The sequence below is a fragment of the Aulonocara stuartgranti genome (assembly GCF_965226115.1).
Source record: "Aulonocara stuartgranti genome assembly, chromosome: 3".
NCBI classification, from domain to species: domain Eukaryota; kingdom Metazoa; phylum Chordata; class Actinopteri; order Cichliformes; family Cichlidae; genus Aulonocara; species Aulonocara stuartgranti.
The window spans coordinates 57,670,158-57,742,246 of NC_138941.1; the positions used below are offsets into that span (position 1 = coordinate 57,670,158).

At 39.9% G+C, this 72,089-nt stretch overlaps 4 protein-coding genes and 1 long non-coding RNA gene across 9 annotated transcripts in view; 3 read left to right on the plus strand and 2 right to left on the minus strand.

Moving 5' to 3' along the window:
* Window positions 1–377: 377 nt before the first annotated feature.
* On the plus strand, window positions 378–14,606 carry LOC309703140 (type-2 ice-structuring protein-like; the record flags this gene model as incomplete). Its single annotated transcript, XM_082527850.1, has 7 exons — window positions 378–447; window positions 527–591; window positions 2,371–2,406; window positions 3,309–3,418; window positions 3,517–3,645; window positions 4,820–4,928; window positions 14,269–14,606. Exons 2-7 carry the CDS (start codon window positions 534–536, stop codon window positions 14,604–14,606), a joined length of 780 nt encoding a protein of 259 aa, XP_082383976.1. The 5' UTR covers window positions 378–447; window positions 527–533.
* A 24,085-nt stretch (window positions 14,607–38,691) lies between these two features.
* Window positions 38,692–52,457, minus strand: LOC309701814 (uncharacterized protein). The gene is made up of 6 exons (XM_082526068.1): window positions 52,014–52,457; window positions 51,149–51,233; window positions 44,458–44,790; window positions 43,699–43,986; window positions 43,331–43,480; window positions 38,692–41,525 (listed from the first exon to the last, which is right to left on the minus strand). Exons 2-6 carry the CDS (start codon window positions 51,222–51,224, stop codon window positions 38,875–38,877), a joined length of 3,498 nt encoding a protein of 1,165 aa, XP_082382194.1. The 5' UTR covers window positions 51,225–51,233; window positions 52,014–52,457; the 3' UTR covers window positions 38,692–38,874.
* Window positions 52,458–53,646: 1,189 nt separating this feature from the next.
* Window positions 53,647–54,805, plus strand: LOC309701901. 2 transcript variants are annotated; one of them, XR_014275296.1, is made up of 3 exons: window positions 53,647–54,033; window positions 54,119–54,230; window positions 54,311–54,805. It is a non-coding gene; the product is annotated as an uncharacterized lncRNA (long non-coding RNA). The 2 variants fall into 2 exon arrangements; XR_014275295.1 differs by having other exon boundaries at window positions 53,647–54,230.
* A 3,271-nt stretch (window positions 54,806–58,076) lies between these two features.
* LOC309701887 (uncharacterized protein) lies at window positions 58,077–61,201 on the minus strand. 2 transcript variants are annotated; one of them, XM_082526213.1, is made up of 3 exons: window positions 60,236–61,201; window positions 58,260–58,645; window positions 58,077–58,091 (listed from the first exon to the last, which is right to left on the minus strand). In XM_082526213.1, exon 1 carries the CDS (start codon window positions 60,807–60,809, stop codon window positions 60,441–60,443), a length of 369 nt encoding a protein of 122 aa, XP_082382339.1. In that variant the 5' UTR covers window positions 60,810–61,201; the 3' UTR covers window positions 58,077–58,091; window positions 58,260–58,645; window positions 60,236–60,440. The 2 variants fall into 2 exon arrangements, with proteins under 2 accessions (XP_082382339.1, XP_082382338.1); XM_082526212.1 differs by having other exon boundaries at window positions 58,082–58,645.
* Window positions 61,202–69,907: 8,706 nt separating this feature from the next.
* LOC309701819 (uncharacterized protein) overlaps window positions 69,908–72,089 on the plus strand; it is a 15,885-nt gene continuing 13,703 nt past the window's right edge. For 2 of the 3 annotated variants that reach the window (XM_082526085.1, XM_082526088.1), the window contains exons 1-2: window positions 69,908–69,980; window positions 70,974–71,088. In XM_082526085.1, coding sequence (XP_082382211.1) covers window positions 70,983–71,088 — 106 coding nt within the window. In that variant the 5' untranslated portion in view covers window positions 69,908–69,980; window positions 70,974–70,982. The other variant, XM_082526086.1, reaches the window with a different exon arrangement.

The following is a 72,089-nucleotide window of genomic DNA, read 5'->3' on the forward strand; positions in this document are numbered from 1 at the left end:
CTCAATGGACAACATGATATTTCTTCCAGTTTATATTTAACTAACTGCAACAATATTTTCAGTCACAATTACGTTATCAAGGGGTGGCAATACATTCTTAACTTTTAGAACAGGAGGAAGACGTTATGCATTGTATCTTTTTAAATACTGATAAAGACACTAATTACAATGTATTTTAATATCCTTGATCCTTGTACTCTTTGAAACCTCTCTGTTGACTATCAGTAAATTTCTGAAACCAAGTCAGCATGAAATCAAATTAGGGATGAGGCAATTGGGCTTTTGTTTGTTTGTTTTTTTTGGTTAAGAAATAAGTCATTTCCTGATTTTGCAAGTATACAAATGTAAGAGTATATAAACACTAGTCTCAGAGCTTTTCATCACCTCTATGGTGGAAGACTGAAGCTACTGGCTCACAGTGAAAAGAAAGAAGACCTTCTACAAAAGGTATGGTATAAACTCTCAAATTATCTTTTCTCCTTTCTTTAAAGATTTGTCAGTACTTATGTCTTCTGTTTTTTCACAGAGACACCATGAAGCTCCTGGTTGTGGCTGCACTTCTTTGTGGATCGATGTTTCTGACCACTGCTTGTGAGTATTGCCGTATAATGAGAAGTATGTAAATATATGTCAGTATTGTTACACCCCGGCCTAGGCAACCGGGGTGCAACGCAGGAAAATAAAAATAAGGAAAATAAAAATAATCCCAAAACGAGATTTAAAGCAAAATACCACATTTATTTACATCACCAAACACCAGACGTCAAACTATTTACAACGGGGGGGAAGATCGCGACCATGACACACTGAAACACAAGGCTTAAATACATAGAAGGGCAATCAGGGAATGGACAACAGGAGGGAAACACAGCTGGGGCAAATTAGACCTGACGAGACAGGGAAACGTAAACTGAAAACACTAAGATAACACAGACTTTCAAAGTAAAACAGGAAACACATAACAGTCACGCCAAAAGCAACACACCGACAACACCAAAACGTAACAGTTCCCCCCACCCAAAAATCAAACATTTAACACCAAGTGAAAAGTTTGATCCAGACAGACGAAGCCGATGAAGGCTGGAGCGGTCCCACTGACCCTCCAGCAGACGACGAAGGCTGGAGCAGTCCCACGGACCCTCCAGCGAAGGCGGATGAAGGCTGGAGCGGTCCCACGGACCCTCCAGCGACGACAAAGGCTGGGGCGGTCCCACGGACCCTCCCCTCAGCGAAGGCAGACGAAGCTGATGAAGGCTGGAGCGGTCCCACTGACCCTCCAGCAGACGACGAAGGCTGGAGCGGTCCCATGGACCCTCCAGCGAAGGCGGATGAAGGCTGGAGCGGTCCCACGGACCCTCCAGCGACGACAAAGGCTGGGGCGGTCCCACGGACCCTCCCCCCAGCGAAGGCGGATGAAGGCAGACGAAGCTGATGGAGGCTGGAGCGGTCCCACGGACCCTCCAGCAGACGACGAAGGCTGGTGCGGTCCCCCGGACCCTCCAGCAGAGGCGGATGAAGGCTGGAGCGGTCCCTCGGACGCTCCAGCGAAGGCGGATGGCTGAAGCGAAGGCAGACGAAGCTGATGACGGCTGGAGCGGCCCCACCGACCCTCCAGCGGACGACGAAGGCTGGAGCGGTCCCACGGACCATCCAGCGAAGGCGGATGAAGGCTGGAGCGGTCCCTCGGACGCTCCAGCGAAGGCGGATGAGCAGCCCACCAGCTGCACACACGGACACGCAGCCCACCAGCTGCACACACGGACACGCAGCCCACCAGCTGCACACACGGACACGCAGCCCACCAGCTGCACACACGGACACGCAGCCCACCAGCTGCAGAAGGCTGGAGCGGTCCCTCGGATCCTCCAGCGAAGACAGAAGGCCGAAGCTGTCCCTCCTTCGGACCCTCCAGCGATCCCGGACGAGCCCCCATATGTTACACCCCGGCCTAGGCAACCGGGGTGCAACGCAGGAAAATAAAAATAAGGAAAATAAAAATAATCCCAAAACGAGATTTAAAGCAAAATACCACATTTATTTACATCACCAAACACCAGACGTCAAACTATTTACAACGGGGGGGAAGATCGCGACCATGACACACTGAAACACAAGGCTTAAATACATAGAAGGGCAATCAGGGAATGGACAACAGGAGGGAAACACAGCTGGGGCAAATTAGACCTGACGAGACAGGGAAACGTAAACTGAAAACACTAAGATAACACAGACTTTCAAAGTAAAACAGGAAACACATAACAGTCACGCCAAAAGCAACACACCGACAACACCAAAACGTAACAGTATGTACGTGTTTAAATAATCAGTCGCCATCTATTGTTTTGCTGTGTTCATTTCTGCCACGTGAAGACGTCAGCGGTGGTGCAGGAGGTTTAATTCCAACTGGTCAGTGGACATTTCCATATTTTCACCAGAGTTAATCACATTTATAAAGAAAAGAAAATCAATTGTGTCATGCATGATGCGACTCTCAGTTTAGAATGTAGAGAACACATTTTAAGGAATGAAAGAAAAACAAAAATGCATTTTAAAATTTATATTTATATATCACAGAGTGAGAGAGAGAGAGAGATTGTGAAATTTAACTTTGACGTAGAAATAGTGTCCAAAGAAAACGAAAATAAAAACAGTCACAAGCCAATTTAAAGACCTTTTAGATACATTAAAGTTGTTCATTGAATATAAATTGTATAACTAAAAAGACCATATTGGTTTCTCACAGCTGTCTAAGTCTGAACACAAGTTAAATACCAAAAGTGTCAGCCTCATATCAGCCTCATATCAGCCCTTCTGGCTATTAAAAAGTTGAAATCCAAAGCTGACCATACTTTGCCATCATGTCCCCTCAGCTTTAGAATGACTAGAGATAACACTTGCAGAATCAGCTGCTAAAACACATCTGCATTGACTTGTATTTAAGTGATCATGTTTTGTTCTGTTCAGTTCTCTTTGTAAATATACTAATAATCATAAAATCAATAACAATTTTTAATGAAACTTTGTGTTTTGAAATTTTACTGCCTATTACTTGAAATGATTAATTTGATGAAAATGATTAATAATCAATAAAAAAAAGATTACAGCTGCATTGATATAATTACAATATATAATTGTGAGGTAGTCAAAGTGCCCTGTATATTGTCGATCACTTAAATATGTAATATTTAATTGTCAAGCTGGTATTTGTATGGTTGTTTTTTTTTCAATATTGTACATGTCATAATAAAAAATCAAACAGTACAATATCAGCTGGAGATACATACATACAGCTATTTATCTGTTCCCAGCAAAGAGTTACCGGTTCAACATGTCCTCTGGTTGTCCTTATGGTTGGACTCATTTCAATCAACGCTGCTTTGTCTACATTCCACGATCCATGAGTTGGGCTCAAGCTGAGGTAAGTTTCTCTTATTTGTATTGTCTTCAAAACTTGATTAAAACACATCTAGCCTCGTTGTGACTTTAAAAACCTCTCTCTGTCACTCTTCACTGAAGAGAAACTGCTTGTCCATGGGTGCACACCTTGCATCTGTGCACAGCAGCAGCGAGTACCATCACATTCTGAAGCTGACTGGTGATCATGGCTACAAAGAAACTTGGATAGGAGGAACTGATGCATCTGAGGTACTTTTTTAAATCATTACGTTATGTTTCTGTTTCTCTTAACCCTTTAAGACCTACCATAGAACCAAGTACGCCAGAGCTTATCTTTATATTTTTACATGCTGTAGTCCCATTTTTGGGAGCATTTCAAGTTGCTATACATCAATACAACCATTATAGCCCAAATTTTAATAATATGTCTGCATTACGTCTATACTAACTTCATAAATTCAAAAAAAAAAAAAAATTGCAATAAAGTCCACAAAAAATAAAATACTTTTTGTTTTGTTTTTACACATATTTCATTTTATCTCTCAAAACTGTAAATACAAAATAGTTGCACAAAATAGTTTCCAACCACAGGAAATTTGTTTTGAGTGTCTTTATAGTTTTATTTTTGAGATTAGTTTTTTTATATACTGCAGGGAAATACTAATAATGATAAATAAATAGTATAATGCAAATTAGCAAAGAAAACAGCATGTGCATCAAACTAAACTATTTCCAGCGCTGAAATTTTAGTTCTAAGCATCCCAGAAACTATACAGAAAAGCACCAGCATGGGTTTATAAAGGTCGTTAAGGGAAAACCAAACTAAGTTTCCCACAAAATATGACGTCACTTCCGGTTTTAGCAGGTAATGGCGGACATGCGACAGTTCGCACCGATGTCTATTCTAACATAGGAAGTGTTACGAACAGCTGATCAGATCAGCAAAGCGTGTTTCTGGAATATTATGGGTTTTTTTTTTTTTTTTTTACTGCAAGTGCTTTTTATGCAATTTTTGCAAAGCCATATGGGAAAGGAAACTGTGACCTAGAACAAGCTGAATGCATAAGATTTAAGTACAACTTCTCCGGTTTGCTATGCAAAAAAATAAATAATAAAAATAATAATGTGCTAACTTATGTGGTTGCAGTTCTACCGGCATTTAAAAATAGATACGCAAAACGAAGCATTCCTGCTCCAATAGGTCTCAAAGGGTTAATGATGACAGATTACCATTATCTCAAAATGTAAAATCAATTGACATGAATCAATTAAAAGCAGCTTAAATTATATAATAAATAATATTTGAGATTCACCAGCTGCCTACATTGGTTATGTCAATTAAATAAAGCTGATTTCACAAGACTTTGGCTAGGCATGATCTTTTGGCCTGCCCGAAATGATGCTATCAATTTCTGTCTTCTAGGAAAATGTTTGGCTGTGGAGTGATGGGACCCCTTTCCACTATACACACTGGTGCCCCGGAGAGCCTAATAATAGTGGCAAGCAGGATTGTCTGCAGATGAATTATGGCGGTAATTCAAAGCACAATATTTAACATGATTGCCTAATTTCTGAATGATTTTTTTTAAAAATGAATTTACTAGTGCCGTCAGCGTTAATCTCGTTAAAATGACATTAACGCCATTACCGTGGCTCACGCCGTGCATGGGCTGCATGGCATCAACCTGTCAGTGTGGTTGGTTCATTAACGCTTTGCTGCCGTGTGCAGCCCCTTGCATGGGGCGAGCTGCGTTAACTTGCTAAGGGCGATTTGCTGCGTTAATGACGGTATGGCGTTAACGTCATTTTAACACGAATAACGCTGACAGCAATAGAATTTACTGATTTCTGGTTTTGAAATTTGCAGATTCCAAGTGTTGGGATGATATGCAGTGTCACGAAAATCGGCCATCTGTCTGTGCCAAGAAAATATCAAAACACCAGGGCTGAGACTGAAGCATCAATTTTCCAGTAAAACACAAACCGATGTATAATAGTGTTTGTGTTATGCTTGCTCCTACTTCTTTTCCTAGTTACATTTTTCCTTTCTTGGTACCAATCTAAACATCAAAATGACAAATCAGCTAAAGCTGCATTGTCTTTTAGGTCTTGTGTCTTTAACAAGAGCAGACTGATTGTGTTACCACAGCATTGATCCTACAAAACTGTTGTTTCTTTGTTTTTTCTTGTTTTGCAACATTAAAGCTTTCAGTGAAGCATCTGTCTGTGTTACATCTCTTGTGTCAAGGCATATATATATTCAGCAGTCATAATATACATATTGTTAAGGTTCACATAATTGAGGAAGGAGAGTACAAACAACCAGGTCCAGAAGATCTTGGTCAAACAATTGATTTTAATGAATACACGCGTGGGAAGACTAATTTGTACGCAGACAGGAATTAATCTTCGACTTAATCAAAGCATACACAGATTTTTATAGCATCAGGGTTTGAATTAATGACGCCCCTTCATACGTCACAGACAGAATACATACATACGTCAAATCAAAGCCACAATGACTCTTAACACAGTTTAAAAGAACGTTGTCTTCGTCTCGTCTGGAACACGAGCCCCACATCCTGCCAGACGCTGTTCCTCTTTCCAGAGACAAACATGACCAACTTCTCACCTATAAATGAGTCTAACTAATGTGTGTGTGTGTGTATGTGTTGACCTTACATGCCCTCTCATCTCACCCGTTGCACTTCTGACCTTTTACCAGACCAGAGGCTCATCCTTATGTGTAATAACCTAACTGAAACTACATGTACTATGTTGAATAAATGTTTTAATCAAGAACTTCTACTAAAAGTTTAGTAAAAGAATATAAAAGTATAACAGACAATTTGAATAACCTAGTAATTCAAATAGTCTCGTCTAACCTGCTCCTCAGAATAACTTAGACTCTGCTTTCACTTCTGCAAACTCTCTGCAACTTCCTGTCAACTCCTGCCTGCAACTTAGTCTTTCTGAAAGACACACACACTGTTTAAACCTCTGAATACAATATCAATGCTGCAGGTTATATTATTAATGCAAGGGTAATAATGATGATTATTTACCAATAGCAGTAAAATAATTTCCCTGCTCCACAATATATTAAAATTAGGGAATTAAATATTTATCTGCACTTGCTGGTGTTAATAATATGTCCTTCTAGTCCAAGACTTTGGACAGTTAGAAAACAATATGTCATCATGGGCATTACAATTTGATCCCCCCCCCCCCCCCCCCCCCCCCCCCCATTTGTTTTGTTTTTTACTACTGTGTGGCTTCTATTAATAATATTCCAAATAAAATGGGCACTTTTTAGATGTCTCTGTACAGTTGAAGTAAGGGGAGACAAATATGAGTCTCTTATTTCCCCTTACTCCTGTGGGTGGTCTTTATCCTTCAAGCTTGGGTTCTCTACCAGAGGCCTGGGAGCTTCAGAGTATCTTTGCTGTTCCTAGGACTGCGCTCTTCTGGACAGAGATCTCAGATGTTATTCATGGTATCTGCTGGAGCCACTCACCTAGTTTGGGATTTACCGCAACTAGTGCTCTGGTTACCACTGGGACTACTGTTACCTTAAACTTCCAACTTTTATTTCTTAAGATAAAGTGAACCAATTTTTTTGGAAACGATCATGACTGATGCTGCTGGTATTTCATAAACTCTCAGCTTGAACTTTGACAATGCTGCTGCCAGTAAATGAACTGGCCCTAGAGAAAACACCTCTTTCACGACCTAAAAAGAGACAACCAAAGGTAAAGACAGAAAACAACAATTGTTGACACACATGACCAAAACACAGGCAGTTCTGATGAAGAATACACTTACCAAAGGATTCTGTGTTAATGTCTGGAATTGTTGTCCATTTTTGTAAACTTCCCTTGCCATCCATCCCCAGAAGTTCTCAACTTGATTTAGATCAGGGGAACACGGAGGATGGTCCAAAACAGTGATGTTATCCTCCTGGAAGGAGTCCCTTGTCCTGCGAGCATTGTGTACTGTAGCCTTGTCTTTTTGAAAAACCCAGTTGTTACCACACAGACGAGGGCCCTCAGTCATGAAGGATGCCCTCTGTAACATCTGGACATAGTTAGCGGCTGACACCCTTGCACCTCCTGAAGCTCTATTGTTCCACTGAGGGAAAAAGCTCCCCAGACCATTATGGTGCCCCCTTCACAGTGGCATGTAGAAAACATCTCAGGTGGGATCTGCTTGTAGATCTGCATCTAAAGCATAAAGGTTACTGTTTTGAGGATGCCAATGTTCACATTTTGGACAGAGAAGACAAATGATTTGTTTTTCCCCAAGCAAAAAAACAAAAAATGAGAGAGAGAGAGAGAGAGAGAGAGACATGAAATTAATACTGATTGAGGATAATAATAATTGAGGATTATGGGTTTTTTTTTTAAGCTGGTGACCCTCTGAACGAGGAAGGCATGCCCAAGAATGCATTGCTAGTACAGGACACCACCTCTAAAGTTTTGGAAAAAACTTTAGTTGTCAAGGTAGAAATATAGTATATATAGCATTGTTTCAGATTTCTGCAAAAACATGGCTGCCAATCTATCAGCTACTGACTCACCTCGTCTTTGTAAGTGAATGCCAACAAGCAGTGCGTTAGTAGTAAATGAGAGACATAATTACAGTGTTGCTTTAAAGAATGAAAATTGATGATGGAGTCGAACTCAGTCGAGTTGACCTCTGCTTGCACAGAGCGTTCTCACTCCCGAGGCGTAACATGTCGACGTTTTGTCACGTCCCGCGGCGTTCCTGAGGAACGCGAAAGGAGACCTTCGGCGTTCTTATGGTACGCGGCGGGTTATTGCTGGAATCCAGTGCAATGACGCTCCCGCGGTAGTAGACGTTCCAGCCCTGTATTCCAGCCCTAAACCTAACCTTATCCCTAGCCCTGACCATAACCTTATTCCTGACCTTAACCAGGACTTTAATGATGTTAAATAGCGTGTTTCTAAGCGATTTGAAGAAAAAGAGCGAACATGTGTAGGTTCAGTCCAGACGGTTCTCATATTTCCTCTTTTTCCGAGGTCGTCATTTAGGAACGTGGTGGGTAGCCGAAAACGTAATATGGTGACGATTTGTCACCTAGCGTAAAATGTTACGCTTTGGGAGTGAGAACGGGTTGGCTTGCATGAAACAGTTATATAATACACTGCCATTTAAGCGATTATATATTGTCTAGCACACTGTATACAGGAACTTCTGTCATATTATGTACTTTGGTTTACTTGTACTAAAGAAAAGACTGGAGGATTGTTTCGTGTTTCACTCATTTCTAGCTGAAATTACTTTATTTTAAGAAAAATACCCAGAAAGATACCCCCTTGTACTGTATTCATATCAGCCGAGTTAATCTATATGAACAGTGCAGGACACCCTAACTGCTCTCTTTTAAAACCCTCTCACAATGTCTGGTTTAGACACCGGTACCACCTACGTTTAATTATTCTACAAACACAGGTCTACTATGTTTGCATTTGGAAATAAATATTTGTATTTTCTATGTGTCTTTGTGTGTGAACTTTTTGAATTCTTATGTAACATAATTCTCCACCTTGGTATTATATACCAAGGTGGAGAATTGGTATGTAATACCAAGGTGGAGTAATAATAATTAAGCAACATGTCCCTCAGGTCCGGAGATGCACAGGCCTACAATACAGCCAGGGCTAAGCTAAAGAAGGGGTATCAATAAAGCCAAACACCATTTTAAAAACAAGGAACACTTCTCCAACTCCAACCCCCGATGATTGTGGCAAGGATTAATGACCATTAGATCGATGTTCCCTCTAATTTCTCATGTGTCTGAGTGAACACACAAACTCCCTGAGCGGTACCTTGGACCACTGTGAGCAAAATTAGACGTGTGCACTGTGGTCACGCCAGCATCAAATCCATCCAAGTTACATAGTTTATTAAAATAATCAAATTACAGCATTTACATTTATGTTAGATTACTTTTAATTAACTGCTTTAATCCACTTACAATGAAATTTTAAAAACATCTTGTTCATGACCTGTGTAGTATGTTAACACTATTGGAAGTAAAAATAACTTGAACTCCAATTTTGAAAAACAACTTTCTTTTTTATATATATATATAAAGCTCTGACTTGTATTATGAGTATCAGCTGTTCTGCATCAAATTTGATGCCACACAAATTATTTGTGCAACTCCAAAAAATAATTTCTGTCCACTATGAGATAAAGAACAACAGCCTGATACCTGCAGGCCTGACAACAGGAGATGTATCACTCCTGTAACACCTGTAACATTTAGCAGTCGCCTCATTGTTCTGACACACACAACTAAACTATTGACTACACTACACACTAACTACACAGATATGCATGAAATGTCGCAAATCTGGCCTGCTTTAAATCCACCTCCATCGTCCTGATACCCCAAAACTCCAACCCATCTTGCCTCAATAACTACCGCCCAGTAGCCCTCACCCCCATCATTACAAAGTGCTTTGAGTGGCTGGTCCTAGCACACTTCAAATCCTGTCTTCCCCCCACCCTGGACCCCCACCAGTTTGCATACTGTCAGAACAGGAGCACAGAGGATGCAGTCTCCATCGCACTGCACTCTGTCCTCTCACACCTGAACAATAACAACACCTACGCCAGAATGCTGTTTATAGACTTCAGTTCAGCATTCAATACAACCCTCTCCTCACAACTCATCAGGAAACTGACAGACCTGGGCATCAGTTCCCTCGTGTGTAAATGGTTAGTGTACTTCCTGATGAACCTGCCCCAACATGTCCGGCTGGACAACTACTGCTCATCCACCATCACCATGAACACCGGTGTACCACAAGGCTGTGTGATGAGCCCTTTCCTCTACTCCCTCTTCACTCACGACTGCAGACCTGCTGATGGTTCCAACACCATCATTAAGTTTGCAGACACCACGGTAATTGGCCTCATCAGTGACAACGATGAGGCCGCCTACAGGGAGGAGGTGGATCGTCTGGCTGAGTGGTGCGACACAAACAACCTGCTGCTCAACACCGAGAAGACCAACGAGCTCATTGTGGACTACAGGAGGAATGCTGACCCACATCCACCCATCCACATTAAGGGGACGGCTGTGGAGCGTGTGAGCAGCTTCAAGTTTCTGGGAGTCCACATCTTCGAGGATCTCACCTGGACGACCAACTGCTCCAAGCTGGTCAAGAAGGCTCACCAGCGCCTCTTCTTCCTGAGGACTCTGAGGAAGAACCACCTGTCCTCAGACATCCTGGTGAACTTCTATCGCTGCACCATCGAGAGCATCCTGACCAACTGTATAACAGTCTGGTACGGGAACTGCTCTGCCTCGGACCCGAAGGCGTTGCAGAGGGTCGTGAAAACTGCCCAGTGCATCGCCGGAGCACCACTTCCTGCCATAAATGACATCTACAGGAAGCGGTGTCTGAAAAGGGCTGGGAAAATCATCAAAGACCCCAGTCACCCATCACATGGACTCTTCACCCTCCTGCCCTCTGGGAGGCGCTACAGGAGCCTCCGGACTAAGACCACCAGGTACCGGAACAGCTTCTTCCCCACAGCTGTCAGACTCCTGAACTCTGCCTCCTGACATCTGACCCACATTAAACTCATGGACTGGACATACAAACACCCACAACCACCTACTCACACACACACAATGGACAACTGTACCCTCAGACACACAATAATAACATGGACTGACCCACATTAAACTTTTTCATGGATTGAACATACACACACCCACAACCACCTACAACTGAACACACAGACAGTGGAAAAAACAAGCAAATGGACAACTGCACTTTCATACACACAATAATAACATAGACTGAACCATACTAGCACTTTATATAACCCCACTGATCTAAACTGCACTACTGTAAATGCTGTATAGACAATCATTCTGTACAACCAATAATTATAATTCTACAACTGTTAATGACTTGCATAGTTCAGATTTCTGTATAGTTTTGTTAATTATATCCTGTTCATAACCTGTACATAGCTTACACACTCACTACAGCCTGTACATACTTATTGTTATATCATATTCATAACCTACCTTCATACCATGTACATTGCAACATACCCATAATAGACCCATATTGTGTACCCTCATTCCTATAATAGACCCATTTCTGGAATATATCTATATATCTATGTTATTGCTGATATATATTTTTGTAATATATCTATATCATGGCTAAAGCTCTTTTTGGATGGATGCAAACTGCATTCCGTTGCCTGTACTTGTGACATGTGCAGTGACAATAAAGTAGAATTCTATTCTATTCTATTCTATTCTATTCTATTCTATTCTATTCTATTCTATTCTAATGCTTAATAGATTGATATTATTCTAAAGTGTTGTCCAAATGTATTACTTACTCTGCGGTGGACTATGAATGTAATAGAACTGAAGATGTATCACACAACAGACAAATTTATTACAATGCTAATAGTTTTAATTTGCATGCGGAAATGAACTACAGCTCAATATACAATATAAAGCTTTGCAGAAAGCTTTCTTTTTTTTATCAGGCAGAATTTTAAAGAGAAAACCCAGTTCCAATTTATTGCATGTGATGCTTGATTGCTTGCATCATAGCAAAAATGCAGACATACAGAGAAAGAAAAGGTAATGAAGACATTGTGCTTCTTACTAATGAGTTAGAGAATTATTGCAGGATCATATGATAAGGTTTCCAGTTTCACAGTCCATGGTATCCAAGCATTCTCTCTTTTCTTCTGCAAAAAAACAAACAAAACAAACCCAAAACACAACAAAACTGCAATAGTTAGTCTCAGTCTGTGCCACTCAAAGCTCATGTGTAATCAGAATCTCCATAATAATGAAACACATTTACAACAGAGGTGAAAGTGTTTGGCGAGAAAGTCTGAGTATAGTTTTTCAGTACTAACTGATAAAATGTGTTTTTCTACATCTATATCACCTGAAATATTCATTCAAATATTCTGCAGTGCATCAAAAACAAAAGAAAACCATTAATAAACATATGAACATCACTTGATGCTGCTGAAGTGAAGCAGAGCAAAGTTACAGCGGTTTTATTAGAGACACAGCGTTTTGCAATTTTGCATAATTTAAAAAAATTTACATTTGTTCAGTAGCCTATTGAACGGCAGAAATGAGGTTTTCTTTTCGGAAGTAAGTCAAAGGAAAAAAAAAACAATGGCCGACAGCGCTGTAAGAATGGTAGAGTTGTGCGTAACAAGCAAGCAAATAATGCAGAAAAAAGATTTTTAGACGGGAAACTGTTCTTGAAGTATACTGAGAGAGAGAGAGCTGTGCATGTAGTGTGATTTTATCACATGATGAGTGGTTTACTCAATATTGTTTGGAGAGTGATAAAACCTGCAGCTTCAGAATCAGGGCAAAAAAGGCGTAAAGACAAAGCGCGGACCCGCCGAAACTTCAGAATCAGCGAGCTGTCGGCTTTCAGCTCGTGTCCGTGTCCGTGCTGTCGGGAGAGAAAGAAATTTTGTGAGGTTTAACCTGAGACTCTGGCATTTCGGGCAAAATAAATATATATTAAAAAATCGATTCAGGATTTTAATGAATTGATATCACGTTATCCAAGCAAGAATCGATTTTAATCGATAAATCGATTATGAAAACCCACCCCTACTTCTCATTATCTCAGACATTGAGGAAGGTGAAGGAGGCTCACTGTGGTGCTCAACAGGGTTAGCACCTCGTTGTTCAGTTCCAGCCCCAGCTCGGACAGTCTCGTTATTGTGTCCTTGGGCAAGACACTTCACCCGTTGCCTACTGGTGGTGGTCAGAGGGCTCAGTGGCGCGAGTGCCCGGCAGCCTCGCCTCTGTCAGTGCGCCCCAGGGCAGCTGTGGCTACAATGTAGCTTGCCATCAACAGTGTGTGAATGTGTGTGTGAATGGGTGGGTGACTGGTTGTGTAAAGCGCTTTGGGGTCCTTAGGGAGCTATACAAATACAGGCAATTTATCATTTTCAGGGTCGCAGGGGGTGCTGGAGCCTATCCCAGCTGTATAGGTGTACACTAAAAATTACTTACTTCATGTTGTGCTTTGACTATAGTAGAACTATAGCTGTAACATGGAGCAACAGACCACCAGTTTCTTTCAATGCTTTAGTGTTTTAATTTACATAAGAATATGAAATACAGTCCACTTTCCAAAATAAATGTGAAAGCATTCTTTTATTTTTAAAGCCTTTCCAAACATAAAATCCTTCTGCAGTTTATTGTATGTGTCGTTTGATCCCTTATGCTGTAGCAACAGAACAGAAATACCAAGAAAGACTCAATAGCTGAAAAACACGTCAGTGTTTTTACTGATGAAGTGTAGGTTTGCATTAGTGATGAGATCACATGATAAGGCTACCACAGATAGATGGGAGCTTAGTCTCACACTTCTTGTCATCCAAGCATCCTGCCTTTCCTTCTGCAAGAAACACACAAAAAACAAAACAGGAATCAGTCTCAAACAGTGACACTATGACTCAACGATCCTCTTTCATCAAAATTTATAAAATGTAACAAAAACTTTCTGAAATGAGGGGACAATTTTTAGCAAAAAAATGAGTGTAGCTAGTTGCTAAGACACAACTAAATACAATATTTGTCAACTTATTTTAATTAATTACATTTGGCTATATCATCATTGATGCATGTGTACACAGTTAAAAGCAGAGGACAGTTCTGTGGATTCAGAGGAATATGTAACAGTGTTCACCAGTTACATCAGCACATGCATTGACAATATTGTCATGCTACAAAACGTATCCAAACCAGAAGCCACGGTTGAACTGTGAGGTACATGCCATGCTACATGCATGCTCCGCTGCATTCGCCTCTAGTGATGCAGATAGAAACAAAAAGGCCAGATATGATCTGCGTAGATACATCATGGAAACCAAGACTGAAGCTGGAAGGATACTACAACAACAGGAAGGCTTTCCAGCGTGTCATTAAAAAGGCACACTTCATCAGTAGAGTGCCCCTCCCACCACTACAGGACATTTACAACAGTCGGGTCAGGAAAAGGGCACACAACATCATCAAGGACCACACACACGCCCACAACACACTGTTCACACTCCTGCCAACTGGCAGACGCTACAGGAGTGTGAAAGCAACGACAACCCGACTAAAGAACAGCTTCTATCCACAGGCTAGCAGTCTACTGAATCACTAACTAGTTGTTGTTGATTATCTTTGACCTGAAAAATTGCTATTTTGTATTGTACAATCAATACAATACAACTTCATACAATATAAACATGTTAATATTGCATACTCTGTAAATATCACCACTGTGACAGTGTTGCAACTACTTGCACTTTATGCTAAATTCCGTCTACACCCACAGATAAGCTACAAAGCCCTTGTTTTACTTTATTATCTTCTGTGCTATGTTCTACTCTCAGAGTTAAGTTTACTCTTTATTTTAGTTAGTTGAATATTTAGTTGTGTGAAGGGAACCTGCAAAGTAAGAATTTCATTGCTCTGCATCACCACTTGTGTTTTGCAGTGTATATGACAATAAACTTCTTGAATCTAGCAGTTTTTTTTCTTTTTTTTGATGGTGGTTGGGGGGTAGACTTACCACCAAAAGTTTCTTGGTCTCAGTCTGCAGATCCTGTGTGGGGAGCTGAAGACTGCTGGTCTTAGATATGCCTGTTCACGGGGGGGGGGGGGGGGACAACGAAAGAGGTCATACATACTCATAACACACAAAGAAAGAAAAGCAAATATAAATTTAGCATGAAAAATGAACCGGGGCTTTTACTGGCACATAAACACCCTTATCCTGTGTCAATGAACTGCCGGAAGATCACATGATTTTTCTCCAGCACAAGCAAATTTCAGTTTATAATGTTCATGTTTATTCAAGGATTTATCAGTAAAGAAATGTGATAGATTTGTGTTTGAATATGAGACATGACCCAGCACCAGCCCTACCATCCACAAAGAGGCTTTATTATTCAAACTCTTTGTTAAAAAAGCAGCAGTTAGACACCCTGCATGTCTGTTTACTTTATCTTTGACCTTTTCCTCCAACTCCATTCTTTTAAATGTTTTCTCCCTCTTTTCTATTTCTACCCTGTCTTTCGCTAGTCTGGCTTATTATTGCAATCAACCAGAAAACCACTCTGATAACAGTGCACATCAAAAACAAACTATGAGCAAGTATTGTGTATTTCTCTCCTCTGTGAATTACACACAATATGTTTGTAGCCAATGCTTATAATAACAGACGTCACAGTCATGACTTGCATGTGTTTAAGGTCCCCGTGTTGCATAAACTGTACTTGACAGCTTTTCTGAGTACCCTGTGTCACCCTATCCAGAAAAACTTCTCCACCCATATTTGCATATCCAGTATTTGATATGAGGGTGTCTGTTGGTCAGTGTAGCAGGATGCAGCAACAGTGCCAAACAGCATTATAGTAAACAGTAAACCCTCAAAACTGCAGATGATCTTTGGCGGAATGATTTGAAAAAGTTTATTTAATTGTTTCGAGGTTTAATTCACCGTGTTGGTTAAAGTTGATTTTTAGAAATAACATCTGACGATTACTCCCATTAAAATATAATCTCTTAGAGTAGATTTATCTACAGTGAAAAGCAACTCCTTACCTTGCATTATCAAAAATAAACATGTCTTTGCATTTAGGTTGTGAACACAGATTAGGTTCAGCAGAATATGTGTAACCTATGACACATTTGGAAATCATTTAAATAAATTGAACCAGAGAGTAAAACTTGTAAAATAAATGACCTTGAGGATGTTACTATTTACAACAGATGTGTATACACAAATATTTATTTATTTTAGAACATCCTGTTCCCAGTCGCTCCAGCACCAGGTTTCTTTTTCTGTTCTTGGAAACACAAGCAGAGGAACTCTGTCACTGCCACGTATTACTGGAGCAAACACAGCATCTCACATCTTCACTCTCTATCACACACACAGTAAGTGAAGAATGATTAAAGACCCCACTTGTGTGTGTATAGCCTGGAAATAACTAATTTTCAGTTCAAACATGCAATATTCTTATACACAGTCTTCAAATCTTAATGGATATGTATGAACATAGGGTTATATATGCTTCTAAAAGTATGTACTTTTTAGTACATATCAGTATGTGTTTATATATTGTATTTTTATTGTATTTATGTCAGTAAATGTCAGTGTTAAATGTTAGCTAGATGTCAGTAAAGTGCAGATAACAGGTCAGATTTCTTAGCCCTCCAGATTAAAAGTGTAAAGTCCTAGTTATAGGACATATGTGTTTTAGTCAGCCAAGAGACACAAAAACAGTGCTGTGTAACATTACAGATTTTAGTATTGATCTGATACCAAGAAAATACAGAGGCAGTATTGTTGATGCCAGTACCAATACTGATACGCTTAACCAAAAAAAAGGCAGCTTGTACAGGAGAGCACTGTGTCATGATTTTTATTTATTTATTTGGAAATTATGAACATATTTTAATGGCCACTAAAATCCTTCATTTTGAATTACAAGCTTCCAGGCAAACATGGTCTGGTAGTTTGTGGCTGTAGTAGGAACATTGTTGAGCATCTGTGAGTAATGATGTCACTAGGGAAGCAACAACCGCCTGCTCTTCAGTGACTTACCGTATCAAAGTAGAAATTGCGATATAACCACACAAAGGTTCTTTCTCTAACTTCGAGTGGTTTAAATTCCTTCAATCTTACTACACTCTTGGTGTCTTCTCTCAGTATAGCAATCAACAATTGATTCTGTTAAGGAGATCAGGTTGCCTTAATCTTACTACATTATTAAAATAATTTAAGATGTTTATGTTTTTTGGCATTCCTGCTTTCTTTAATTTTCTTAAACAAAAGTTAAAAAGAAAAGGTTTGCATCATGTTTGAGGTTGATGTCTTAAAATATAATATCAATAATGCAAAAGTAAGGCTCTGGCTAAACAGCAGGGCTCCAACTGTTTAAGCCTTCAAAAAAAAAAAAAAAGAAAACGAAATCATCCGTAACAGTAAACCTGAGAGTCTGATTTACTCATATTAATGTTCAAACTAGAAACAAAAAACAAACAAACAACCCCCCCCCCCCCCCCCAATTTTACATTATGTGGCCTTGTAGCAACCAGCAAAACATGTGTTAAACATGTACTATAGCGTCACCTTGTGGAAAAACTGGAAATAATTAAATCAGAAGCGAGCCCATTTAAGCTGTACTGATGTGTAACCCTACTGAAGGTTTATTAGCAAGAAAAGTCCCAATCAGCAGGAAGCCAAGGTATAAACATCAATAAGGAAGGACCACACCAGGGTAAACAGTGCACAAATTGTTATATTTGACACATAGCAGCTGCAAATAAATGTACTTAAAACAATCAAATAAAATGCTAAATATCCCCCTCCCAAAAAAAATAAACTAAATTAAAGTGCGCACATACCGCTTTTCTCTGAGTCATATGTATGAATGAATAATGTCTGATGACTGATGGATCATTGGGACCTGTTCTGTTTGTTTAACTGTTGTCCTACTGCTGAAAAAAGAAAGTTTGTAGTCTTGCAGGTATCTGAAACTTTGATGGGAACAAAGCTCTGGATCCAATAAAACCTCAGCAAATCCTATCCACTTTTATCTTAATATAATAACTATAATATTGGCCATATCATATTTACACTGACTTTAGTCTCATGAACAACATTAACTAACTGTTATTTACTAGCTAATCTTAAATGACTGTTCAGTACAGAAATGAAGCCCAACAATCATGTTTTAAGATAAGATAACCTTTATTAGTCCCACACGTGGGAAATTTGTTTTGTCACAGCAGGAAGTGGACAGTGCAAAAGTTATGACGCAAAAATTAGAATACAATAAGAATAAATACAGTACACAGCTGTACAGAATAGAATAAAATAATATACTATATACAGTAGAATAAAATAGAATAAAAATATACAATAAGATAAAAATAGAATACGAATGCTATATACAACTGAGTAAAAATACAACGATGCCAGAAAAGATTATTGCACTTAGTGTTATTGCACATGTGTGGATGTGTGTGTTTGTTCAGTTAAAGTCTTTGTTGTGGAGTCTGACAGCAGTGGGGAGGAAAGACCTGCGAAATCTCTCCGTCCCACACCGTGGGTGCCGCAGTCTCTCACTGAAGGAGCTGCTCAGTGCTGTCACAGTCTGCTGCATGGGGTGGGAGACGTTGTCCAACAGGGATGACAGCTTAGCCGCCATTCTCCTGTCACTCACCACCTCCACTGGGTCCAGAGGGCATCCTAGAACAGAGCTGGCCCTTCGGATCACCCTGTTCAGTCTCTTCTTGTCCCCAGCAGAGATGCTGCCGCCCCAGCAGTCCTGTGGTCTCAGCCTCAGATACTTATTAAATCACACAAAGCTTGTGTAGAAACAAACAAATGAACAAAATATGTTCTCCTTCATTTCTGTCAACCACACGTTTCCAGCTATCATGGTTGCTAGGCGACCTGGGCAGTGCGACGGAGGCTAGACCGTCCCATTTCACAAGCCTCGCACTTCTGGCCTTAGCGGTCTTTGAGTACGCGGCCCTTGAGGACCGTTGAGGCTGCGTACTTTAAGGCTGCAGACCCTGAATTGGGATACAGCCTGTGTCTGAACTTCTCTGTGCCATAATGGTTCGGAGAACTACTCACATTTCTGTTATGGTGAACAGAAGAAAAGCACCTCAGTGTCCTTTATGATGTCCAGCTAAATTTGTAGCAAAACAGTTATGTATTTTATATCTGAAGTGAACTGAACAAACGAAAACAAATATTGAATCACTCCAAAGAAGTGAGGCATCAGCCACTTCCGGGTAGGGTGTTGTTTCAGCTCTAGAACATCAGTCAGCCATGTGTTGCGACCCCTGGTCTCATGTCGGTCCGCCTTCCTGTATGGAAAATCAAGTATGCCAGGAATCACAGGTGATTGGCTGGCCAGGGACCTATGCCCGCCAAACTTCATGCAGATTGGAGTGTGCCAGTCCACACACACCATTGGCTGCTGCTGCATCCTCGGACGCAGTGGACCAATGATGTGGCTGCCTGCTTTTATCTGGTGTAACAACCCTTATTGTGTTACAGCACCACTGAGGGGGAGTCTCCTAGGGGTGTGTGTGAGTATAGCGTGGCAGCCATTACATGCTGCTCGTGTTCTGTTCTCAGGATAGACCTCACCATTGTAACGGCCTGGCGCCGGCGACTACCGATCCCTGCACATGTATGTACAGACAGTGTAGAGCCGTGGAGACCTGGCTTGTATGGTCTTATGTTGCTACAAGGAATAAAGGTCTGTTGTTTAATTTAACTGACTGGCTTCGAGTTATCCGGCTAACCTCCACACCACATGCCCGCGGGACCTGCTAGCCGCTCCTTCCTCGCCAGACTGCTGTTACACTGGGAGTACAAAAAGCTGAGGATTCTTCAGTCGTGGAGGAGTCTTTGGTTTGAACAGACTGTGTAGGTTGTCCCTCCTGCCTCTGCCTTTGTGCTGGTGGCTTTTGAATCTCTGTTTTTGAGTTGCTGCCTGTGAGATGGTTAGTGTTCTATTAGTGTTCTTGTGTTATTTGAATATATTAGTTGTTTGTTTTTTTGTTTATTTAAATTGCCTCAATGCCTAGTGCAGACCTTCCCAAAGTGTGGGGCCTGCCCCTTAGGGGGGGGGGGGGGGGGGCGCAGAGCCATGGCAGGGGGGGAAAAGGGGGGGGGGAAACAAAAAGGCTTGGACACTGCGGGGCGCCTACAGAAACGCAAGATGAAGCATTGCTGAATATGTTTTCAAACCAACTTCATTCCAAGCCAAAGACTAGAAAATAAGGTGAAGCATATCTTCCCTTTGGCTTCACCTGCACAAGTGTCGAGGTAGGTCTCCCCTGAATAAGTGCTTTTCCCTTCCTTTCCCTGTGTCGAGAGCAGCGCTGGGCTCTTCAAATCACAGACAAACAGTATCCCACATTCTTGATTTTTAGTTCACAAACACTTGTTGTAATGACTAACTACTCCTGACATTTTGGAGATGTTAGCTCTTTATACAGTAAAGTTACAGCGGGATACAAATAATATCAGGCTGATCCTGCCACGATTTGTTCCCCCTGTCTAAATCACGGACAAACAGTATCCCACAGTTGTTCATGTTTTTGAACCCATTTTGCACAGAGAGGCATTTTTTGAAAATGTATTAATAACAGTGTTGAATATTATTGCATAGGAAAAAAAAAACAACTACAGTAAAATAATTACACCGTGACGCCTCTGCCTTTCTAAATGGAGGGACAGTAAATGCGTGTGTGTATGTGTAAGCCTGTAAAACCTGCAGATAGTCAGATTAACAGTATTTTGTCTCTATCTGCTATTCTGCAATTCATCTCATGTAAACAATAACGTGGCGCACAGCTGAAAAAGGCACATACCTTTGACGTTGCGTGATAAACTCTGTATTCCTCGTTCACACATAGTCACATCGGACTAGGTCGCTAGATATGGACTGGCCCTACATACCTAGACACATCACATTCTTTTCTCAACAAGCGGTGAGCGTGGAAAGAAAGAACATCGCACCGTATCATGTATAATTTGATTCACGTATACGTTTTTGTGAACACCATTGTACACGAAGCGATCTTCACGGGTGGGGGGGCAAAACGATCTGGTCGATATGCCCCCGAAGGCCGTCAAGGCGCTACCGGCAGAGGATGACAGCTATGTCAGTGTTAGCACGCTGAACGCTATGCTGGAACTGTCATGGCACAGTGGCCCGTGGAAATGGGATGGACTCAAGTGCAGTTTCAAACCCAGAGGCCAGAGGTGTGGTGTAACGAAAAGAGACTTTATTTACAATGCTCAGAGGCTAACAGAAATTGCAGACTAGAATTAAGGAACATAAACTAGATGTCTGAGGCGAGAGAAAATACTGTGACTATAACTAGATGGCAGGGATAACTGGGTGCAGGTACTGGGCAGGGGAAACTGTGGCGGGCCAGGGCACTGAAACAGAGGAGAGAGCAGTCAGGGGAATCCCACAGAGGGCTGCGAGTGAATCTGAGGATAATACACTTACAAGCTTGCAGGTGGGGGTTGCGTGGAGGGGGGAGGCAGGAGAGGTCCAGGTGGGTGCTGCATGCAATGCAGGGAGGCAGGCAGGAGAGACTGGCAGTTCCAAAATTGGGAGAGATTACCGGCGGCTGCAAACTTGTATCCAGGAGAGCTTGGTAAGTGGGTTTCAGAGGCTGACGAGAAAACAGAGGAAATAAGGTTAATACACACGATGAGTCACCAAGGAACAGACGTGAGGCTGAGAACTGACTAAAGTTGGCAGATAATCTGGTGAAGACCAGTTGAGTGCACCGGTCATAAATACTGCTGGTATGATTGCCATCAACAGCAAAGACTCCACCCAGTGGGGAGGAGCCGATGCTGTGGAAAACCACCCAGACCACAACAGGAACAGCAACGGGAGTTTTACAAAGATCTGATTCACCAACAGCAAGATAACTTTAAGACATTTGTCCAATTAATCATGGATGGAACTAACAAAAGGTTGGACAGCATTCTAAGGGATGTACAGGATGTTAAATCCAGCCTGCAATTCACGGATGGGGTTGTCACCGAGCTGCAAACTGAAGAGAGGCGCATTAAAAGCAAACTAAAAGAGTTTGAATCGGCGGTCAGCAGCATACGCGAGGAACACAGAGAATTAACAACCAAGATGGACTATTTAGAAAATCAATCGAGAAGGAACAACATTGTGGTGGATGGATTAATAGATGAAAAAGCAGAAACGTGGGAAAGATCAGAGGAGAAAGTCCGACATATGCTGAAGAACAAGCTGGGCCTGGATAGTGACAGCATTCAAATTGAACGCGCTCACAGAGTCGGTCCATACAAGGAAAATGGACGAGCCAGGCAGATTGTGGTCAGACTACAAAGATTTAAAGATAAACAATTCATTTTCTCATCTGCCGAAAAAACTGAAAGGTACCAATCTTTACATCGGATTTTTCAGAGTCCATCAGGAAGAAGAGGAAAGAACTGTTACCACAGCTGAGAGCGGCCAGAGACAGAGGTGATATTGCCGTCCTGAAATATGACAAATTAATTGTTAAACCGAGGTCACAGAACGCCGGAATTAATATTTAGACTTCAGCAATGTTGCCATTTTTAGCTGTTGTGATCGATCGGTCTGCAAATGTCTGATCCTATACTTATTCCCGGATTCTCCAGTAAAGATTTTTCAGTGGCTCAAGTCAGTATTTGTAGCCTTAAATATAAGATTCAGGAAATTCAGTCACTGTTGTCAACAAATACGATAAGTGTGCTGGCTATTTCCGAGACGCATTTAGATGCTGCCTTTGAGAATAATGAATTTGAAATAAACGGCTATAAGTTGTATAGGAAGGACAGAAACAGATTTGGAGGGGGCGTAGCCCTATACATTAATGATAATATGGCAAGCAAACTACGTATGGACTTAATGTTTGACGACCTGGAAATTGTGTGGGTTCAGTTACACCCGCTCTATGGCAGGCCTGTATTAGCAGGTTGCTGCTACAGACCCCCAAGTACTAATATGTTGTATGTAAAATGAATCTGTGAAACGCTGGAAAGAGTAACTGAGGAAAACAAAGACATGTTCTTATTACGAGACTTTAATATTAATTGGTCAGCTCCTTCTTGTCCTTTAAGGAAAAAGATACGTTCATCAGCGTCGGCCTGTTGCCTGTCTCAGATGATCGCCATTCCCACCCGGGTCACGGTCAACGCAGGAGGTCAAAGGTCATCATCATGTATTGATCATATATATACAAATGTTCCTGAGCATTGCTCTAATATTGTTTCTATTCCAGTTGGTTATAGTGACCATAATCTTGTAGGTTTGACCAAGAAAATGAAACCACAGAAAACTGCACAAAAGATGATTTTTCATAGATCATACAAAAATTTCAATGCAGATAAGTATATTAATGACGTAAAAGAAATTCACTGGACTGCTACAGCTACACATGTTTCTTTTCCAAATATTTATTTATAAGTGACTTATGTATGTACGTATGTATGTATATATATGTATATATTGTACTATTCTTAGTTAGCGTATTGTCTGTCTTGTCTTAATGTTGGTTTAAAATGGAGCACTGTAACAAAAAATAATTTCCCCCAGGGATCAATAAAGTATTCTGATTCTGATTCTGATTCTGACATCTGCCTCGAGAGTGACCCTGATATGGCATTATCTATGTTTATTGAAAACTTTTGCTACCTGGCTGACAAACATGCCCCCTTAAAAAGACTTACTGTTACAAAGAGCTACGCACCTTGGTTAGATAATGAACTTAAGGCTGCAATGTCAGAAAGGGATATAGCAAAAGCAAAAGCACATAAGTCTGTCAGGCCACAAGAGTGGGCAAGATATCGCGAGTTAAGAAATCAAGTAACTAAATTGAATAGGCGCAAGAAGAAAGAATATTATCAACTTAAGCTCAAGGAGGCCAATAAGGATAGCAAAAAGGTGTGGAAAGTTTTAAATAATATGATGGGTAGAGATCTTGCTCCGGTGGTGTCTCACATCTACACGGGTGGTACGTTTATAAATAAAGCCAAGGACATAGCCAATTATTTTGTGAATTATTACAGCAATAAAATAACAAATTTAAAATCTAATATGAGCAGAGGCGATCCCACCTTATCACAGTGTCTTATACAGGATGTTATCATGAATAATAAGCAATGCCAATTTAAGTTTGAGGCAGTGAATGTGGAGATGGTAGAGTGCTTATTGATATCACTTCCTGACGATACATCCTCTGGCTCTGATAACATAGACAGTAAACTGCTCAAAGTTGCAGCCAAGTTTGTGTCCCTTCCTATATGTCACATATTTAATAGATCTTTGGCATGCAGCTTATTTCCATTGCAGTGGAAAGAATCAAAAATAATTCCCATTCCTAAAAACAAGAATGACGTTTTTAATGGTGTCAATAGCAGACCTATTAGTCTACTCCCCGTTCTAAGTAAAATTATGGAGAGGATCGTCTACGAACAAACCTAACAGAAAATCAGTTACTCACTCAGTTTCAACATGCCTACAAACCTGGTTATTCCACCAGTTCAGCTCTTATTCACATGACAGATAACTGGTATAAATATCTAGATAATGGGAATCTGGCCGGGGTGGTATTAAGTGTTAAGGTGTTCATATTATACAAGTATTGATAAAATGCACGATAAACTTTCTTGGCTTTCTGTACAAGCTAAATTATACTATGGCTTACTTGTATTTTTAAAGAAAGCAATACTGGTAAACGCACCACACTTTTTTTATGCTCAGTTGCAGTATCCAGATGAAATACATAATCATGCTACACGATTCTCAACTAACCACAATTTAGTAACTCCTCGAGTTAAAAGTAACTTTTTGAAAAACTCTGTTATATTTAGAGCATCTTTTCAGTGGAATAAGTTGCCTTATGCAATTAGAGAATTGGCTTCTATTCATAACTTTAAAAATCACCTAAAAGCCTATTTAGGCAGTTTTTAATTTATTTGTAAAAATTGTAGAGGGTAATGTCACTTGTAATGGAAATTGTGTATTTTGTTTGAATGTTTTTCTTATAATTTTTAATATTTACATGTTTACATTTTCAGAATTGTAAAACCTTATTGTGGATGTAAGAGCCAAATTCTGTGGACATTTTTGCATCCAACTCATTGTGTAACATTTTATTTGGTGGTATTTGATGGTTTGGGCCCCAGGAAGACTAGCAACCACTGTTGTGGAAGCTAATGGGGTTCCTTATGAATAAACAAACATAAACGCAAAAAAGGAGTTTTAAAAAAATCTCAGTTTTCGGTGATTCGAAACGACGTTTATGTGTGGACGAAACAGCTGTGTTTTCAAAAACACCCGTGTAGGTGTGAACGCAGCATAAAAGAGTTAGTAGTTTATTTTCTTACTACCTGTAATTTATTGCAGATTACTTGTATTTGCTTAATTGTTTACTAAATGTTTGAGGTGTGAAATAAACCGCAATGGAGCAAAATATGGGTGTGTGTGTTTGGAGGATGTGTGCGTGCGCGGGGGGATGGCACGAACATTTTTCTTGTAAAACAAAGGGGGCGTAGCAAAAAAAGTTTGGGAACCACTGGCCTAGTGAGTCATTTCAATAACAGTTTTCAGTTGTGGTAATAAACCTTGAGTTTTTTTAATCTGGGCTCCTTTATGTTACCTCCCCTGTCACCTAGCAGAGTCGGGACGTAACACAATGTAAGGTGAACAATGTTTTAATTAATTGTCTTTATCACTAAGGATTATCATGATTATGATAAGGAAGAACATACTGATAAACATTGTTACCACTTCCTACCTGATACAGTATCAGCTAACAAAATCAAGATGCATATGCCCGGCTCCTCATAGTGGATTTGGGTCTAAACTTTTACATGACCATTGAATGTCAGCTGGTGCTGGATGTGCTGAGGAGCTGACGTCGCTTTCCTACATAATTACATCAACTACCTAACGTGTTAAACTTCAGAGATGGAACAGTAACGTTTGTGAAATTATATCTCATTATCAAGGATATCTACATTGAGTCCTCTTAAACTGAAATTGCTTCCTTAGTACTCATGAGTTTGCTATGCATCGTCTTGCTTATGTAATATTTAGTTATATATAGTCATAATATATAGTTATCTTTTGTTCACTGCTTACCTTTGTTAGGGTTTTTTCTCCTTGAAATCTGTCTTCATGTTTTCTATTCTGTGTGTAACATTCGTTGGTGCAATTCTGGCTTTGGTCATATTTTGAGTTCTCTTTGTGCTTTACTTAGTATTTTATACTTTGTTCTTGTATATGTATATAAACTGTTTACACTTCTGCCCTTGGGGCAGAGGTTCAGAAGTGTGAAATCCAGAACATCCAGACTCAACAACTCCTCCTTCCCCACTGCCATCAGACTCTTGTACAGCTGACCTAGTTTTGAACAGTAATAATTTTTTGCACATCAGGTTACCCTGCATATAAAGCCAGCATATTAAGCTATAGCTCTTTTGCACACATCTCTGTTTCACACTTTAATATTTTGTGCCCTTTTCTGTCTGCTTCATTTATTTATTTGTACTATTTGTATTTTATCTGTTCTAGTTCTATGCCACATCTGGCCCGATTATGGTTTGGTTTTTGTGGCCCAGGCTCATAGAAAACTGGACTGGATCTCCATCCAGGTTGTACACTCAGAGGTCCTGATGACCTCTATACTGTCAGCAGCAGAGTGACTGTGGAGATTGCAGGTAAGCTTGCTGTGTCTCTTCAGACCCCAACAAATGAACATCAACCATAGCAAAGAGACACATATACATGTTCCAGGTAAAGTTCATGCATATCCTAATGTAAATTCTTTGGAAAACCTGGACAAGTTTGGTCAAATTATATATGAGCTATTGTACATTAAAATTACATTTCAATTCACTCAGTTTTGTTTGAGATTAATAATGACAAATGATGAAATGCAGATTGGTAGTGAGTGATAAAGGTGAGTGAAGAACAAAGACTAAGTGCATGATTGGAAGCACCCAGCAGCCTAGACCTATTCCAAGCTGTTGTCACTTCAGATGATTTCTCCATGGTCATCGGGCCTTGTGAACTACACTTCTACAGAGTCCTCTATGTTGCATTGTGCATAGTATATAGTATTTTTTGCTATGGTGGTTTGCTATTTTGGCTTTTGGTCTTCATCAGGGCCATCATTTAACATCCCGGGGTCAACATTTTAAACATATTCAGTGTAAAACCATCAAATTTTATACAACCACATACATTATGCAGTGGAGGAACTGGACCCCAATCAATCCAATACTGGATTGATTGGGGTCCAGATTAATTGCAACCTCTTCTAGTGTTGGACAACAGGATGGTGGTGGAAATTGTTGGTCAAAGACAAAGGAAGAGAAGAGCTGGAAGGTCTGTTCGGAGGCGGCCTGAGACAAGGACTATATAACAAGGTTGCAAATGTTGGATAGTGAGTCTGAGGTGATATGGTACTATGGGGCCTTTAAGCCCAACACTTGGTTGCACTCCGTAAACTCACCATCAGATGCCATTAATTCTTTATTCGGGTAATGTCTTAAAATGTTATGCTATAGTATGTATGTATGTATGTATGTATGTATGTAGGCTCCTGGGTGTGTGCTTGGAATGCCTATTAATATTAAGGTCAGGAATAATCAAGAAACTAGTGTTTCAGGGCAGGAATACTTGAATGCCGACAAGGCTTCAAGAAGATTTCTGCTAATCATGTTTTATGTTGTTGTTGTTATTTTTGTTTGTTTTCCAAAAGTTTATTAATGACTGATTTTCAACCAGATGTAGGTTTAGCATTTTTTATAAATAACATTGTGGTATCATTGTGCAATCTTTAAATGTATTTGAATTTTGTCATTTACGGAAAGTTGGGTCTGCAGAACACTTGCAAATCATTAACCTGTAGATTACACACTGTCCAAAACCCAGATTGTTTTTAGGTGTTGCCAGACTTTACAGGAAGGACACAGATAACGGTTGTTTTTTGGACTGTTTGTTGGTTCATCTATGATAAATTGGCAGCTACACCAAGCTCAAAAATCTTTAGATTTAACCTTCAACCCTGGTAACTGGATATACATATTGCACTGTGAACAACTAAACATATTTTTTAAACTATGCAATATCTTCATCTTCTTCATGATCAGATGAAATACACATAAGACATGAGTCCTGAATGTGTCAAGAAAGGTGGAATGGAAGATCAAGTCCACATGCATGTAAACTAATGACAGGACTGCTCTTACTATGGTAAAGTCAGAAAGTAATATTACTATAACTAATGTGATATGATTAAATATGTGATTAATACACGTTACCGTCCATTATATCTGAGAGAGGATAAAACAACTTAAGGTTCAAGGTTCTTTATTTGTCACATGCATAGTTATACAAGTATAACACACAGTGAAATGTAGCCCGACATGCTCCTCGACATGTGCAAAGATTGGGGGGGGTAGAGGAAGAACATTATATATATATGTATAATATATACATTGGGTGAATGTGCAGTAGTAGAAGCAAGCAGGTGAATTCTGTACATTAATATGAATAGACATCTGACTATTTTACAGAATAGACAATATAAACATATTTAAAATTACAGGAATTTGGAATGTACAATTACTTAACGTCTATATGTATGTATGTATGTGTATATTAAATATACACATGAATTTATATTGAATATATTGTGTTTGCCTTGCGACCCTGGATTTGATAAGCACAAGAGAATGGAAGGATACTCTGATACACCCACTGGGCTGAGGAAAGAAGACAAGTGTAGTTACATTTTGAGGGTAAAATAATCACTTACGGGTAAAATTGTGGTCACAGTGGCAGGTGAAAGAGAAATTGAAAGTGTTGAGCAACAATCCTACTAATAATAAATAAAATTGCTGATGCCAATAACATATACTAGGAACATTGCAAACTAAAAATTGCAATCAGGGCTGGACTGGGACAAAAAAATCAGCCCGGGCATTTTGACTAGAGACCGGCCCACCAGGTATTATCGGAAAAGCCATAAAGCCTTTAAATGAAAACACACGCTGTTGTGACAGGGATGTAAACTGTCTTGTTGGTATATGTATGATTTCTATGCATTTTACATCAGATAAAAACTTTGGTTGTAAGATTCAGATAATTATTTGTTAAAAGCGAGACAATTTAAATGAGAATAAGAAAGAAAAGTATTTCTTTGTGCCCCCCTTTCCCTGTTAATGCCCTACCTGGCCCCCTGGCAACACTTTGCTAGACCCGCCCCTGCACAGTTACCAGCTGTCAGCTACATGTCATCACCTGTTCAGCTCTGATGATTCAGTAAGGACATCTCCTGGTTTCATCTTCATGTTTCCCTCTCACCAGATAACCAAACCGACATCATGACCAGCAGCTTAACAGCTGTGGCTCCAGCAAACATCAGCTGATACTAGAAGATAATATTAAATAAATTCTAATAACAGTTGATCAAGCTTAAACGTGCTGCTGTTGTTTACCACGACATCCGCTGGTTTCCTCTTTCTGGCGCAAAGTGGGCGATAAACAAACAAGAGAGAAAAGCCGATTAGCTGATCATTGATCAGTTTCATGATTGAAGTAGCAACAGGAGAGGAAGGGAGAGAAAAGAAGAAAAGAAAAGGCAGCTGAAAGTGTAAAGACACAGAATAAGTGTACCTTCCTGTCTTTTTTTCATTCTAGCTGAAGTACGAGACAAACTGTGTTCCTTCTCAGATCAATATGAAACACGTAATATTTTTTCTGAATACAGGACGATTCCATTTTTTATGGGATGGTTGGCAACTCTACTAACTAACCTTATGAATAAAATAAAGTTTACTATCAGTAACATCATGACACCCAACCAGCTGTATAGAAACTCCGTCATGCTAGCTAGTAGCAGTACGAGTTATTGTAACTGAGTGTCAGCACAACAAATTAAACTCCTAAAATCCTAAAGTTGGTTTATATCTGACCCACATATAGTTCAGTTCAGTTCACCTGACACTCGGACCTGCGGCCGCCTCAGGTCTCTCCTCCTGCCTCCCCTTTCCCTCATCCACCTGCTGGCCTCTGTAGAAGCTCCACCATTGCCACCACCAAACAACTGAGGGTTTTTTTACACATCTGGCAGCATCTGGCCAATCCGCCATCTTTCATCTTTTATACCGTTACTAAATAAAAAAAAAAAAAGTCATTGGCCGCAAAAAACGAAAAATCACCATCGGCCCAGTCCAGCTATGATTGCAATAATAACCTGTCTGACCTTTAAGATTCTTGGCAAAATACCATCAAAATCAATGTTCATTGTTGATATCGGGAACAGAGAGAGGAAATGGGTTAAGAAAAAGAATACTAATATTAAATAAAAAAATATGATTAAAAAAACAACAAACAAAAAACAAGCTTTAGCGTTATTAGCTTAGAATAATGATCTTAATTTTGATCACTGGATATCTTTTTTTTTTCTTTACATTTTGGGAACTTTTCTTCCTTTCTTTGTTCTTGTTTTTTTTTTTTTTTGTTTAATGAAATTTGAAATTTAAATGAAAAAGTAAAATAGTTTTGTTGAAAACTGTGCTTTCTACCTCCTTACTGTGCATAGCAATAAACTGAATTCCCTATTGTAGACACATTCCGAAGCTCCATGTGAGAGGACCTAAAGTTGATATAGAGTAGGGCTGCAACGATTCATCGAGTAATTCAAATAATTTAAATATAAAAAGTTCTTAACACAAATTATTTGCTGCTTTGTGTTAATGCAGATAATCTATATCCTAATTAAAAAATAATGATTTCTTATTGTTTATGGTTAATGAACTGGACCTCTTGACTATGTTGAGTTTATAGACTTTACGATTATCTGTTTATTAATAATACTAAAATCAACATTTATTACATTTGCATTACTTTCTTTAAAACAAAGAAAGCAATTGCCAGTTTCAGGTCTACAGTTGCTCTAACTGTCTCCTGTGTTTTTTCTGGTCACAGGAGGCAAATGGAATGATGTAAAGTGTTCCGCTCAACGTCCATCCCTGTGTGCCCTTACTCTGTAAATGATGCTGAGCCGATGCAAAGAGTTGCTGCACCCACCAGATTTTGTGTCATCAGCTTCCAGTATTAGAAGGCCTTTTTTTGTTTTCTGGTTCACTGTAACAGCAAACAGGAACTGGATTTCCTATTAGTCCTATACATTCTATAATGTTAAAGTGAGACCATGTGGACAAACATGCTCCATGTTTCCTTCTGCAGTAATAAATAAATAATGACTAAAGATAAAACATTATTTTAATTCTGTTTTTCTTCCAAAGTAAGAGTAGACCTCTTGGGGATGACATTACAAAAGCAAAGTATTTTGTATGAAGACTCGTAACTGGCATTCAGCAGGGCAACATAGCAGGTGATGAACTGGGTCATACTGGTCTTTTAACACTTTTTTCTTTTTTTTGGCTTTCCTGCATTATCATAAAAACAAGAGTTTCTTCTTTCTTTAAAGTGTCATGCCCAATATCCATTGTACTTTTACAGTCGGGCGTATCTGCACATCATTTTTGGCATCCACCAAAGGAAAGGGGGAAAAAAGCCTGTTGCACATTGTGTCAAGAAAGTGTTAATCCTAGAAACATTGCAAAACATTTCCTAGCAAAGTGGGTGATCTGTGACTTCTGTGCAACCAACTATCCCAGATTGCATTTCGTCCAAAACTCAAATGCACCATTGGTGGAGGATAGCGGCTAATACTATGAGTAAAGTTTGAAATATTACTGCTTCTGCAACACAAAATAAACATATTTTCAGGTGAGACTGTAGATGTGTAAATTTCAAATATCTGCTTGATTTATCAAGACATCACATATTTGCAAAATATGTCTTGTTTATTTCAGTGTTTTACTTGTTCCAGAACAAATCGGTTTTGTTGAGATTACAGTTAAATGAAAACGTCCAGGCATGAAGCTTAAGTCTTACTTGGAGAGCTGTTAGTATATTTTGAAATCAATTTTTCACTCGTTGTTATCCCCTGATGTAAAAATGCGCTGTTCTTATTTTAAAAGCTGACTCTGAATTAAATCCAACAGAAATATTTTAATCCAGGAGTAAAACATTTTTACGAGGAGCAAAAATGGCATGTTACTATATGGAGAACCTGAAGACTGCTCCAGTAATGATCATGTAATGTTATCTGCACATTTAGCACTTTAGCATCTCCTAGTGGTTAGCTTGGATAGTGTGGTCAAGTGATTTTTTTTCTGGGTTGCTTTCCTTTAGGGACACATGAGTAGGAGGAGGCATGAGGCCATTTTAGTACTGGCAATTGCACAGTGGCTGTATCCAGTTCACGGTCTGCAGCCTTAACGGTCCACAAGGGCCGCATACTCAAAGACTGCTAAGGCCTGAAGTGAGAGGCTTGTGAAATGGGACGGTCTAACCAACACGTTCTCACTCCCAACTCGTCAAACGTGTGACGCATGGTCAGGCTCCCTCTGCTTCACTTATCGACGCGCAGGGTACCCCCCTCGCGTCGAGAATTGACGTGCACGGTCCTCTCATTGAATACTATAGAGCTCCCTAAACGTTGCTTATTGACCACAAGAGATTGCCGCGGAAGAGCCTGTTGTCCGTATATTTATATATTTCCAAAATCACATGGTAGTGACGTATACAGAACACAATAAATTATATAATGTAAACAACTACCTGAGAAACAGCAGATACAGCAGATACATTAATTATAGGCTGTTACTTTTGTATCGTTTATTGCATTTATGGAGGGAGTGGTGTATGCTGGGTAATGGCACAGCTAGCTACTGGGTGACTTTATTCACCCGCTTCGGCTGTTATCAGTCCATACAATGGGCGTTATTAGCACAAACCAGTCCCATAGATATGGGCCATCTCCTGCTAGATTGTTCAGAAGGTTGTTATCATCCATCCAGATGGAGGATCACTAACAGGAGCATGGGAAGTAGTGATGGTAAATTTGATTCTTTTTACTGAATCGAGTTTTAATGAGTCACTCACCAAAGTGAATCGTGTTTTTTGAGTCATTTGATTCACTGAGTCAGTTGACCAGAGAGTGCAAAAAATGTACATTTTCACTCAAACTTAATTTGTTTCTCCTTTCATGTAAATCCCACTGCTAAGATGAATGATTCTAAAAAAAAACAACTATTTTATAGAGCAAAAACATTTCTAAAATTAAGCAATTTCCTATCAAAACTGCTTAATAAACATTTATTTTGTTTATTTTTATTTTATTAGTATTTTCCTTAACTGTGTTAAATATATATTTTCTCATCTAAATGTCCACTGAGCTGTGAGCCAGGGGGCGGTAATGCGCCTTAACATTGGTGCCAACCAAGAAGAAGAAGAAGCTGTGAGCCAGGAGGGAGGTGGTGAGTGAGTGAGTGATTCGTTCGCTCGCTCTATGATTCAGCACAGGAGGGAGGGGGTGAGCGAGTCCTGAGTGATTTGCCTACGCTTACGATTCAACACAGGAAGGGTGAGTAGCTCAAATGTGTTGTTAGCATGTTAGCAGAGCAATGCTACTGTGAACTGAGGAGCTATTTTCTTGATGTGAGCTTCTACTCAGGGTTTTTTCTTCCAGTTCAGAGCAGGAATGCTTTTGTTAAGAAACTGGCTGTTGTTTCCCAACCCCCCCCCCGCAATTTTAATTATAAGCTAGATATATTTCTACTAAGCGAATTAGTTTGCTAATGCTGGGCAGACACTGCGATTTTTTTCAGTCACGCGATTCAGCTCCTGTTCAAACTGTACGGTTGACTCGCAGGGGTTAGAAGTTCATAGGTCACGATGCAGGGTCTCACAGTATACGGCCCGATGCTCTGATGCGACCTGAGTGTATTAAAATATGTGAAATAAATGTATGCTGTGAGCAGTTTTCCTTAAATTCACAAAAATCACAAAAAAATGTTGAGATCTCCTGCCTTTTCTTAGCCCTGTTGTGTGATCTGCTGAGGTGAGACTTCAATGCCCCTCGTGTCCTAAACGAACAGACGCAGTCACTGTAAACACAGGGCAAATGAAATCCTCTTCTATGTCGTAGCTGGTGATGTCTTAAGAGTACTTCTTGGCTTGAACAGACAAAAGAGCAGAACTGGCACTGCATACAAAAGCTATAATGAGAAGAGAGGAGAGGACAGTGTCAACAATTCAAAAGAAACCTGAATTAATCTCAAATTACCAAAGTTACATTACCTGATAATGTGTTTGGGGCGGGGGGCGGGCACTCCTGTTCTGATTCCTCTCCTTACCAACTCCTCATCAGTCCCTCATAAATCAGGACAAGCAGTGGTCTGGAGTTGGCTTTTAATTCTCTAAAAATAAAAATAGCAATTAGTTTTAAAATAAAACACCAGCTAGGGCTGGGTATCGTCACTGATTTCTAGAATCGATTCAATTCCGATTCACAAGGTCCCGAATCGATTCGATCCACGATTCGATTTAAATCTGGGAAATTTTGACAGTCAGAGATATAATTCAGATCAGGACATTTACATATTTTTGTATCTATAAAAAGGAAGCTGACACTCTCAAGACTTTATCCAAGGTGTGAGCATCACAGCAGATGCCTTTGGGTTAAAGTAGCTGAAGATAAAACACAGAAAAACATGTAGGTGATTTTCCTGGCCTGGGATTTTATAAAAATATAAAAATATTCATCAAAAACGAAAGAAAACCATTAATTAATCAACATTACCTCTTACGTTACAGCGGTTTTATTAGAGACACGGCTAAGCATTTTGCATTTTGAATAATTTTAAAAAGTTTCAATTTGTTCAGTATTGAACAGCAGAAATTAGGTTTTCTTTTCGGAAGAATGTAAAAGGGAAAAAAACACCGGCCGACAGCGCTGTAAGCAACAGTAGACTTGTGTAACAAGCAAGCGAATAATGAAGAAAGCGAAACTGTTCGGGAGAGAGGGGGGGGGGAGGGAGAGAGGGAGAGCTGCGCATCGCAATGGAAGCAAAACAGTAAAAGAGTGAATTCATGATGATGTTTATGTGAAGCGTTTGGATCTTCTTTTGCTGCTGGTTCGGTCAATATTGTTTGGAGAGTAGTGATGGGTCGTTCGCGAACGAAATGGCTCTTAGAGCCGACTCTTTGACGTGAACGACGCGAGCCGGCTCCTTATCACGAGCCGTCACGTGGTTTTTTTTTTTCTTTCTTTCTCTCACCCCCTCTCTCTTGCACTTTTCTTCCGCTTCACTCAGCACGCGAGCCTTGTGCTTTACGCTGGGCAGAGGGGGGAGGGGCGGTAGTTACACTGAGTAGCACAGGAACAGAGCCAGAGGGAGAGAGAGAGAGAAAGAGAGCCAGGGACAACAACGTCACATTAGAAAGGTATAGTAATCATCCACAACTATTTTCGGTTGCAGATGATAAAGGATTCAGAAAGTTTATTCATGCAGGTCCATATGACAGAGAATATGCATCTTCTTTTTGTTTTCATATTTTAATTTATATTTAATTGTGTTGTGGTTTGCAGTGTTTTGTGTTGTTTCACTTTAAATTTGTAAAAGGAAAAAGCTGAAAATTTAAATAGTTAAAAGTTGAAATGTGAATAGTTGATTTTTGTATTATATGATTTATTTATTACATTTTATGTGGAGTGAATAAATAAAAGTATATTTACGGTGGCCCCTAGAGACAAAGCACATACAAACTTCAAATCACGTACAAACTCTGAAGCACGTACAAACTCCAAAACACGTAAAGACACGTACAAACTCCGAAGCACGTAAAAACTCAGAAGCACATAAAAACTCAAAACACGTACAAAAGACAACAGAAGTGCTCCAGGATGCTGGGCGCAGTGTTGAGCCTTTGTTATCTTGTGGCTACACAAGCCAGCAAGTACCAACGACCGGATTTGGTGTTTGGTAGTAACAGGTAAATGAACTTTTTATTTAAATTATTTGAATATATATGAGTGCCTGTGTATAAATACACAAACAATACACATATGCTTTCAATTGCGTAATTTAAGTGATCTAGTAGCTCTGCTTTGGAAGTTCAGTTCATGCTAGAAATGTGTTTTGGAGTTTGTACGTGTTTTGTCTCTAGGGGCCACCACATATATTTATACATAAAAATATCTAAATAAAACCACTTTTTTTACATTAGTAATTCCTTTTGTGCATAATTTTATATTATTGTTAATAATAAATTAATTAAAGCAACAAAACAAGCTGAAGAGCCGGTTCGGAGCCGAAAGAGCCGACTCTTTTTAGTGAGCCGAACCGAAAGAGCCAGTTCTCTAAAAAGAGCCGGATATCCCATCACTATTGGAGAGAGATCAAACTAACAGCTTTAGAATCAGCACGTAAAGGGCGTGAACACAAAGCGCGGACCCGGATCAGCGAGCTGTCGGCTTTCAGCCGCGACTGTGAGAAAGGCGACATCTAACTGATTCTGATCCGCGGGTCGCGCTGTGTGTTTAAGTCTATGTGCAGAATCCCTGTACCTGCTCTCATTTACTGTTTGGTGGTTCTTGAAATTTTGTGAGATGTCACCAGAGATTCTGGCATTTCGGACAAAATAAATTTATATTAAAAAATCGATTCAGGATTTTAATGAATTGATTTTACGTTATCCAAGCCAGAATCGATTTTAATTGATGAATCGATTATAAAAACCCACCCCTAACACCAGCTTCCTGACATTACTTACGAATTTTTTTCTCCTGTCCTAATTTTTTTTTGGCTCACTAAAGTGAGCTGATTCTGCCTTGTAAAATGCCATGTGAAACACAGTAAAACAAATAATTTACAAAACATACATTACATCAAATGTTTAATTTATTATTAACAAATTGTATTCTACATGGAATGCACCAACAGTATACTGGGATGTATTATGTAAGCCAAGGATAATTTTGTGTGATTGGTTTTACAACTTAGAATGACAAACATTGGATTGAGAGTATGAGTGGGATAAAACTCCTGAAGCATCTGTTTAAATTATCAGTGCATTTATTAATGGTGCTCCATAAATAAACCAAAACAATGTTGTTTTGTGCATAACAAAAAGCTCACAATTGTGCAGTCAAAATGTAAAATAAAAGATGCTGAGCATAATAACAAAGACAGAGTTTGCAGCTGCTCTGTTTCCAAGTTCTACTGCGCAACTGACAGCCTGGAGTTTGAAATCCTCTTTGTAACCGTGTCTCTTACAGGTGCCATTTATGGTCCTTACACACATAATATGGTAATATTACGTTGAAGCAGAGTAGTATCACTCTGCGAGGCTCCTCGGTAGCCATAATGCTCCAACAATCCATCAAGCAGTGCAGCTTCATAGCTTACCAAAGTCGTACCAAAACATTTTTTGACATATTTTTTTAAGCTGTGTACCACATAAAATTGGTTCGAGGTCAGGAAGCACAACCAGAATTCATACATAAGGCAGACTGTCGATTTTTGAGATGAAAGGATTTTAGGCCGTGCGTCAACGCGTTAGCCCGGTTAGCTCACTAACGCCACCCAGCCCCACGCACGGGGTGATCCGCGGTAACTAGTCAACGGAGATTTGCCCCGTTAATGCAGTTATGGCATTAACTTTACGCTGACAGCACTAAAATAGTAATCTTCAAATGTTTTCTTTTTACCGACCAGCTCCTCTTTGATAGCTGCCGTGTCCATCTTGTCGTTGCCTGCAGGTGAAGCGATGGGGGAGGGGGAGTTGTGTTCAGTGAAGGAGAGAGGCGGAGTAACACAGCGTAGAGACAAAAGTGGACGAAAGAGAGGCAAACTTGCGGCTCCACGAGTATAATTATAATGTAACATAGACTACATCGATATAAACGATATTGTCACATCTCATATTTCATTTAGTTCATTTAGTGGAGCTCGCTGGCCATGAGGACTCCACCACCCCATTCACACAGAAACTAAAGCACACATTTTATTGGCTAAATGTGATTCGAACAAATTAAACGACACGGCAGCAGGTGCCCCCGAACTTTATTTTATTTTATTTAAATAGCGGCGGGGGGGTTGCTGCCGTTGGTCATGAGTGAGCCAGCCTATTTTGTTTCGTTCGGTGGTATGGCGGCCACAGACTGCACTTCATGAAATACGCATAGGGGGTGTCGCGGAGGCTTGTCAGATATGAGCGCGCCTCTTTAGTAGCGAAGTTTGTCGGATTTTCATTGTTTTGTGACATGGCACGTAGTTTGTGACCTGGAATCTTAAATGATATAGTAAACATACCCATAAGCCAGAAATTATGTTTTTGGAGTGGCACAAATAATTTGTGTGGCATCTTATTGAATGCAGAACAACTGATTGTTCTGTAAATAGTTATTTACAAAATCAAGGTAAAAGGTAAATGGATGCAAATAACTTTGTTGTTTGCAAAACTTGTGCAAATTGACAATTTATATTTGCATTTAAAGTTATGAAATATGATTCATTAAACATGTTTGTTGCTGTTACAGTAAAAATATAACTTTTTCTACTCAGTTCATATGTTTTTTGTCTGATTTTAGATCAATTGTGTTAATACAGTATGTCAAAATGAAAACATAACTGTAAATTCAGACACGTGAGGTTGTGCTGAAAAGAATGATACCAAACAAGGCGAAGTAGATAGATTTTAAAGGTAAAATGTGGAGAGAAAATCACAGAGTACATGCAGAACTGAAGAATATGATATGAACAGAAGAATTATGTTTTGATGCATTAGCAGATATATTTATTCAAAAAAATATCAACATGAAATAAATTAATTTTAAAGTTGAATATTTCCAAGTCACATAACCTTCAAATTGACTTTCTCTTTGCAGCAGAGGTTTTGAGTTTGAGCTAAAACAAGCTGCTCTTTTGTTCCTGAATGTTAATCCACCTCCATCAGATCTTCATCCTTTTCTTTCAGACATTCTTGTGGTTCTGTTTGAACTGGCAGCATCTGCTGATCTTTGGTCCATTGCATGGGTTCATACGATTGTGATGTTGCAGCATATTGACTGTGAGCTGCATCATGAACATTCATATGATCATAATTTTGTTTTTTCACATACTTTTTTGGCTTTTTAAAATTCTGATGCTTGCGTGCTCTTCTTTCTTCCTCAACTTTCTGTTTCTTGACTGGCAGTGTGCAGACCTCATTCAGTTTCAGTGCATTTGGACGATTTCTACTCTGGTTATTCTTTTGATCAAAATCACATGTTCGTTGCATCGGCTCCTCCTCCTGTTTTTCTTCCACACAGACTCCTCTCTCTGTGAGACTGACAGATTCTTCCAGCTGCTGTTTTTCATTTACGTTCACTTGTTGCTCCGCCTGCAGCTCTCCTTCATGTGGGAGTTGTAGTTTTTCTCTCTCCTTGTCCTTCCTCTTTGTTTCCTCAGATCTGAGCCCTTCATTAACCTCCAGCTTCTTTCCCTGAGCTCCTTCTTTCCTCTCTGCTCCTCTCAGTTTCTCTGGCTGCTCTCTGATTTGTTCTGGGCTCTGTTGACATGTTTCCTCTGGTTGTTTCTTGTGGTTTTGTCCTTGTATTTTCAGATGTGTATCCAGTGGAACTTGGACTGATGAAATCATGCTTTCTGTCTGACCCCTCTGTTCCTCTGGTTGGTTTTTATTGTCTTTCCTTATTTTCAGTTCTCCCTCATCTTTCTCTCTTTCCCTTCGTGTCTCTGATTGAAGTCTCCTCTGGTTTTCCTCTCTCTGTTGTTCTGCCTCCAGTTTTTCTCTCCATGTCTCCTTCTGTGGCATAAACACAGAATTTACTTTGTTTACTTCACCACTGTTTTCCTCTGCTCTCTTTTTCTCGGTGTCTGACTCTTTCATGTCCACATTTCTCTCCATCTGTCTTTTTTCTACAAGCTGCTCTTGTTGTCTCTCTTTTTCTCTCCGTGGTTCCTGATCACTGCTCAGATGAAAAGAAAAATTAAAGGACTTTTCTTCTCCTAATAGCATGGGCTCCTCTTTATGTTCTTCTGTAAATGGTGAAAACTGAAGTCCTGAATATTCTTCAGCCTCCATCAGATCTTCATCCTTTTCTTTCAGACATTCTTGTGGTTCTGTTTGAACTGGCAGCTTCTGCTGATCTTTGGTCCATTGCATGGGTTCATACGATTGTGATGTTGCAGCATATTGACTCTGAGGAAAATTGTCAACGTCCATAAACTGATCATTTTGTTTGTTCACACACTCTTTTACCTTTTGGGAATTCTGATGCTTCCTTGCTTGCATTTTCTCTTCCTTGACTGGCAGTGTGCAGACCCCATGTGGTTTTCTGCTCTGGGTGTCGACCTCCATCAGCTCCTCCTCCTGTCTTTCTTGTAGACAATTTTTTGTTCTTTGATTCTTCCTCTCTGTTTTTTCTTCCTTGCGATATTGTTTTTTATTGTCTTTCCTTATTTTCAGTTCTCCCTCATCTTTCTTTTTTTCCCTTCGTGTCTCTGGTTGAAGCCTCCTCTGGTTTTCCTCTCTCTGTTGTTCTGCCTCCAGTTTTTCTCTCTGTGTCTCCTTCTGTGCCATAAACACAGAATAAAGATTGTTTACTTCACCACTGTTTTCCTCTGCTCTCTTTTTCTCAGTTTCTGACTCTTTTATGTCCACATTTCTCTCCATCTGTCTTTTTTCTACAAGCTGCTCTTGTTGTGTCTCTTTTTCTCTCCGTGGTTCTTCATGTGTTTCTTGTTTCATTTCAAACTGAGGCTCATTCACAGTCACAGCAGATGTTTTTGTTCCTGGACTGTCGGTGTTGCTTCTTTGCTCTGTTTCTTCCTGTTTTTGTTTTTTATCATGATCATTTCGTTGTGTCTCTTTTTCCTTTTCTTCTCTTCCTGTCATGTCTTGTGTTTCTACTGTAATCAAAGACTCTTTGTCACTAACAGTTAATGGATTTATTCTCTTTTCTTGTGGCCTGTCAGTGTCCATTGTTTGAACTGTTTCTGTCACAGGCTGATTTTGTTGTGTTTCTCCATCTTTATTTCTCTGCTCTCTGGTGTCCACATTATGTGTTTCATGTCTTCCTCTCCTGCTCTGTTCTTCATGTGTTTCTTGTTTCATTTTAAACTGAGGCTCAGTTTTAGTCACAGCAGATGTTTTTGTTTCTGAACTGTCAGTGTCCACTTCTTTGCTCAGTTTCTTTTTGGTTTTTTTCATGACCATTTTCTTTTGTCTCTTCTTCTTTCCACTGTTGTTCACATCATCCTTTTCTTCTCTTCCTGTCATATCCTGTGTTTTGTGTTCCATCTTAATCAAAGACTCTTTGTCATTAACAGTAGATGGATTTATTCTCTTTTCTTGTGGACTGTTTATGTTCTTTATTTGTTCTGTTTCTAAAACAAACTCATCTTGTTTGGTTTCTCTGTCATCTTCATGTCTTTGGTCTTCTCTGCTGTCCACATCATCATCTTCTTCTCTTCCTGTCATGAGTGGTTTGCTTTGTTCTTCCACCACTGGCATCCCACTGTTTTTAGAGTTGATCGTGTTTTTCTTCCTGGCCTGTTCAGCTCCATCCTCCTCACTCTTCTTTTTTTCTGTCAAATAAAAGAAGCAGTAGAAATGGATGAAGAATAATATGAAACAAAGTTCTTGTTGTTTTTTGGTAAATGGGTAAACGTGAGAAAAAATAAATAAATTACACATTAAAGTATTTGAAGCAACCTCAATAAATGAGCAGTGATTGAGATTTAGTGCCATCTAGTGGTGAATTTACAGATTAAAACCAACTGTTTGCCTTGCGGATGCACAGAAACAGTGACAGACATCACCAGTGTTGGGGAGTAACACAATACACGTACCACCGTTACGTATTTAAAATACACAAAATGAGTAACTGTATTCCGCTACAGTTACCATTTAAAAAGGTGGTATTCAGAATACAGTTACTCTGTTGAAATAAATGGATTACACGGCGGTATTTTCCTGTTTCATATGTTAGGCTATGCCCTCTCTATTTTTGGTAATTCCACGTCGTGGAAACCAAACAAAACACTCATCAAGAGGCTCTAATGTCTGTGTCTCATGTCACCTCTACTTCCGGCCCGCATAATGACCTGAAGAAATATTTTTAAAAGTGATTGTTCAAAAACTTATTCAATATGAAGGCAATAGGCAGAGTGTTACAGGCACAGCCCTAAAGAATGTAGCCTCATGGTCAGTGTAGCCCAGTTGTAACTAAGCTATTAAGACTCGACTGCAGCCTTTCAAAGCCTCTCTCTGTCTCTTGCTAGCAGAGTTGACCCAGACAACAAAGTAAAGCTAGTTTTCAGCTACGAGCCCAAAATGAACCAGACGTATTAGCCAGAGGTCCCTTTACTACGGTTCAGAGCTGCAGACCTGTTTTATATACGCGCGGAATAGTTTTCTATACGGGATCACTGCAAAAAGTGCAGCCTTACCTAATGGCCACCCTACTCTTACTCATTTTATATTAAGATTTAAAAATCTAGTTGGTATTGGTATGGCGAGTATCCTTCAGTAATAGTAATAAATCACACAGCCATAGTACATTCATGTAGTTGTAAAAAGAATTATAATATATTAAGTAATCCAAAGTTTTCTGTTACGTTACTCTCATTGAGTAACATAATGGAATACATTACAAAATACTGTTTGGGGCATGTAATCTGTAATCTGTAGTGGAATACATTTTAAAAGTAACCTTCCCAACACTGGACACCACACATGAGTAGTCATCTATATTCTTGAACTATTTGGCTCCATCTATCTTAATGACCTCATAGTACCAAATCACCCCAATATAACATGTTGTCATGAGACTGATATCTAAAATATTCCCTCTCTCATGCTGTCTCCCTCCTCTCCCTTTGTCTTTAAACAACAGTAGCACTGTTTCCATGAGCACCCTGTTTATCAACAGCTCTGGAGACACTTGTTGTTAATCCAAGCCTCAACAGATCCAGTATGGAAATATGGGACCGGCACTGGGAGTACATTGATTTTTTGGGGGAAGGTTTGCGTCCTGTGGGTTCCTAGTTGTATGTTCCTAGCCAACATACATTCTTACAGCCAACAAATACAATACACTAGAAATGTTGGTGGATTTTGAGTTTCTCTACTAATAAACAATGATGAGCAGACTCTGTGGAACTAAACCATTTTTAGGGTTAAGAAGTCAACAATTCTATTCTTCAGGTGATTGTTGTTCTAATAGATCCCTTTAAATCTTTTACACTGGACTCAGAAATATTTTTAGAAGTAACACATAAAATCATTTCTTGATAGATTGATTGATTATATGAGAAATAATATTAATTATTATTATTATTTACGAGGGTAAAACACAATTATTCATCATTTAGAGAAAACAATGACTTACTGAATTTGCCTCTTCTCCACTTCCATGCAAAGAAAACTGCACCAATTAGAAGAAGAACAACAGCAACACTGACAGCCGAGGCAACAGTGACATTTGGATTACTGATTGAACGACTGGGTGGACCAGAAGGACTGACCAAGAAGAAATCATCTGAAATTAATAAAACAATTCATAATTCATTGTTTACAATATATATTAGTAAAATATCATTCTTTGATTCATATCTTTAACACTTCTTCTCTCAGACCTTTATGGGTCACCAAATCATATGTGTCCATCTCTCCCTATCCCAGCATCCTCCTCTGTCACCTCTCTTACGCACTTGCCATTGCTCGTTGTCGCCCCATTAAATAAAACATTCGATTTACCTGGAACATGTATGTGTCTCTCTCTGCTCTGGTTGGTGTTCCTCTGTTGGACTCTGCAGGTGATGTTGTTGCTGTGTCTCTTCTCCACAGTCACTCTGCTGCTGACAGTATAGAGGTCATCAGGACCTCTGAGGGTCTCTGTAGGTCCAGCAGAGAGGAGGTTTCCCTCACCGTCCAACCACAGCAGCTCAGGCTCTGGATACCAGCCTGCAGACTCACACTGTAATACCACTCCACTGATGGTTTTATTGAGGCCTGCAAAGCTGATAACAGGTGAGGAGACGGCACCTGGAAAAAGAGGCTTGTCTCACTTCACAGCTGGTGGACTTTGAACATAGTTCTGACTTCAATCTTTTCCTAACTGATAATGAGTTGTGTAACTTAATGAATGATAAGGCTTGTTTACTTTGTTGTAATATTTGTAATACTGGACACTACTACCAGAGAATACTGGAGAATAGAGAGATTATTTCTCAGCATAAACAAATGTTTTTGTGATATGTACCAATTGCTTGCCATGAAAATTGTCATGGAAATTGAAATATTGTCTTTATCTTTCTCTCTGCTACTAGCCTCTGAGGTGTGTGTTATGGAGACAGATTTTGGCTTTTTCAGGTAACTTCATGGTTCAATTCTTATCAACTCTGAGTTTCAGAGTTTTCTATTCTTTTGGCTAATGTTAGCCAATGTTAGCTGATGTTTAATAGTAAATGAATTGTTCTTAATAGAAGAAGCTAAATAACTTAGACATCCACTTACTAACAACAAGTTGAACATTAGAGTCTTTACGCAGGTCTGGAACAAAGCATCTGTATTTTCCCTCATCAGACGGTTTTACTCTGGAGATCTTCAGAGAAAGTTCTCCATGTTTCATTTCATTAATAAACAGAGATGTTCTGCCCTTGTAGGATGGATTTTGTAACTCAGGTCTCTCCGGCCACACATGGACTAATCTGAGGTCCAGGTCAGGTCTACTCCACTCCACAGTCATGTCTGAAGCATCCATGGTTGGGTAGAGGTAACATGGCAAAATGATGTCATTACCAATGGTTGCAGCAACTGGCTGATTTGCACCAATCACCTCTGACTGACCTGAGACAACAAAGGCTTCTGTTTTTATTTCACACAGAAATGAACAACAAACCTTGTTATTACTGTAAGCACATAACAGTTTGGTATAATTCCAGTGAGTCAGTGACTGGCGAACTTAACTAATGTGGTAACTTTGAATGTCTAAAAAAATAACATAAGCAGTTATGGATATTATTAATTAAATAATATAAATATCACAGATGGGGCCAGTTCATCGTGTTATTCCCAGTGAGAAAAGTAATAAAGAACTTAACCTTGAGATGAGAGTATGTCATGGCTGCACTTACAGCCACACAGTGGCAACATAAACCATATTAGTGTAGAGGCTTTTACATAACATTGCATTTACATTTGTGTTTAAATATAGGAATTAATTTACAGGACAATGAAGTTTGGTTTAGAATTAATTCACATATCCACATAACACTGCGTGTGTTACTGCGTTACTAAAACCGTGATTTTTTTTTTTGCGACAATGTCTCATGACATTGACGTAAGCGAGTGCGACGTTCATGACAACAGATCAACAATGGATAATAAACTGAGTGCGGGAGAGAGTATGACTGTGCAGCGTTTAAAGCGTGGAAGTACTGACCTTATTTTAAGTTTGATTCCATAAAAAGTGACAAAAACATTAGTGTCCATTGTGCGTGGGAAGAAAACTTCTTTTTACAGCGAAAAACCCCCCTAAACTTCCAAGGAAGCTCCAAGTGCGCTACCACGTAATGGGAAACTCACAGAGAAACTCGCGGATTCTTCAACTGACCGCTGCAACACACCTGCACCAGGGTAAACCTCCGCCTACCCTACTCCTGGTTTACAGGTGAAAATAGAGCAACAGGACCGCTAGTCTTTGATTTTATTTATTTTCTGCTGTGTTTTACTTGCATCTATTTGAAAGACAGACAAGTCAGAGAATATTGCATATAATTTAATTTTTACTTGATGCATAAATTTAAAAGATTAAAAGTAATAAAACAAGTTTTATTGTTTCATTAGTTTTTTATTATTTTTTAAAAGGGACTTTTCCATTTGATTACATTTTGTATGATCGATTATGCAGAAAAAGTAAAATTGGGCTGAAAGATCTATCGCTTTATCACCTATTCAGGTTGTAAATCATGTTTTTAAAAAGTAACTAAGTAATTAATTACTTTTGAAAATAAGTAATCTGTAAATTAACGGTATTACTTTTTGGGGGAAGTAATCTGTAATTAGTTACTGATTACCTCCCTGAACCTGGTTTCTGCCTGTTAAAAGGGGATTCTTTCTTCCCACTGTTGCCAAAGTGCTTGCTGATTGGGGGTCATTTCATTGGTGGGGTTTACTCTGATCTCTCTGTATTATTGTTATCTTTACCTTTTAATACAATGCACCTTGAGGCAACTGTTGTTGTAGAAATAAAACTGAAATGAAATTAATTGAAACAAAAGTACACTGAGAAATTTTACAAGAAAAAAAACATTTAGGCAGTTTTTTAAACAGAAATAGATTTTGGGAGTCCTATGATATAAAATAAATACAGTATCTAAAGTTGCTTCTATGAATAAATTTGCTCATAACCTGCCAGAAAAAAAAAATACTTGCTTGTTTTGGATCTTGACTTTGTCTCTTTGTTGATGTTGCTGGCCTTTGCATTTTATTACTTTTAGAGTAACATTTTGTGTCGGTTTTTTAAACAGTGTATGAGGTATTTGTACATGGTATATGGAAGGCTGTTAAGATGTTTTTAGTATATTATATGTGTGTGTGTGTGTTTGTGTATGTTTATGTTTGACCACACACAGTGCTAATAAATTATTATTAGTAGTATTATTAGCATCATTGTTATAGATTATTAAAGATTGTTATTTACTTGCTCTAAATTGTAGAATATTTAGTTTATTTTGGGTTTGGTACATTTTTTAATGACTGTTATTTGTATTTTCATTTTCTTTACACCACTAGAAGGAGATCCTTTCAGATTCAAATCACCATGGTTAACTGGAGTTTGTTGGATTTTCCTCTGTAATTGTAAAGCTTCTACGTTGGTAAATGTAGCACCACCACTGTTTGTGTGTCACCATTGTTTTTGGACTTCTGGAACTCATTGGCGCACGTGATTATGGTCACGTGATCCATGTCAACCCTTGACTGTCTAAAAAGTAACTCATTTTTAACTCATCAGACATGCACTGTCCAGACTTAATCCTTAATCTGAGAAACTGGGCCCTATTTCAGGAAGCCGGTTTAGAAAACTCAGAGTGAAAAACGATACTCAGGGTTGAGTAACCCCGAACTGTCCAACTCGGAATATTCGGTTTCAGAAAGGCTGATAACAAGTAGTTCAATCAACGCGGAGTTGCTTTAACCCCAAGTTAAGCGCGCGCACGAGGATACATAAAGCCCTGATTAGTGGAGCAAAGATTAAGCGAGTCACCATGGAGACGGAGGGAAAAAAGGCGCAGTCAATGTATTTTACAGCGCTTGAGGCCGAAATTCTGATGGCAGCATATGCCGATAACATGCAAATCTTGCAGGAAAAAAGTAACACAGCCACAGCTGCGAAAGAAATGGAGCATGCATGGCAAAACATAGCCGACAGAGTCAATGCGTGAGTGTTAATTTAAACATTGATCTAGGGATTTCCACCCATTTAACACGTTATTTTATTATATTTCATTTTTTATTTTATACATTTTATTTTGTGACGTGATGTGAGCGCAGGTGCAACCCAACAGGCCCCAAACGTTCCTGGCAGCAAGTAAAAATGAAATATAAAAATATAGTCCAAACAGGTAAGGTGTAATTGTATTATGAGCCATAGTGCTTGGTCTGTTTGTCCTATGTAAATCAATTGCAGTTAGAGGCTACATTAATTTTCTTTCTGTAAGCACTTATTGAAATTATCTGAGCACATTACAAGTAAATATTTGCTTACTCTGTATGCTCAAATGTGACCCGTTATAGCCAACAGAAAAAAGCGGAGGCCCGAAAGACAGGTGGGGGTCCTCCACCACCACCACTCACAGAGCCTGGCCACTTGGCTTCCACATTTGTGATAATGTTGGCAGCATCACATATGATCTTCACAGTGCAGAGAACACAAATTAGCATCCATTACTATAATGAAATAATTTGTTAGTTTGACATGCTACAGGGAACTATGTACCTGTACATTAATCCTGTGGAAAGACTTCCTGTTCACATAGTCTCCTTCATTGACTGAAGGAGCAATGATTGGAATGTGAGTGGCATCTGTACAGCCAATCACGCCTGGGAACCGTGAGAATAAATGTAAAATTTAAGTAGTAGTTCAAGTATCACCACATCATGAATTAAGTTTTGTTCATCCTGCTACCTGCAATTTTGTGGCATCCCTCTTTGATGAATCTTGTGGGTCTATGACCGGGGAACACCACAGACGCGTACAGGAGACGTTTCAGTGCAACTGTAACATTCCTGACTGCCCGACAGACGGTAGCCTTGGAAACGTGCTCAGCGTCATCAATATTATACAGGAAGCTCCCGTTTGCAAAAAACCGAAGTGCAATACAAATAATATGTACAGAACTGAGAGAATGTCCGCGATGTGTCACATGAGCAATACTAGGCCTGAGGATGTTATTCAAATAAATTATAGATTGTGCTGAAAAACGGTAACGTTCACACAGGAAATCATCAGGAAATGATAAAATGTCCAAACGCGCTCTAATCACTCTCTCCCGGCGGAGAGCTCTGCGGAGAATTTGGGCTTCAACATCTACTGGCTCTTCAAGGAAGGGGCACGCCATGTCCGACACTTCCTACAGTCAGGTCAAGGGTTAGTTGAAGTAAACCTGCTAGGGGGCAAGTTAGCTTCACGGAGTGTGTCGTCATAGTAACTCATTCAGGATTAATCTAAACTCGCTTTGTGAAACCGAAAACCCAGAGTTTTCGTTAACTCAGGGTATACTTACTCAGAGTTTGCACTAAACCGGCTTCCTGAAACAGGGCCCAGGTCATAGATTTTGTTCCATCAAGTGTACACCCATAAGGAAGAGGATTTCATAGTTAAAATCTCATCATGCTTTAATATTTTCATAATGGTTTAACTATGTGTCAGTAAATATTATTATTAATAGAATTATTATTTTGCAGGTTCAACAAACTCACATAGCTTGATTCAATCTTTAATATGTACAGTTATTTCAACTGCTTCAGATATTATAAGTCCATTCAATGGGTGTCAGAAATCAGATTCTAAATTGACTGATAACATCCGAAGCCAGTGGTTATTTAGCAAATAACAGACTTTGATATAGTCCCTCAATACTATAACATTTGTGAATTAATGTGTCAGATGATTTGTAATACTAATGCTCTTACCATCAGAATTAAGAGATATCAAAAAATGTGTTGCCACCATGAAATTATACTAGTACTACTTGCTAGTCATGACATTTCATGATCTGATATACAAACCCAGCTTCCAAAAAGCGGGCATGCTCTAAAAAGTAATTAAAAATAAAATGCAATGATTTGCCAATTACAGAAAATCATTTTAATCATAATAGAACATAGAAAATATTGTAAACCTCAGACATTATACTATTTGACGAAAAATATTAGTTCATTTTGAATTTGTTTGCCGCCACACGTTTTAAAAACATTGGACCAAGGAAACACAAGGCTGGAAATGTAAGTGATATTAAAAAGAAAGAACATCTGGAAGAACATTTTTCAAGTTATTAGATTAGTTGGCAAAAAGTCAGTAACATAACTGTGTATAAAAAGAGCATCGCAGTGTGGCAGAGTATCTCAAAGGTAAAGATGTGCAGTTCAACAATCTGTAAAAGGACTGTCTACAAATTGTGGAACAATTGTAGGATAATGTTTTACAACGTAAAATTGTGGAGACTTAGAATATCTTATCATGTACAGTACATGATATTTTAAAAAGATTCAGAGAATCTGGAGAAATTGCTGTCAATGTACATACACAGAAAAATTAAACAAAATAATTTCATCACAGTAGAAACCAGAAAAAATATATAAATGCTTTAGCTGTGTAAATATACCATTATAAGAAAAATATTAAGTATGTGATGACAGCAACACGTCTCAAACATGTTGGGATAGGGCCATGTTCACCACTGTGTAGCAGAGCTGTAAACATCTGGAATCTGAGGAGACCAGTTGCTGGACTTTTGGGTGAGAATGTTGTCTCATTCTTGACTGATACAGGATTTTAGGTACTTAGCAGTCTTCTATCATCTTTGTTGGATTTTGCATTTTATAATGTGCAAAATGTTTTTTAACTGGTGAAAAGTCTGAACTGCAGGCAAGTCAGTTAAGAACTTATATTCTATTCTACTATGAAGCAGTGCTGTTGTAAAAGATGTGGTTTTCTATTATCTTGATAAAATATGTAAGGCCTTCCCTGAAAAACATGTCATCTAGATTGGAGCATAAGATCTGTATTTACCTTTAACCACTGATGATGCTTTTCCAAGATGTGCAAGATGCCAATTCTATAGGCACTAATGTAGCCCTGTACAATCAGAGATAACAAGATGGTCCAGAACACGGTGTCCATTTTTTCTTAAAATGACTTAGACCCAGTCATGTACTGTCCTGTTGCCAGTTAATGTAATTAAATGCAAAGTGTTCCTCCAGTTGTTTCTTTTTAGTAATACTTACTTTTCCAGGATTACCTTTCAAATTCAAAATAAATAATGTTTTTTGTAGTGGTTGTCTGTCTTTTTGTGTTAGCCCTTTGACAAACTGGCAACCTGTCCGGGGTGTACCCTGCCTCGAGCCCTGTGGTAGTTGGGACAGGCTCCAGCCACCCAGTGAGCATTAGTTACATACGCAGAGGATGGATGGAATCTTTCTTTTGTTCAATAATAAATAAAATATGTGTTTTATGTAATTTGCAAATCATTATCTATTGTATCAATATTACAAATGATTTAACACATTCACTCATGAAGCCAAGCAACTATATCAAAAGTTTAATACTGGCTAAACACCTGTATAAATATACTTAAGTCAAACAGTGTCAGTTTTTCCAGCCTGCAAACCTTTTTTTTCCCAGCATGTCATTATATGAGTTTTTGGAAGGTGTGTGCTATTGATATGTACAGTTAAACTATTATGAGATGGCCAGTGTCTGGCTGTGCAGTATGGTAGTCACTGATTATTTTTATACAGTGGACACTCGAGATGGTCCCTTAATCATACATAAATTTAAATATTCATTTCTGTATGTAAACATACGGTTGATTCTGTTTATCTGGACATTTAGGATTTTCTTACCTGGATGATTGAGCATGCATCAAAACATGACTCTACAATTTATCTTTTATTTATATAAATGAATGACTGGATAATTTACCTTGACACAAGGATATCAGACCAAGGACAATACAAGTGTACAAAACACTGAAGACATCAAAGCAAGGATTAAGCATCCTACAGGTCTGGGGAAAAAAAAGAATACAGACAGACACTTAATACTTATTATTTATTATAATTTTCTTCTATGCTATGGATAAACTACTTAAACTGTATTCCTGTTCCCACTAACTGTAATGATATCATAAGGACAAATCAGGTGACGTCACTGTTTTACATTAAGAAGTGAACAACATGGTCCGATCCGAATAAAGACGTATAACAGGCTGGATCCATCAAATCTTTTAACCCAATTATGCAATAGTTCCGTTCATTTTATTCAGAATGTACTGCTCGAAAAAAGACCTGTTGCTTTCCTTTGTGTACTCCGTCATCTTCGAAGCAGAACAGGCTTCATCTTAGTTTCACTTTCATTTGCAGTTACATTAAAACAGACTTCTATGGAAATGTGTTTTTACATAAATGTGTCTTATTTTAGATGTGCAGCATCTGGATTATTTAAAAAAAAAAACGTAATTATTTAAAGCTTAATTCAGTATTTCGTGACGTCCAAATCAAAAGAGAAAGTCCAGCAGGAATTCGGTGACGAAATTAAATGTCCCTGAATTAACTTACAGGCTATGAAAACGAAATGGTCCGATTATATGATGCTAATGTATTTGTATTTATTTTTTACAACTTTCTATAATAAAAAAAAAGTGAACAAAAAAGTACAAGTGTGGTAACCTGCGCCACTCCCACCGGACAAAGGCAGCACTGTCCTTGTTTTAAATTAAATCAAAATAATCTTTTTTTCTCCTCGAAAGTCCGAGCAGAGCACATTATACACATGTATGGAATCATACCTGCAAACCCAGTATTTCGGAAAGCTCCCTGTCAGCGATCAATGACCAAAATCAAAGAAAGAGTAAAGAGTAAATACTCTTTCCGCTCACTTGCTGCAAAAGGTGAGCTTCCGCATATCTTTGGCGGCTGGACCGATTAGATTTGTTTACATATTCCACTCTCCGTGTTCCAAATGCCGAATCCGCAGATTCATCATTTTCACTTCAGGGAAAAAAGGTCTCCAGCTCGTGCAAATGCATACGCGTATCAACATTATATTATCTTCAGACAAGGAAATTATCCTAATTTAATTTTTTTTTTTTTTTTTTTTTTACAAAGTATTCCGCCTGGTAACCCTCTCTTACAGATAACGAGCCGACGTCTTCCTCAAGGCACCACCGATCAGCTCGACTGACCCTGAAGTTACAGCCTGTTCACCTGATAGGGAACAGCTGAAGGGGAACCAAGTTACCTGGCGACGGCCGCGGTTTAATGTGGAACTACGGTGGCTGGGAAGTGCAAAGCGCAACAAATTAAAAAAAAAAAAAAAAAAAACAGCAACAAATTAAAAATCTGCAACAAATTAAAAATCTGCATCAAATTAAAAATCCACAACAAATTAAAAAAAATGCAACAAATTAAAAAACCGCAACAAATTAAAAATCCATGCTGACTTAACAAAGCTTCAAACCTGCTTTTCAGATGGTCTAATATTTAAAATAAACAGGTTTCAGTACAGATCTGTTCTCCACTGTATCACTCTTTTATTTTACACACAACAGTGAAACTAAACTCAGCGGAGACTGCAGCAGAGAAGTCAGATACATCACACAGGAAAGAAAAGTGTTGTTTTTCCAGGATTTATTGTTTACGAAGTTTACCTTTGACGTCATGTCCGGCTGTGGGGGCGCCAGATTACAAAACAGAGACTTGCATTGTCTCAAATTCTTAAAATATTTCATTGAATGAGTCTATCTTCTTCCAAAACTTAAACACGTTTTATCTTGTTCACACAGTTTTGACATCATGTTGTGGAGCCACTTTTCAGTAAAACTCTAAACAGTCACTGAAACCCATTTTTCACAGTGATTTACTGATGACATGGGATCGAAGCAACTGGAGGCAACAACTAAACACGACTACAACAAATACAACACTAGTTAAACACAACAACTCAGAATTGTTCACACCTGGGCCCTGTTTCAGGAAGCCGGTTTAGTGGAAAAACTGAGTAAGTATACCCTGAGTTAACGAAAACTCTGGGTTTTCGGTTTCACAAAGCGAGTTCAGCTGCAGCCTGAGTGAGTCACTATGACGACACACTCCGTGAAGCTAACCTGCCCCCTAGCAGGTTTACTACAACTAACCCTGACTGTCTCCGCCCCTTTGTCGGAAACCTGACAGTAGGAAGTGTCGGACATGGCGTGCCACTTCCTTGAAGAGCCAGTAGATCGTGAAGCCCAAATTCTCCGCAGAGCTCTCCGCCGGGAGAGAGTGATCAGAGCGCGTTTGGACATTTTATCATTTCCTGATGATTTTCTGTGCGAACGTTACCGTGTCTCAGCACAATCTATAATTTATTTGGATAACATCCCCAGGCCATATATTACGCATGTGACACATCGCGGACATGCTCTCAGTTCTGTACATATTATTTGTATTGCACTTCGTTTTTTGCAAACGGGAGCTTTCTGTATAATATTGGTGACGCTGAGCACGTTTCCAAGGCTACCGTCTGTCGGGCAGTCAGGAATGTTACAGTTGCACTGAAACGTCTCCTGTACTCGTCTGTGGTGTTCCCCGGTCACAGACCCACAAGATTTATCAAAGAGGGATGCCACAAAATTGCAGGTATCAGGATGACCAAAACTTAATGTATGATGTGGTGATACTTGAACTACTACTTAAATTTTACATTTATTTTCAGGGTTCCCAGGCGTGATTGGCTGTACAGATGGTACTCACATTCCAATCATTGCTCCTTCAGTAAATGAAGGAGACTATGTGAACAGGAAGTCTTTCCACAGCATTAATGTACAGGTACATAGTTCCCTGTAGCATGTCAAACTAACAAATTATTTCATTATAGTAATGGATGCTAATTTGTGTTCTCTGCACTGTGAAGATCATATGTGATGCTGCCAACATTATCACAAATGTGGAAGCCAAGTGGCCAGGCTCTGTCCATGACTCACAAATATTCCGTGAATGTACACTGAGCACAAAATTTGGACATGGTGAGTTGAGAATACTTTAAAATATATAAAGACCAATTGCTTCAGGGACATTTGAACTGAAGTGTACCCTTCTGTCTTAGGAGAGTTCACTGGCTACTTGCTTGGTGATAGGGGGTATCCATGTTTACCCTATTTGCTTACCCCTTACCCTGACCCTGAACCGGGCCCACAGCAGTGATATAATCTGGCTAATTGCAGGACAAGAGCCAGAATTGAAATGACTATCGGAATGCTTAAGGCCCGGTTCCAGTGCCTGCAAAGACTCAGGGTCACCCCAGAAAGGGCATGTGACATTATTGTGGCATGTGTGATTCTTCACAACATTGCCACAATTAGAGGAGAACACTGTCCTTCTGAACCAAACATCAGCAGTGATCCAAACCATGAACATCCTGACCCTCCCACGGACATACAAGATGGAAGAGCAGTCAGAGACACCATATGTCACAATCATTTCTTTTGACCCATCACCTCAACATGTTGAAAGAAGAATAAACAGATTTTTTGTTCAACTGGCTTTATTGGTCACCTGTGTTTCCTGTACACAAAGTATTAAAAGATGTAAACCTCATAAAGTGTCTCTGTTGCTTCCTCCTCTGTAACAGCTGTCAATGTTTCTTCATTATTTTCCTGTAGTAAAGAAATAAACAACATTGCTGTTCTACTGTAAACTCATATAATCTGTGGAGTATTACTCACAACTGCATGTTGGTCTGGCTCAACAGGAGGCTGCACCAGATGCAGTACACCATCACCATCAACTGATAGAATATGAGGTTTATACAGGTCACTTATAACTTACAAGGGACCAAATGGCAATTAACAAACATACCAAGCACCTTACACTTCATTGTCATTATGCTCTCAAAGACAACCAAGGCTGAGGGAAGGCAAAATCAGTCGGAAAATAACTTCACTACAAAATAATTCATTATGGTAAAGAGTTTATCAAATGAATGAGTAGCACTGCAAAGGTGACTGTGAAGAAAGGATGTATGCACATCATGTATTATTTTGAATTTACCCCCTATGTCGGCACTTGTGTCTTGCGGGGTTATTGACTCAGAGGATGTCCCCGCAGAGATGCCTTCGGCCACAGGGCGCCCACTGTTTTGGCTGAGGGCCAACTGCTCAGCCTCTGTGAGTGGTGGTGGTGGAGGACCCCCACCTGTTTTTCGGGCCTCCGCTTTTTTTCTGTTGGCTATAACGGGCCACATTTGAGCATACAGAGTAAGCAAATATGTACTTGTAATGTGCTCAGATAATTTCAATAAGTGCTTACAGAAAGAAAATTAATGTAGCCTCTAACTGCAATTGATTTACATGGGACAAACAGACCAAGCACTATGGCTCATAATACAATTACACCTCACCTGTTTGGACTATATTTTTATATTTCATTTTTACTTGCTGCCAGGCACGTTTGGGGCCTGTTGGGTTGGCTTCCTGAAACAGGGCCCAGGGCCCTGTTTCAGGAAGCCGGTTTGGAAAACTCAGAGTGAAAAACGATACTCAGGGTTGAGTAACCCCGAACTGTCCAACTCGGAATATTCGGTTTCAGAAAGGCTGATAACAATTAGTTCAATCAACACGGAGTTGCTTTAACCCCAAGTGAAGCGCGCGGACGAGGATACATAAAGCCCTGATAAGCGGAGCACAGATTAAGCGAGTCACCATGGAGACGGAGGGAAAGAAGGCGCGGTCAATGTATTTCACAGCGCTTGAGGCCGAAATTCTGATGGCAGCATATGCCGATAACATGCAAATTCCGCGGAAAAAAGTAACACAGCGACAGCTGCAAAAGAAAGGGAGCATGCATGGCAAAACATAGCCGACAGAGTCAATGCGTGAGTGTTAATTTAAACATTGATCTAGGGATTTCCACCCATTTAACACGTTATTTTATCATATGTTATTTTATTTGTTATTTTATACATTTTATTTTGTGACGTGATGTGAGCGCAGGTGCAACCCAACAGGCCCCAAACGTTCCTGGCAGCAAGTAAAAATGAAATATAAAAATATAGTCCAAACAGGTAAGGTGTAATTGTATTATGAGCCATAGTGCTTGGTCTGTTTGTCCCATGTAAATCAATTGCAGTTAGAGGCTACATTAATTTTCTTTCTGTAAGCACTTATTGAAATTATCTGAGCACATTACAAGTACATATTTGCTTACTCTGTATGCTCAAATGTGACCCGTTATAGCCAACAGAAAAAAAGCGGAGGCCCGAAAAACAGGTGGGGGTCCTCCACCACCACCACTCACAGAGGCTGAGCAGTTGGCCCTCAGCCAAAACAGTGGGCGCCCTGTGGCCGAAGGCATCTCTGCGGGGACATCCTCTGAGTCAATAACCCCGCAAGACACAAGTGCCTACATAGGGGGTAAATTCAAAATAATACATGATGTGCATACATCCTTTCTTCACAGTCACCTTTGCAGTGCTACTCATTCATTTGATAAACTCTTTACCATAATGAATTATTTTGTAGTGAAGTTATTTTCCGACTGATTTTGCCTTCCCTCAGTCTTGGTTGTCTTTGAGAGCATAATGACAATGAAGTGTAAGGTGATTGGTATGTTTGTTAATTGCCATTTGGTCCCTTGTAAGTCATAAGTGACCTGTATAAACCTCATATTCTATCAGTTGATGGTGGTGGTGTACTGCATCTGGTGCAGCCTCCTGTTGAGCCAGACCAACATGCAGTTGTGAGTAATACTCCACAGATTATATGAGTTTACAGTAGAACAGCAATGTTGTCTATTTCTTTACTACAGGAAAATAATGAAGAAACATTGACAGCTGTTACAGAGGAGGAAGCAACAGAGACACTTTATGAGGTTTACATCTTTTAATACTTTGTGTACAGGAAACACAGGCGACCAATAAAGCCAGTTGAACAAAAAATCTGTTTTTTCGTCTTTCAACATGTTGAGGTGATGGGTCAAAAGAAATGATTGTGACATATGGTGTCTCTGACTGCACTTCCATCTTGTATGTCCGTGGGAGGGTCAGGATGTTCATGGTTTGGATCACTGCTGATGTTTGGTTCAGAAGGACAGTGTTCTCCTCTAATTGTGGCAATGTTGTGAAGAATCACACATGCCACAATAATGTCACATGCCCTTTCTGGGGTGACCCTGAGTCTTTGCAGGCACTGGAACCGGGCCTTAAGCATTCCGATAGTCATTTCAATTCTGGCTCTTGTCCTGCAATGAGCCAGATTATATCGCTGCTGTGGGCCCGGTTCAGGGTCAGAGTAAGGGGTAAGCAAATAGGGTAAACATGGATACCCCCTATCACCAAGCAAGTAGCCAGTGAACTCTCCTAAGACAGAAGGGGACACTTCAGTTCAAATGTCCCTGAAGCAATTGGTCTTTATATATTTTACAGTATTCTCAACTCACCATGTCCAAATTTTGTGCTCAGTGTACATTCACGGAATATTTGTGAGTCATGGACAGAGCCTGGCCACTTGGCTTCCACATTTGTGATAATGTTGGCAGCATCACATATGATCTTCACAGTGCAGAGAACACACATTAGCATCCATTACTATAATGAAATAATTTGTTAGTTTGACATGCTACAGGGAACTATGTACCTGTACATTAATGCTGTGGAAAGACTTCCTGTTCACATAGTCTCCTTCATTTACTGAAGGAGCAATGATTGGAATGTGAGTGCCATCTGTACAGCCAATCACGCCTGGGAACCCTGAAAATAAATGTAAAATTTAAGTAGTAGTTCAAGTATCACCACATCATGAATTAAGTTTTGTTCATCCTGATACCTGCAATTTTGTGGCATCCCTCTTTGATAAATCTTGTGGGTCTGTGACCGGGTGTTACACCCCGGCCTAGGCAACCGGGGTGCAACGTAGAAAAGCAAAGATAAGGAAAATAAAACTACGAAGAAAAACACTAAGGCTCTCCACCAAAATCCCAAAAAGTGTCTCAAAACGAATTTATTTACATCAAAACACAAAACGTCAAACTATTTACAACGGGGGGGGGAAGATCGCGACCATGACACACTGAAACACAGGGTTTAAATACATAGAGGGAGCAATCAGGAAAATGGACAACAGGAGGGAAACACAGCTGGGGCAAATTAGAACTGACGAGACAGGGAAACGTAAACTGAACACACTAAGATACACAGACTTTCAAAGTAAAGCAGGAAATACATAACAGTCACGCAAAAACAAAACACTGACACACCGAAACGTAACATTTCCCCCTACCCAAAAATCAAACATGTAACCCCAAGTGAAATGTTTTGATCAAAACCGGATGAAGGCTGGTGGAGGCTGGAGCGGTCCCACGGACCCTCCAGCAGACGACGAAGGCTGGAGCGGTCCCCCGGACCCTCCAGCGAAGACGGATGAAGTCTGGAGCGGTCCCCCGGACCCTCCAGCGAAGGCAGACGAAGGCTGGAGCGGTGCCTCGGACCCTCCAGCGAAGACAAACGAAGACTGAAGCGGTGCCTCGGACCCTCCAGCGAAGGCAGACGAAGGCTGGAGCGGTGCCTCGGACCCTCCAGCGAAGACGGACGAAGGCTGAAGCGGTCCCTCCAACGGACCCTCCAGCGAAGACGGACGAAGGCTGAAGCGGTCCCTCCAACGGACCCTCCAGCGAAGACGGACGAAGGCTGATGAAGGCTGGAGCGGTCCCACTGACCCTCCAGCAGACGACGAAGGCTGGAGCGGTGCCTCGGACCCTCCAGCGAAGACAAACGAAGACTGAAGCGGTGCCTCGGACCCTCCAGCAAAGGCAGACGAAGGCTGAAGCGGTCCCTCCAACGGACCCTCCAGCGAAGCCGGACGAAGGCTGATGAAGGCTGGAGCGGTCCCACGGACCCTCCAGCAAACGACGAGGGCTGGGGCGGTCCCTCGGACCCCCCCAGCGAAGGCAAACGAAGACTGAAGCGGTCCCACGGACCCTCCAGCAGAGGCAGATGAAACCGAGGGAGGCCGGAGCGGTCCCCCTGACCCTCCAGCAGACGACGAAGGCTGGAGTGGTCCCACGGACCCTCCAGCGACGGCGGACGGCTGGAGCGGTCCCCGGGCCCCCCAGCGAAGACAGACGGAGGCTGAAGTGGACCTCCCTCGGACCCCCCAGCATCCCGGACGAGCCCCCATATGTTACACCCCGGCCTAGGCAACCGGGGTGCAACGTAGAAAAGCAAAGATAAGGAAAATAAAACTACGAAGAAAAACACTAAGGCTCTCCACCAAAATCCCAAAAAGTGTCTCAAAACGAATTTATTTACATCAAAACACAAAACGTCAAACTATTTACAACGGGGGGGAAGATCGCGACCATGACACACTGAAACACAGGGTTTAAATACATAGAGGGAGCAATCAGGAAAATGGACAACAGGAGGGAAACACAGCTGGGGCAAATTAGAACTGACGAGACAGGGAAACGTAAACTGAACACACTAAGATACACAGACTTTCAAAGTAAAGTAGGAAACACATAATAGTCACGCAAAAACAACACATTACCAACGCCAAATCGTAACATACCCGGAGGAGCACCTAGACACTCAAATCCACACACAATTACGGCCACAGTCGTAACACCCCCTTACCCAAGAATTAACATTAACCCCAAAATGTTTAATTCAAGGAGACAGTGCTCTAGACAGGGTGTCAGCCAATACGTTAACCTTCCCTTTCTTGTAGCTGATCTCCAAGTTAAAATCTTGCAACAACAAGGACCAGCGCATAAGTCTTTGATTGGAGTTGCACATTTGGGAAAGGAACACCAGAGGGATGTGACCGGTAAACACCTGCACAGGCAGCACACTTGACCCAGCATAGACCTAACATACCCCCCACCCAAAAAAACAAACATTTAAAACATACAACCCCAACGAAAAATGAAAAGTTCCATGTCCAGCCCATACGGCACCGGCCACCGTCCCGCAGGCGACGCTGATGACTGGACGGGTCCTCCAGTGGAAACGGAAAACCGGAGCGGGCCCTCGGACACTCCAGCGAAGGCGGATGAAGGCTGGAGCGGTCCCACGGACCCTCCAGCAGACGACGAAGGCTGGGGCGGTCCCTCGGATCCCCCAGCGAAGACGGATGAAGGCTGGAGCGGTCCCACGGACCCTCCAGCAGACGACGAAGGCTGAGGCGGTCCCTCGGACCCCCCAGCGAAGGCAAATGAAGACTGAAGCGGTCCCACGGACCCTACAGCGGAGGCAGATGAAACTGATGGAGGCTGGAGCGGTCCCCCTGACCCTCCAGCAGACGACGAAGGCTGAGGCGGTCCCTCGGACCCCCCAGCGAAGGCAAATGAAGACTGAAGCGGTCCCACGGACCCTCCAGCGGAGGCAGATGAAACTGATGGAGGCTGGAGCGGTCCCCCTGACCCTCCAGCAGACGACGAAGGCTGGAGTGGTCCCACGGACCCTCCAGCGAAGGCGGATGAAGGCTGGAGCGGCCCCCGGGCCCTCCAGCGAAGACAGACGGCTGAAGCGGCCCCTCCCTCGGACCCTCCAGCGACGGCGGACGGCTGAAGCGGTCCTCGGACCCCACAGTGATTGGACGAGCCCCCATATGTTACACCCCGGCCTAGGCAACCGGGGTGCAACGTAGAAAAGCAAAGATAAGGAAAATAAAACTACGAAGAAAAACACTAAGGCTCTCCACCAAAATCCCAAAAAGTGTCTCAAAACGAATTTATTTACATCAAAACACAAAACGTCAAACTATTTACAACGGGGGGGAAGATCGCGACCATGACACACTGAAACACAGGGTTTAAATACATAGAGGGAGCAATCAGGAAAATGGACAACAGGAGGGAAACACAGCTGGGGCAAATTAGAACTGACGAGACAGGGAAAACGTAACCTGAACACACTAAAATAACACAGACTTTCAAAGTAAAGCAGGAAATACATAACAGTCACGCAAAAACAAAACACTGACACACCGAAACGTAACACCGGGGAACACCACAAACGAGTGCAGGAGACGTTTCAGTGCAACTGTAACATTCCTGACTGCCCGACAGACGGTAGCCTTGGAAACGTGCTCAGCGTCACCAATATTATACAGAAAGCTCCCGTTTGCAAAAAACCGAAGTGCAATACAAATAATATGCAATGAACTGAGAGCATGTCCGCGATGTGTCACATGAGCAATATTAGGCCTGAGGATGTTATCCAAATAAATTATAGATTGTGCTGAGAAACGGTAACGTTCACACAGGAAATCGTCAGGAAATGATAAAATGTCCAAACGCGCTCTGATCACTCTCTCCCGGCGGAGAGCTCTGCGGAGAATTTGGGCTTCACGATCTACTGGCTCTTCAAGGAAGGGGCACGCCATGTCCGACACTTCCTACTGTCAGGTTTCCGACAAAGGGGCGGAGACAGTCAGGGTTAGTTGTAGTAAACCTGCTAGGGGGCAGGTTAGCTTCACGGCGTGTGTCGTCATAGTGACTCACTGAGGCTTCATCTGAACTCGCTTTGTGAAACCGAAAACCCAGAGTTTTCGTTAACTCAGGGTATACTTACTCAGTTTTTCCACTAAACCGGCTTCCTGAAACAGGGCCCTGCTGCTGATTGCCGATGTCATTTACATGCATTGAGCCAGAGCCAGGAGGCCTGAGCCAACAATGCATGGACAAAAAGAGGCAGGGGAGGTCAGGAGAGTAAATATAATTTCAGCAATTCGGAAACCACAGAATGATAATGATAATAATTATGTGGAAAAAGTTTAACATATGATATTAACATATGCCACACAGAGATCATATCATCTATTAACATATTTCTTACTTCCACACCCTTTTTATACATGTTAACTTTACTTAAAATTATAATTTTTTATAATAATGAAAAAGATAGTGATTTAAATAAGAGACAGAAACAAAGACACTACAGATAGTGTTACAGATTACAGATTGTTTTACAACTGTTTGGCACATTTTTTGAAATGTTTACTTGGTAAAATTAGAAAATTAACTTATACTCTCAAAACATCAAATTCTTCTGGAAAAAAAAAGCACACAACAATGTGCTTTACAGTTGTTAAAACCTGTTCGTCATTCAAATAAAATGTGTTATGCTCGTCAACACAGACCTGGAAATAAATTCTGAATATTTAATCTTCAAAAATGCATTTCTTTGTGCTGTCATTGTTGTTTTTAAAACAACACAGCAAGCAGTCTCATATAGGCTCATGTTATTTCTGCTGTACTTTAAAACTGGTGGTCCTAATATCCCCAAAGCATTGCACATGTGTTTTTTTTGTCACGGTTCTGAGTCAGTGTTGACCCAGCATTTTGAGTTTCTTATGTTTGCTCAGTGTTGCGTCATACTCTTACATTATCTGTGTGTTCCGTCCGTCTGCCTGCCCAGTTTATTTTTGTATTCTCAGTTTAGTTTAGTTTCTGTTCCGTTGCTCCAGCAATAAAGCTGTGTGTTTTGAGTTCACGTCTGCCTCAGAGTGCTGCATTTTCGGTCCTATCTGCCTGTCTGCCCGCACACAGCCATGACATTTTTGGGTGTAAAAGAAAATGATGTTATGTCTTTTTGGTTAATAATTCATTTTGATGATTAAACCTTCCTTGTTTAAACATGTACCATGGTGTGTTCTCATTTTGCTTGCGACTTCTTGATGCTTTTTTATTAATAAAATAATATATATAATAATGTACAAAAAAAAACTTATGATAGGTAGTGCTTATGGTTTGAAGTACTCCCCTCCATCTGATTATGTAATTAGCCATTGAAGTGGTACATTTATATATAATATACTACAAGTTATATATTATAACTATATGTATTGTCTGTTTTTTATGTAAATTTCTGACCTGCGAACAGAATTGCTGATGAACTGGTTTTTACTTAGGAACAAGCAGAGCACCTCTTCCTGGCACCATGTCTCTAATGATTAACCACAATGGTTCACTATTTCTCACAAAAATCACCAAAACGCGCATGAATCCCACTAATGATTCAATTCCTTATGGACTATAGATATGGGGTATAAGAAAACATGTGTGGATGACAACTGTAAAGTAATAAAGTGCTGGTTTGCTTTTCCACAAAGTTCTTGTGACATTTTGTACATGGTGTCAGAAGTAGTTGACGGTCATGTCTCAAAGCTGTAGTTGTAGCAGTGATGATGGCAACGTTTAATACATCTGATTTATTGGACTTCACTCAACCAGTGGAAGCAGTGTTTTAATCGCTTCTGAGTTTCTACTAAACTCAACCAAGAGGATTGTGATGTGCAAGTAAATACATGGTTATTGCAATGATGAAATAGGCAGAACCTATATTCAGTACTTTCACAATTAGAAGTTGAAATGAAGATGAAGATGAAAATGATCATTACTATAAGGTGGGGGTGAAGAAGTTTGATGAACACAAAAAGCTTCATAAGCGTGTGAATTTCCATCACCATTCCCAATGTCACAGTGAGAGCGTCGACGCCTTTGTTAGAAATCTCTGTCAGTCAGCAGAACATTGGGACTTTGGTGCCAAGAAAGATGAACAAATACAGGGTTGCATAGTCATCGGTATAGCAGACAATGAAGTGCGGCTGTAAATGGAGTAGATGGAGTCTGACTTAACCCAAGTATAATTCCCTCGAAGCACAGGCAGACACAGTGGTTTTCTATCACTGGCTTATTTGAAGACTTCTCTCCAAAGCCACCATGAAAACTATACAGCATTAACAAAATAAAACTGAACATAAAAAAAATAACACTGTACAACAAAACACGATAAATCAATAATTATCTCGTTGGGTGCATGCTGCAAAAAGGGAATTAGCCACCGTTCTTCTGAGGTTTCCTTTAACCGTGTGTAGTTAAAGCCCATTAAACACGACCTTTCTTGCTGCACGCTTACATGTGTTTTTTCCTCCTTTCTCCCCCAAAAAGGAAAGTAGTGCAACTTTTACGCTAGCTTGACTTTCAAAATAAAAGCACCAAAACTTTGACTACATAAAATAACAAAACATAAAGTCATGTACAGCTTAAACAATTTATAATGATGACATGGCCCTTGACAAGATAAAGAAATAATCCAAATAATATACAATATCATCATGCCAACAGCTACACCTGGAGAGTGTATGTATATTGTGCAGGTTCTAGCTTACAATATAAAGCGTCGGGAGGACGAGAAGGACTGAAGACCACGAAGAGAACAATCTGAAATAATCAAACACGTGGAGTTAATATAGACTTTATAGCTAAGTGCAGTCGCAATGAACTTAGATTTATCTGGAGTGTGTTTGTGTTTCTCTGCTCTTACTGATGTTTGTTTTGTTGGACTCTACAGGTGAAACTTTTGATGTGTCTCTGGTCCGCAGTCACTCCTGTGATGTTTGTTCATCTTGAGTGAGACAAATCCCACTCCATCATTAAGATCTAATATTAGCATAGAAATGGAGTCCACCTATTTCTTTTTTTTCAATCTGTAGATTGTGTATGAAAACTTTAGTGTATTGCATTTGAGAAAACAATGAACTGCTGGAGAAAAAAAAGAAATGTATTTTAACTCTGAAAAAGACACCTGTGGGTAGAACTAAAACGTTCTATATCTGTTTGATTCCTCTTTGTATTTATGAAATAAAAAGCCAGGCTTAAATTATTCAACTGCAGCAAACCAAAAAGGTTGTATGCTTCTGTGTGCTGTCATCATTTCATCACATGTGCTGGGGCGTGCAGTCAGCTGTATACCTCAATTAACCCTTTCACGCATAGTGAGTGGACAGCTATTCAAATACTGTTTTCTTGTATTTGTGTCAGTGTTGATGGTATAATTGCACATAAACCACTACATTGGACACTGATGTGTCGCTCCATACCCTGCCACCCACTGGTCAGCATGGTGTCCATCTAAGTTGGCATGCAGAAAACTCTTTGAAAAATACATGTTTAAAAAACAATTTCTAAAAACTTTTTTTTCATGCCTAAAGATGAATAAAAATACTTAAGAAAAAAATCCTGATTGAGGTTGTCATAATTCGTGTATAAAAGGGTTAAAAAAATCAAATATTTCACTGAATAATCTAAAATATATATTCACAAAATAATAGTCATTTAGAATATTTATTTTACCTGGTTAAAGTGATGTTTGCTCCTAAATCTCAGGACACAGCGTTTGCACATTAGGACCGTAAGACATCACCTTCATCTTTATTGTGTTTAATCTGGAAATGCCCAGCAACATCTGGCTTTTCGTTGTTTCTCACCACACATGAAGCATACTGCTAAAGCAGTTTCAGTGAAGGCAAATGACTCTGCCCACATAGCATCAAACCTTCTGTTTTCTTCACTTTTACTTTCTTGAATTTATCCATGGGTGACGTACCAGGGGTCGAAAAGCTCATGCCCGCAAGTTGTTACACAATCGGAGGTTATGAATCTTCAAATTTAGAATTACATTTTAAAAACTAATGAACTACAATAAAAAAAGTATTTTAATTAAGTACTATTATTTATTTTCCAAAGTCACAGGGAGCTGCAGCAGAAGGATGAAAGAGCCACATGCATCTCTGGAGCAGCGGGGTGCTGAAATCTGCTCTAGGGCATTAAGGCCAAAGTCAAAGAAGAAAAAAAATAGTCGTTTTGCTCACCTGGCACTTCATTGTTCACCTGTAATCGTGCAGCGCCACCACCTGGACAAAGATGAAACATGCCAAGTGATCAACTGTGATAGATGAAAAAAAGTTACTCATTTATTTATTTAAGTCTAACTATAATTTCTTTAAGCTGATTGAAGTCTACATTTAGCAAAATAAACATAGCAAGCAAACATTAATAATACGGAATACATTACAGCTTAAGGTGCGTTAATTCAGAAAAAAAAAAAAGCAGGAAACATATGGAGTTAAATCAGGGCCATAATGTTTGTGTAGTCAAAAGAAAAATTTGAAATCGAAAATATGTAAACTGAAAGCAAAAGTCACATTTTTAGAGTGAACTTTGAAAAAGAAAGAGTTGGATTTAAAATAAAATCAAACGTTTTGAATATTTGTATTATTTCTCTGAGTGAACTTTATTTAAAAATTTTCAGTAATCTTCTTTTCATTATTATTATTTTTAAAAATTCTATTCAGTCTCAGATTACATTTTTCCAGATTCAGATCTTTTAAATTAATGTACAAAAAAAATTCTTCAGGTTCGGATTTTTCTCTCAGCTTCAATTTTTTTTTTTTCACTTTCAGATCTCTATTTTTCAGTTACAGACTTTTGGCCCTGTTTTGGCCTGGTGGGCGTGGCTACACAGAGAGGGGCGGGGAATCACGAGTGACAGCAGACCGCTGCAGGCTCAAGATGGTCCATTTTTCATGTTGCCTTCAGGAAACCTGGGAATGAACATAATTTATCAAACACCTCCTGCACTGTATTATTTGATAATGTTTAGAAAACATGTCATGCATAACTGCTAAAACTCAGTTACTAAAGCTCTTTCAAGCAGTAATGTGTACAAATTACGCCATAACTGATCAATTATGAGACGTTTTCCCAGCCACTACGTGAGAAGTGGTCATTTCCCATGCTCTCAAGGTAGTGTGCATTGTATGGGTGGGGGCTGCTGTTAACTTGTCCCTCAGTGAACGATGGACAACACTTCCAACAACACTGCTGGCGCGAACAATCAGGTGAGTGTTTAAGTTTGGAACAATTACACTGCAGTCTGTGAATACTACGAATTTAAGAAGTGGCTATTGTTACGGTTAATTTTTCGGCTATTCTGTTTTTTTATTTTATAACGTTTTTTGCTGAAATGCTAGCTCAACAGAAACGCCTCGCTATCATTTTCGGCTGAAACTTACTTCAAAAGGTAAAGTAATATTAACAATTTGATCCTTCCCCAAAAATATGGAAAACATTTTAAAAGACTCCATAACTAATCAGGCTTGGGATGCAGTCTTCATCACCTGCGCTACGGCAATGTTGCAGACTCCCATCTCTGCAGGACCTGTACACCTCCAGGACATTGCGGCGTGCAGCTCGGATCTCAGCTGACCCTTCTCACCCTGGACACAGTCTGTTTGACCTGCTCCCCTCAGGCAGGAGGCTCCGGTCCATTCGCACCAGAACCTCTCGCCATAAGAACAGTTTCTTCCCCTCTGCTGTTGGACACATGAACAATAACCATATGACTGTCCCCGCCACTAACACATGACCCTACGCTGTGTCACTGCATCATTCCATGTTTGGCACTGATCACCACCTGCACTCATGTATATATCTTTCTACGTAGCACTCTTAATTCTTATTCTCATGTATATATCTCATGTATATCTCATGCACATATCTTTCTACATAGCACTTTTAATTCTTATTCCTACTTTTATTTTTTCATGTCTATTTAAGTGCTATTTATGACACTATGTTTGCACTGAAGCACCGCAGCAATTTCCTAATGTTGTAAACCTGCTCAACATTTGGCAATAAACCCCTTTCTGATTCTGATTCTGATACTGATCCATCCATTATCTGGTTCCGGGCTCTGCTGGCGGGGCCAGCAGCTTCAGTAAATAGACCCAGACTACCCTCTCCCCAGCCACTTTAGCCTGCTGCTCAGGAGGAATCCTTGTTTCTTCAAACAGTGTGCTGGTCATTCTCAGTCTTGATGCTTAAATCTAATCAAACATTTGATTTGTTATTACTCAATAATGTATGCCTTTGCGATGCTACAAATTATCACGAGGGAAAAACGTGTCAAATTTTCACGGTTTTCCTACAATATACATATGCGTGAGTTATAGATAAAAAGCAATAATAGTATCATGTTCTAAAGCAAGAAGTAAGAGATCTTTTTCAGAAGGCCTTTTTTCCCCCAAGTAATGTGCAGCTGAATGATTCCAGTTGAAATGACACAACTGCAAAATCTTCCCTAAACTATGTGTCATGTTTAAGTAAATAACAATAAAATAATAATAATAATAATAATAAAAATAATTAAGTAATAAAGGCACTACTAAAGGAGTTTACAATTTATTACGTAACAGAGAGAGAGAGAGCAAACTGCGGTGGCAAGAAGTTTTTCTTATGTCTATGTGCTCATTATTGGCTGTTTCATATAGATCCAACCTGTACATAATGCAGATTTTGGTCCACATACAAATTCCAGGCTTCCCTCGTTCACGTATTCATATGCAGCATACTTTTGGGAATTTTAATATGTTGTTTTTACCTTCCCTCTTCTAAATTGGCTGTTTCTCTGATGTACTGTTTGTTTCTATGGTTTATTTACATTTCTTACACAATTAACATGGCTCCCACATACCAGAATTCAAAGCGTAATGTCAAGCCCTATATACTTACATTTATTGTTTATTGATAAGAACATTTCTGTCAGTATCTGGAGCTGTACAGGCGATACATTGTAATTTGGACATCCCAGCTTTCCTTCTGACACTGACATCTGAGAGGGGGTTTGTTCATTGACGTCCTCCATACTGAGCACAGTTGACAGCTCTATCAGAGCATTTATAATACTTTGAGGGATCTCAACCTGATGGGACAAAGATCTTAAAAGGACCATCTCATGGTAGATAACAAACTGCAAATAGTCCACATCGAGGGGTTGTCTGTGCATGACCTGGGAAACTTTATGCAGTAGTCGCTGAAGCATCTCTCTTTTTAGCTGCTCCTAAATTAAATACAAAGAATTTTACGTTACTTCACTAACTTTGTTGTTCTCCAAGCTTACAGATCGACATAAGTTTCAGCCGAAAATGATAGCGAGGCGTTTCTGTTGAGCTAGCATTTCAGCAAAAAACGTTATAAAATAAAAAAACAGAATAGCCGAAAAATTAACCGTAACAATAGCCACTTCTTAAATTCGTAGTATTCACAGACTGCAGTGTAATTGTTCCAAACTTAAACACTCACCTGATTGTTCGCGCCAGCAGTGTTGTTGTCCATCGTTCACTGAGGGACAAGTTAACAGCAGCCCCCACCCATACAATGCACGCTACCTTGAGAGCATGGGAAATGACCACTTCTCACGTAGTGGCTGGGAAAACGTCTCATAATTGATCAGTTATGGCGTAATTTGTACACATTACTGCTTGAAAGAGCTTTAGTAACTGAGTTTTAGCAGTTATGCATGACATGTTTTCTAAACATTATCAAATAATACAGTGCAGGAGGTGTTTGATAAATTATGTTCATTCCCAGGTTTCCTGAAGGCAACATGAAAAATGGACCATCTTGAGCCTGCAGCGGTCTGCTGTCACTTGTGATTCCCCGCCCCTCTCTGTGTAGCCACGCCCACCAGGCCAAAACAGGGCCAAAAGTCTGTAACTGAAAAATAGAGATCTGAAAGTGAAAAAAAAAAAATTGAAGCTGAGAGAAAAATCCGAACCTGAAGAATTTTTTTTTGTACATTAATTTAAAAGATCTGAATCTGAAAAAATGTAATCTGAGACTGAATAGATTTTTTAAAAATAATAATAATGAAAAGAAGATTACTGAAAATTTTTAAATAAAGTTTACTCAGAGAAATAATACAAATATTCAAAACGTTTGATTTTATTTTAAATCCAACTCTTTCTTTTTCAAAGTTCACTCTAAAAATGTGACTTTTGCTTTCAGTTTACATATTTTCGATTTCAAATTTTTCTTTTGACTACACAAACATTATGGCCCTGATTTAACTCCATAGAAACACGGAAGCGCTCCTTATTCTCCAGGTGACCGGAAACAGCATTCCCTGAAATCACGCTGAGGACGCTCAGAAACAGGTATGCAGAAGCTTCAACAGATTTTGTACCTATACTAGGTCTTAGGCTCGGACTTTCTTGTGGGCTCATATAAATGAAGATAGTGGAGTGTGTCCCGTGGGAATGGCGTAATCTCCTCCACTTTCGAAATGATCTCGGTAGTGCGCAGATGAACGCCAGGTTTGAAAATTTATATATGAATGGTGACTTTAAAAAGCTTTAAACCTGCTTTTTTTCTGCTTTTCAGATGGTCTAATATTTCAAATAAACATTTGTCGGTATAAATCTGTTCTACACCGAATCGCTGTTGTATTGTAAATGATAGTGAAACTAAACTGAGTGCTGACTGCAGCAGGAAGGACAAAGACATCAAACAGGAACGAAAAGTGTCATTTTTCTAGGATCTAGTGTAATGATTGAAATCCGAACTCAAACCAATCGCACAATTAATTTTCTCACCGTGATTATACTGCAGTTTATTTCTGTCGCTGCAAGTGAACTTGGAACTCTGTCGTCACGTGCAGCAGGGGGCGCCAACTCCCATTCTCTGAAAATCCCCAAATAATACAGTGAATCAGTCCCTCCTAAGCAAAACCTTAAACAATTTTCATCTTGGTGGTGAAAGCTTCATGTTTCTTTTTCTTACAGGTTCTTTACAACTGCTTGGTTTCTTGAAACCTAACATTTTCTGTAAAACATAAAACTCTTTTGGAAACAAGCACAAAACAACATGTGTTAGTGAAAAACTATGACATTATTTTGTCAGAAATCCACATTCAGATTTTTATATATCATATTATCTGAGGCCACACCCAACACATCTTATATAGCATTATACTGTGTATTGATCCATGTTATTGGTTCTAATCTCACTTTAAACCCAGACTCCAAGGTGGTGGTGGTGGTGACTCTGATGGTGAATAAGCTGATAAAATGATGTTTTCAGCATCTGTTAAACAGGTTTTGGGTGCTGCAAACATATTCCTCACAATGCTTTTTCATTTCTACTTTCAGAATCAGACCATGCTCCATGTGAGAGCTGGACGAGACGTTATGGATCTGTTTGATCGGTGCAGCGTCCTGGTTTTCTACACAGCTGCTGTCTTTGCCCTGATACACCCATGCAGAGGTAAGTGAAACACATCAGTGTAACAGAGTTATTAATCATTTTTGTTGTGGATTTCCGCAACAATGATTTGAAGTTTGAAGTTTTACATCCACCTGTTGGCATAATAATGTAACTGTCTCCAGTCTGAATGTGGATGTACGTGAGCAATACTGAATTTCATATTTTAAAAATGCAGTCAGCAGTGACTTGAGAAATTGAGAGTCAGTTGCAATAAGATGATGTTACCAAGGCAGAAATGATTCATCAAGTAATTCAAATAATTACATTACAAAAAAGCCTGAAGACAAATTCTTTGCTTTGATGCTTTGTTTGATGCACAGCTCTGTAGTGTTCAGTCGTCACCATGTAAACCTGACCATTTTACCCACAATTGTGCCTAAAAAAGACCTGCATTAAAAAAAAGCCTACACAGCTCCTAGTTTTTGAAAAAAAAAAACAAAGATTGCTGATTCATCGTCATTGCAGCAGTGATGATGATGCTGTCATAGTTTAACGTGGGGTATGTCTACACTCACACCACAAAGAACAAGTAGGTGGGTGTTAACGTTATCTAAGCACAAACCTTGTTGGAACGTTAAGACAACCAACTGCGGCCACAAAACAAGACACAAGACAGAGCTCTTCGTGTGACCACTTGCGAGGGGAGCCGACCGAGGTCAAGCCATTCCTTCCTTCCACTTGAATCCAGCCGAACTCGGGCTGGATCCCCTGTACCACTTCCCAAGAGTTTGCCCAAGATGATTGGTGCCAGGTGCCTCCTGGGAGAATTGCGGGCAGCTAAGACATGAAACTGAACAGATATAAAGTGTTTGTTTTGTCATACCATATATCATAAAACAAGATGCGACCTTCCCATGAACTTCCCCCTCTTCCCAAACAACAGAAAGGAGTAAACGTCCTCCCATCTCATGTGGCACAGAGTGCACACAGAACCTTAACAGACCTAAATAAGGATGAGATATTTTATCAACATACAAACGATTATATATCTCTAAGCACAA

What these genes read in the sequence shown, in the direction of transcription:
- LOC309701814 (XM_082526068.1), bottom strand. Translation starts at nt 51,224, where the DNA reads ATGCTTAATCCTTGCTTTGATGTCTTCAGTGTTTTGTACACTTGTATT. An exon ending in TCTGATATCCTTGTGTCAAG is followed by an intron (nt 44,791 to 51,148) that starts GTAAATTATCCA and finishes TTGTTGTCTCAG; the next exon opens with GTCAGTCAGAGGTGATTGGT. An exon ending in TAATGTTCAACTTGTTGTTA is followed by an intron (nt 43,987 to 44,457) that starts GTAAGTGGATGT and finishes CTCTTTTTCCAG; the next exon opens with GTGCCGTCTCCTCACCTGTT.
- LOC309701887 (XM_082526213.1), bottom strand. Translation starts at nt 60,809, where the DNA reads ATGGGGGCTCGTCCAATCACTGTGGGGTCCGAGGACCGCTTCAGCCGT.